Source organism: Telopea speciosissima, chromosome 5 (genome assembly GCF_018873765.1).
Source record: "Telopea speciosissima isolate NSW1024214 ecotype Mountain lineage chromosome 5, Tspe_v1, whole genome shotgun sequence".
NCBI classification, from domain to species: Eukaryota; Viridiplantae; Streptophyta; class Magnoliopsida; order Proteales; family Proteaceae; genus Telopea; species Telopea speciosissima.
This window is the reverse complement of record NC_057920.1, coordinates 67,021,765-67,093,853: the sequence shown is the minus strand read 5'-3', so window position 1 is coordinate 67,093,853 and position 72,089 is coordinate 67,021,765. Positions and strand designations below refer to the sequence as shown.

General features: G+C 39.4%; 4 protein-coding genes and 1 long non-coding RNA gene across 5 annotated transcripts; 2 read left to right on the top strand and 3 right to left on the bottom strand.

The window, feature by feature from the left end:
• Window positions 1–2,150: 2,150 nt before the first annotated feature.
• On the top strand, window positions 2,151–3,488 carry LOC122663345 (probable aspartic protease At2g35615). The gene has a single exon (XM_043859023.1). It carries the CDS (start codon window positions 2,151–2,153, stop codon window positions 3,486–3,488), a length of 1,338 nt encoding a protein of 445 aa, XP_043714958.1.
• Window positions 3,489–5,290: 1,802 nt separating this feature from the next.
• Window positions 5,291–6,610, top strand: LOC122663344 (probable aspartic protease At2g35615). Its single transcript, XM_043859022.1, has one exon. The coding sequence runs from the start codon at window positions 5,291–5,293 to the stop codon at window positions 6,608–6,610; it is 1,320 nt and encodes a 439-aa protein (XP_043714957.1).
• An 11,842-nt stretch (window positions 6,611–18,452) lies between these two features.
• On the bottom strand, window positions 18,453–32,934 carry LOC122662630. Its single transcript, XR_006333065.1, has 3 exons — window positions 32,922–32,934; window positions 23,878–23,882; window positions 18,453–18,760 (listed from the first exon to the last, which is right to left on the bottom strand). It is a non-coding gene; the product is annotated as an uncharacterized LOC122662630 (long non-coding RNA).
• A 9,601-nt stretch (window positions 32,935–42,535) lies between these two features.
• LOC122663343 (putative disease resistance RPP13-like protein 1) lies at window positions 42,536–44,698 on the bottom strand. Its single transcript, XM_043859021.1, has one exon. The coding sequence runs from the start codon at window positions 44,696–44,698 to the stop codon at window positions 42,536–42,538; it is 2,163 nt and encodes a 720-aa protein (XP_043714956.1).
• Window positions 44,699–49,163: 4,465 nt separating this feature from the next.
• On the bottom strand, window positions 49,164–50,018 carry LOC122663342. The gene has a single exon (XM_043859020.1). The coding sequence runs from the start codon at window positions 50,016–50,018 to the stop codon at window positions 49,164–49,166; it is 855 nt and encodes a 284-aa protein (XP_043714955.1).
• Between the last annotated feature and the right edge of the window lie 22,071 nt (window positions 50,019–72,089).

The following is a 72,089-nucleotide window of genomic DNA, read 5'->3' as shown; positions in this document are numbered from 1 at the left end:
TAGGTCATTTATAGGAAAGAGGAGAGAGTTAGACACATGGATGGATGCATGAGAGCCACGCTCCTAGACACCTTTTTCCTTTATTGAATGTATAATAAATGTCTTCTACTTTGTACATTATATGGGAAAATTTTTCTCACACCCTACAATTTTTCGTATTCTCAGTATGGGTTTTTCGCCATGTGGACCTCATGTAGATGAGACAGTACATTCCTCGCAGTGCTATTGGTGGGGAGATTCTTCCTCCACTGGTGGCATGGGGAACCCAGTTCTAAGTTATATAATGTAATTTTGGATTCAAGTCATTCGAGGGTCGGGCCTCCCTAATCCAAACTTCTTATTGATCCAGCCCAATGTGTGGCTCTTATTTTTCCCAAAATAAATTAAGGCAAAAAGAAGACTGTCAAGCTGAGTGGACCATGGAGCCTGCGCCTAGACACATGAAGGGTGAAATGACAGCCTCGCTCCTCATGAAATGAGAAATTCCCACCCCTATTGCATGCCCCCACGAAACAGATGAGAATAGGTGGTAGAGGGGAAGGGCTGGCTTTGATGTTTGGGGCCATGTTGGGGTGGTGGCTTTGTTTCACGGAAATGGCTGATTAGGATGATTTTTTTTAATAAAATAGTTTCGCACAACAGAGCATCAACTAGGCAGACATATCAACCTTTCATGGGTCGGACAAGTAATATTGCCACCCTCCCTCTGTGTTTGGGCGTGGACGGTACATTTTCCAACAGAGAACTTTTCTCCATTAAAATTTTCTTTAATAAAAAAAATGGATAAAGAATGCTTCCTGACAGTGCCCCTTGCGCCTCCTCACATGAGGTAGTGAAATGACCACCCCACCACTCCCCTTGGATGCCTATGCATGTGCTCCCATTGGCCCCTAGTGCTAGTGCATGGGCCATGCAACCTGGCAGTAAACTCCACCCTTAAAATTAAAATAACATTCAACGATGGTTTTTAGAACCACCATTATTTATTAAAAGAAAAGAAATTGAAAATATTTTTAATTAAAATATACCATTCAACATCGCTAATACTAAACAACCGCTATAAGAATGACTCTCATGTATTAAACGACGGTAATGGTATACCACCACAATATACGTACCCCAATGGTCACAATTTGAGATACTTGTACGGTTGGAATTTTAAACCACAGCCATAGAAAATTTCCGATGGTAAAATTGCTCAATTGTGACCAATTGATCACGGGTTCGAGTTGGAAAACAGTTTCTCTGCAAAAGTAGGGGTAATGCTATGTATATTATGACCCTCCCCAAACCTCGTAGTGGCAGGAGTCTCGTGCCCTGGGTATGCCCCTTTTTCTTTTAACTGAAGAAGATTTCCAAATTATAGCGGTTGAGCAGTTTTCTGGCAGTGCAACTGCCCTAGTACATACATACAATTATTGTCTAACATAGCTTAGGTTTTCCTTATACCATTCTGGCTAATAATTAATGCATCTATTTATAGAATCTTCAAGATGATGACAATATTAATGTGAAATCCACCTTCGAGTAGTTCATCTATATTTATTTATGACTCTTTGCAATCATCTTCCACTCTCCATCAGATCCTTGTTTACATTTCCTTTGACAATGGCCATTGCATTTTCAATCTATGAACTCTTCATCTTCTTATCCTTCACCATTTTCATCTCCTTACACTCCTTAACCATCAACACCACTGTTAAAAATCCTAAACTCCACGGATTTGCCAGAGATCTCATCCACCGTGACTCCACTTTCTCTACTCTATAATCCTGAAACCACTGTAACTGCCCTGAACTGCCACTGTACATTGTATCTGACACTGTAATGCACCAATATGCATTGTGTTGACAAAAGCAACGCATGCACTGTATTGACAACAATGACAACCAACACATAATCACTGCCATCTGCACTAACTATGTGTTCAACTTTGACCAGCAGACACAACCTAAGATTTTCGTAACTGCCCTAGCATATACATACAATTGTCCTTCATTTCCTTATAAAACTTTCACCTCTTTAACTATCATGGTATGAACACCTTAAGGAAACTATTCTATCATGTAAAACAGTCACATGTATATTTAAGACTCTTTGCAATCATCTTCCACTCTCCATCAGCTTCCTTATTTACATTTCCTTTGACAATGGCCATTGCCTTTTCAGTCTATGAACTCTTCATCTTCTTATCCTTCACCATTTTCATCTCCTTACCCTGTTTATCCATCAACACCGCCATTACAAATCTTAAAAACCCTAAATTTGCTGTAGATCTCATCCACCGTGACTCTCCACTCTCTCCATTCTATAATCCCGACACTACTTTTTGGGACAAAGCTGAAAAATTATATGAGAGCTCAATTGCACGCTATGCCTATATAGCTTCCAAAAAAAGTGAAAGATACAGAACTGATCTTACTCTTGAAGGCAATCTGTACTACGCAAAACTCGCCATTGGTGAACCAACTGTTGATGTCTTCACTGTCCTTGATTCCGGTAGCGATATCTTCTGGATCCAATGCGAACCTTGCATCCATTGCGATCCACAGACTGTAAAAATCTATGATCGCACCAAATCAAAAGCCTATAGAAACCTAACATGCGGTTCTGCAGATTGCAAATTAGCTCCGGATACGCGGTGTGATAGGCAAAATAATGTGTGTACTTACGACATTACATATGGTGATCGTAGTTATAGCTATGGCTCTCTTGCCACAGAAACCCTAACATTCATGGATTCCAAAGGAGGAGTGATGGCCACTGTAAAGGATGTGGTCTTTGGTTGTGGTTTTAACAACCATGTTTCAATTAATGGCAAATTTGGTGGAATATTAGGGCTTGCTGCAACCCATTTGTCACTGGTTTCTCAGTTACAAATCAATTCAAAATCAGAAAAATTCTCATATTGCTTGGGCAATGTAAGTGATCCATCTTCCAAAGGTAATCTGATTATTGGTGAAGGTGCACATATCAGTGGCTTCTCTACTTCTTTCAAATTCGAAAATGACTTTTACAAAGTCATGGTTGCTGAAATTAAAGTGGGGTCACAGAGTCTTAATATTTCTTCATGGGCATTTGGTGGATCTAGGTTTGTGATCTTAGATAGTGGCACTGTATACACATTTCTACCACCAAAAGTACATGAAAAGATATTGAATGCTATATCCCAAACAATGAAAAGATTCAAGGTTCAACCAATTCCACCCAGAAGAAATGGTGAGTTATGTTACAAAGGAAGTATCGGAAAGGATTTAAATGGATTTCCAACGATGACCATTGGTTTTCTAGGACATGCCAAGCTGGTTTTAGAGAGATGGAGTATTTTCATCCAACAAGAAAATGCAACATTTTGCTTAGCTTTCCTCCCTGCTGATGGTCGCAATATGCCAAGTATTATTGGTACCATGGCTCAACAGTTTTACAATTTTGGGTTTAACCTTGATGTGTTCCATTTGTCTATCATCCATTCTGTATGCATTTACTAAGAAGCATTGCCCTTTTGGTTTTCCTTTGCTTTTGTATTAATAAAAACAACATGAGAGGAAACTCTCTTGCATGATGGGTATAGGGTTTTGTTTGGGTGTATATGCGTGTCTGTTTTTTTTTTGTACTACGATTTCCTCCTATCCAAATACCACCATGTTTGATCACTCTCCCCTACAAATTTTATCATGGGATACTCTTGCATGAGGTTATTTAAAGCTTGATTGTGATGCATCTCTAGTGTATCTGGTTGCTCTTTTGGAGACTTTTGGATTTATTTTCAGGGACAACTGTGGTAAACCATTACATGCTTTTTTGACGAGATCTGGACATGCTGACCTGGAGTCGAATTGTCCTGCAAGAATAGCAAACTCAGGCTGAGGAGTGCCGGTCTGAGCTGGCGGGGTTAGCTCCGATGCCTAATTTAGATTGCGCACCACAGATAATCTTAAAGTTGGAAAATCTGAGAAGTTAAGTCCCTTTTACTTATGTAGTGCTTGGATATTTATAGGATCTAGATCATAGATCATCATAGGCTTTTGTCGACATTAGACCGTTGTTTTGATCTATAAAATGCATAGGTGGAGTTTCTCTGGTGAGGACAACTGTCCTAGAGGGTCATGCGTTCGCGCGGAATGCATGACATGGGTGAAGTGATCCAGTCCTTAACCTGCTGGTTAATTGATGGGTGCTAGAGGGTCGGCTCTGTCATGACTATCCTGACCCGATCTTCAATTGTAGTCTTATATGGGTCGCTTCGTTGTGCCGATCTATTTTGGTCCGGTCTTTAGGAGTTAAAATCGGTTCAACTTGTCTGACCTCTGCTGATGCCACGTGTCTGTGCGCAATTGGCTGGATAGAATCGGGTATATCACATGCAGTGTCTACATTTAGTGGTATTTAAATTTGTTGCTTTCAAAAAGAATTTTTTTTGTAGTAAACTAACTTTTGGTAACAGTTTTTATAAGGAGTCGATATACATTTTTTGGGCAAGAGTTCTCTGTGGGGGAGCGTGGCTCCTGTATGTGCGCAGGGCCAATGGGAGCACATGGCAGAGCATCAACGAGGTGGACATATCCACCTTTCATGAGGTTGGAGGGGTAATTTTGTCCCCCTTTGTGTCTGAGCATGGATGGTACACTCTCCAACAGAGAAATTTTCTCCAGATATTATATTATTAATTAAAAGTAAAAAAAAATCTTTAATTATAAAATATGGATAAAGAATGCTTCCCATCAGTGCCCCTTGCGCCCTCTCAGATGGGATAGTGAAATGACCACTCCACACTCCCGTTGGATGCTTGTGCGTGTGCTCCCATTGGCCCCCATACTGGTGCAAGGGCCACGCAGCCTGGCAGTAAACCCCACCCTTACAAATAATATTCAATGGCGGTAGCAGGGGTAAGGTTGCGTATATTATGACCCTACCCAAACTCCATAGTGGCAAAAGCCTCGTGCACTGGGTATGCCCCTTTTTTTGTTTTCAACTGTAGAAGATTTCCACATTATAGCAGTACAGCAGTTTTGTAGTAGTGTAACTGCCCTAGCACATACGTACAATTGTCTAACATAGCTTGGATTTCCTCCTATACCATTCTGACTATTAATGACAATTATATTAATGCATCTATTTATAGAATCTTAAAATTAATGACAATATTAATTGTGAAATTAATTTCAAGGTTACTACTACCTATACCTAGCACCACCTTGTATGTAGTAGTTCATCTCTATATATTTATGACCATTTGCAAACATCTTCAACTCTCATTCAACTTTCAAGCTTGTTTACATTTCCTTTGACAATGGCCATCACTTCATGTTCAGTCTATGAACTCTTCATCTTCTTATCCTTCTTCATTTTCATCCCCTTACCCTGCTTAACCATAAATCCTAAACACCACGGATTGACCGTAGATCTCATCCACCGTGACTCTCCACTTTCTCCACTCTATAATCTCGATACCACTTTTTGGGACAAAGCTGAGAAGTTATATGAAAGCTCAATTAGACGCTATGCCTATATAACTTCGAAAAGAAGTGACAAATACAGAACTGATCTTAGTATTGATGATTTTGTGTACCTTGCCAAATTCACCATTGGTGAACCAGCAGTTGATGTCTTCACCATCATCGATACCGGTAGCGATCTCTTATGGATCCAATGTAAACCTTGCACCCATTGTGAACAACAATCTGTACCAATCTATGATCGCACCAAATCAACAACCTATGGCAACATAACCTGCAATTCTTGGGACTGCAAATTAGTTAAAGGTCCAAGTTGTGACAGCCAAAATGTGTGTAATTACCGCATTCAATATGAAGATAGGAGTTACAGCTATGGATTTCTTGCAACCGAGTCTCTATCATTCAAGAATTCCAAAGGAGAAGTCACGGGCACAATTAAGAATATGGTCTTTGGTTGTGGTATTAACAACCATAATTCAGTTCTTGGCCCGTTGAGTGGAGTACTAGGCCTTGCTGCAACTCCATTGTCACTGGTCACTCGATTACATCCCACAACACAACCAAAATTCTCTTATTGCTTGAACAACGCAAGTGATCCATCTTCTAAAGGTAATTTGATAGTTGGTGAAGATTCACATATTAGTGGCTTCTCAACTCCCTTTATATTCGATCAGGGTTGTTACCAAGTCTTTCTTGTTGATATTAAAATGGGGTCAAAAAGTCTTGATATTCCTCGGAAAGTATTTGGTTCAACAGGGAATGTGATATTAGATAGTGGCACTACATACACATTTCTACCACCGGAAGCACATAATAAAGTAGTAGATGCAATATCCCAAACAATCAAAAAATTTAAGGTCAGACAATTTGCAAGCACAAGAAAAGGGGAGTTAGGTTACTCAGGAAGTATTGGAAAGGATTTAAATGGATTTCCAACTATGACCATTAATTTTCTAGGAAATGCCAAGTTGGTTTTAGAGAGATGGAGTATTTTCATCCCAGAAGGAAATTCCGCATTTTGCTTATCTTTCCTACCTAATAGTGGTCCCAATGAGAAAAGCGTTATTGGTAGCATGGCTCAACAGTTTTACAATTTTGGGTTTGACTTTGCTACATACCATTTGTCAATTATCCATTCTGTTTGTATTTACTAGGAAACGTTATTGGCCTTCCTTTTTCTTTTGTATTAATAAGAACAATATGAGATGAAAGTTTTTTTGCATATATATATGATGGGTATATTGAAGTATGTTTTTTTAACGACTTTGGCATAAAAATAGATTCCAGTTAAAATTTTAGAATTCCAAAGTAGGCCTTAATAAAAATCTATAGATCCCAAAACGGGCGAGATCCAAATTCTAGATCTTCGGTCCAATTCTGGAGATGGATGTCATGGACCCCAAAAAAACTCTAGCAAATGTCAATCTGGCAAACACCAATCCAAACCAAACAGACAGATAAATACTGGAGTAATTTATTTATAGGCCAAAGTGTTTTCTTTGTTTGTTTGTTTGTTTTTTTTCTCTGAACCATAAAGTTTAAAAATAAATAAATAAATAAATAAAAATCCCCACTTCCACGAGTAATGAATCTGTGAGTGAACATCACTTTTCAAATTAAACTGCCTCTGAAATTCCCAAGCAAAATTAAATAGATTTTGCATAACAATCTCTTAAAAAACGACGAAAGAAAATCATAACATTTTCACTTTTCAGCAAAAGTGTGCAAATAATTATTCTTACAACATAATTATGAATACACACTAAAATAATTAATCTTTTCAAAAACCTTTTTATTAAACAACTGAATCCAATGACATCTTGAATGGCCGAATGCTTAGGAGTTCTCCATCGATCAGTACACCAGATTTGTATCCTCAGGCTTCAAACAAGCAGCAACACTTGAACTGAAAAATTACATTATATGTACAAAAGAAATCAGAAACTGAAATAGGAAAAAAAAGAAAACAAAGACAATATTTTTTGGAAATTCATTGATTTTCACAAGATTTAGAAGTTTGATTCTCAAAGATACAACATTGATCACTTGATTCAATTAGTCTCACCTTCATGCTAACAAATTCTGTGAAAGAAATGGTAAGAGACCTGAATATAAAAAATAAAAAAAAAACAAGGTAATTAAGTTAATTAGGATTATATATGTATAATGAATCATTAATATAATTTCTAGATAGAAAAATAAAAATGTATTAGAGTTCCATACCATCTCAAATGCGTCCGTCGATAAATCCATCCAGCCAGCCAGTTAGATATCATTAATCCTTGAGCTTAAGTCGGGCAAGTGATGAAAACCGATGTATTACAGTTCCAAAAAAGTCATCGGTCAACTGTATTTGATCCATGCCACTTATAGTAAGTGATTTGAGATTGGGGAGAAGCCAAAGGGGTGGAAGGCGACTGCATCGTTTGCAATTGATCAAAGAAAACTTTCTCCAGTTTTTCAAAGGAGGCACTGGTCACCCACTCTGGAAAAATCTCACCCCCATAACCTGATATTTTCAACTTCTTCATATTATGGTGTGGTTTGAGGCCTTCAAGAACCTCCTCAAATTGATACGTTGTAGTAGTAGGGGCCTCCTTATTACTCCACTCCAACTTCAATTGACTAAAACCCGATTTATATTTCAGTGCAGCTTCGGTAGACTCTTCCTTGGTGGAGACATTTTCAAGATTTGAAATGCAAAGTGATCCTCTAAGGTTATTCATATTCTTCAACACACCAATATTTCTTCCAGGTTTTTTCCCCACAACAAATGGGCAAGAAAATGTCTCAAGGTTGATTAATTGCTCAATTCCTTCTGGCAAGGTTATTAAACGGTGGTTTTTGTCTAGAAAAAGATGCAGCAAGCTAACAAGACCGTCCAAGGGGGGTAATTCCATAAGCTTTATACAACCATTGAGTTTCAATATTAGTAAACTATGAAGATCACAAATTGTCTTGGGCAACTTATCAATTTTATCAGAGTTGGAGAGATTAAGGCACCGGAGATGCTTCAATCCACCAATAGATTCTGGCACTGCAATGATGCAACAACCACAACTTATATCCAATGTTAGAAAAACAATATCAAAGGAAGGAGAGGACGGAGAGATAGCCTGAGTCGAACGAGAACGCTCTGTCCTTAAGACAGTATTTGCACCCTATTACTGCACTGGGTTGCAGCAAATCTGCCTCCTAAGATAAAACAGGCTGAAATGATTACTGATTTGCAGAGACAGTAATCACTTGAAATTATCAGAGAATTTGTTAATGTCTGACTGACTAAAATTGTACCACAAAAAATGAATGCTTTGGACTGTCCATTTCACCTTTATTTATAGTGGTAGATATACCCCTTCAAGACACCTCATGGAATGGGTGTGTCCATTGACATGAGTGGACAGGATTAAAAGATTCTAATCCAAGCACTTATATGTAAGTGTCTCTTGAAGATATCCCATGGTATAGGTGTGTCTCTTGGAGATACCCCATGGTGTAGATGTGTCTCTTGGATCAATGGATTAGATTAAAAGATTCTAATCCAAGTGCTATGAATGCACTTATACAAATGGATATGTCTCTTTGAAGATACATGTCCCTTGAATATGTCTCTTTGAAGGTACATGTCCTTTAGCCAAAAAATCAGACCAACATTGAACCAAATAATGACCCAAAATCGTCAAAAAACCAGACCAACATTGGACCAAAGAATGATCCAAAACCGTCCACACAATTATTGAAAAAATTCCAACATCCAACACACTTAAGTATTTGAAGAGTCCAAATTTATTGGAGGAGAATGTAAATCGTGGAATGGAGGAGCGCATCCTGTTGCGGAAGCTACCGCGGCGTGGGAAAGGATTACTTTGCCTGTCTGCAGGTTCCCTCCCGTCAATTTTGATATGCGTAAGTGTTCGCAATTTTTCACAACTAACAACAGCATGAGCAGGAGGATTTTTCTTTTTATTTTTTTTGGGTGAAAGCAACAGCAAGATCATTAAATGTATTTCGAAAAAGTTCACAATCTATTGATGATAAATGGTGGGCTGTTGCTTGGTAACGATCCTGATCTAGTCGGGGATGATCCTGATCTAGTCGCTGACATTTTCCACAAGAAGCAACTTTTAAAAGCTCATGGATCGTAGCTCTATTATTACCAGCATTTGAAAAAAATGTATTGAGGTCCTCATCAAAATACCTTCTCCCTTCATCTTCCATTGTTTCACCCTCCTGCCGTGTCTGTGTCTGAATAAAAGCTAGAGCCATCCATAGGTGGATCACCACCACCATTCTGATTTTCTAATACTGGATTTTGTCCGTTAACATCAAACGTTGAATTGACTAAGGCATCTATCTCATTTGCAACTTCAGTTATATATACTCTCAGCTGAGGGGAACGAGTAGAATACCTGATCGCGTGCTTTCTGAGGTAGTTGATCGATGACGCAATTAATTGCAATTTCGTCCAACATGTCTTCTGTATTCGAGATTGCATTTTGAAGAGGTTTCAGCCATAAGTGATTAATCACTTCTTCATATCCCAATTCACCAATCTTTCTCTCAGCTTTACCGATTGACAAGCACAGCGTCTGCTCACTTGATGAAATCTCCCTACTATATCGGTTCTGTCTACGATCCCTACGCAGGATCCGACCAAATAGAGTATTTAGGATGGGAGATAAAAGTCTAGGACTGTAAATGGATAACCGAAAATCCGAATTCGATCCGCATCCATATCCGTTTAGGGGTATCCGAATTCGTTTAGAGATATCCGGAAAAAAATCCGAATACTCCGATAGAAATCCGAATCCGAATACGTAATTATAAAAAATTAGGTAAATAGCGATCTTTGGGGTTTTTGAAGATTTAACAGGTTCTAGCATATGAGGAAAAGAGAATCATGATCTAAAACTATGGATTGAGAGTGAATTGTATCCACTAGGGGGAGGAAGGTTCGAGTTACACAAGGCAGAGGTGTAAACGGATGGCCAAAAATCCGAATTCAATCCGCTTAGAGGTATCCGTATTCGATCAGGAAATATCCGAATCCGATTACATCTGATCCGTATCCGAGCCGAATCCAATCTGTTTACAGGCCTAGATAAAACACTTCCAACGATTGGTCCGATGACCGGTTCGAGTCCAGACATAGCGTGCGGTCTATTTCTCAAAAAAGAATGAAGGTTTGCTTAATTTGCAATTGGATCTTTTTCTATGCTTATGTTTTTATACTACTCTACATCTCACGTACAATAGTGTAGTGTTTTCTTTCTTTCTTTCTTTTTTTAATTTTTTCCCCTGCTGTAGTGAGACCGGGGAGCATCAATATGAACAAGACTACAAGAATGGCGATGCGGATTCCAGGTAAAAAAGTAGAGATATTATTTTAATTTTACATGTATGTTCACCTGTTGATACGCGTAGATGATCCATTCTCGTTGGGTTGTAGAATCATTAAGGAAACAAAAAGTCTATATTTTTTATGTTTAAAAATCAGTTCTTCTCGATCAATTAAAAAAAAAAAAAGAAAAAAAAAAAGAAAGAAGAGACAAATTAATTGTCATAAATATTGAAATCACTCTTTTTCTGTTTCGAATGACATATTAGGGATCCGTTTTAACAACAGTGTTTGAACAGCCCACTAATTGTTCCTCCCATTCCCACAGCCAACAACTCATTTGATCAACTATGACAACCCTCTCCAACCGAATATGAATTAAAATATGAACCGAATATTATAACCGAAAGAATCTAATTTTGATTTTGCAATTGGTTCCTCCCAATCCCAAAGCCAAGCCAACAACTACCTAATCAACTTTGACAATTTGTTTAATGTAATAAGCAAGGATTTGTCCTCCTCCTAAATCCAATATGAATTAAAAATTACAATCTTTTGGATCGAATCTAAATCGAATGGAATTAGATAATGGACTTTGAAGGGTTATAGTTTCTACTATTATTCTATTATGATTGTTTAAAACAATATGGCGGGGAATCGCTGCCATGCTGTGTGGCCTTTAGCATCTAATCAATGAAAATTTGCGAAAAAACATCTAATAAGGGTGAAATTTTTTATTTCGTCGGAGATGGGGTGGTAATTTTTCCTTTCTTTCTTATATCTAGCGCCACATAGCTGACAACCTTCTTTTTTTTGACAAAAAAAAAAAAAAAAAAGAAAAAAAAGAAAAAAAAGAAAAAGAATGCTAACCGGTCATGTGCCTAGTGTGACTCCCACGCCTAGACCAAAAACTATCCTGCTGCCTGGAAATGATCGTCTTACCCCTATGAACTTTACGCCTTTTCATGGTAACAAGGCGATCATTTCCACTTGACTAGACAATTTCTATGTCTAAACGTGGGAGCCACACTAGGGGCGCCATTGGTTAGCATTCTTTCACTCAAAGATAATTATAAAACACAATTCATTGGAAACTACTGCAACATTAATTTATCCACCCAAAATATAATTATAAAATTATAATTCAGTATGAATTGCTGCAACATTAATTTATCCTATAAGTTCAGGATCGTCCAAGAAGACAATATGCATGCATGAAGGAAATGAGGGAGAATGTGAGAAGTAATCCTTGTCATCCATTTATCGTTAATTATAAACTAACTATTGAATTTAGGTAAAACAAATGGGGGAAAGGTATTTATGACATATCACCTCTTCACATGAACAATGATATGTGAGAGAATGTGCACATTTCAAAAAAATAAATAAATAAATAAAATAAAGGTTGCCGTTTTACCAGACTTTTTCCCATGCATTGTAGCTAGGAGCTTTTCAATTTTTTATACCAACCAATCCTATCTTGGTTAATATTTTATAGGGAAAAAGAACTCAGTCTCAGAGTATGGCCTACGTCAGCATTCCAATGAGTCTATCTCTCTTCCCCATATGAAAGGATAATTCTGCCCCTTTGTTATCTCATATTTTCAACCTCAACAATTTATGGGTTCCAAGTATCCCAACCCTAAAGATCTAATTCTAAATCGTGGTTAAAGAGAATGAACTATACATCTATATTTTGAAATCATTTAAAATCTTATAGTGAACATTTTGAAATTAAGGCTGCGTTATAAGATTTTTTGGAATGCATTATTAATGTAGAATGCATTCGATCCATGAAAGCATACCAAACACAACATTGATTTGGTCAAACGGGCTGAATTGGTTTTAGGCTTGCATTGGGCCAGCTCCAAGCCTAGCCGTTGAGATGAATTTGGTTGATTTCAGTTTTGGTTTAATTCGTTTTTTCATTCTTTAATTGGTCCATTATCAGTTTATATATAATGAAAAACACAGTTTTTATCCGTTTTTTAAATTTTATTTTTTGATTTTGGTTTCAACCGGTTCCTAAGAAACCCAAACCAAGCGAACTATTAGGAGTTCAATTCGGTTTACTCTAATTAACCAATTTCAGTTGATCGGACCAGTTCGGACTAGTATTTGAGATCCCTACCACCATCACACATTATCTTCTCTCAAAAATCGACGACTTAGAAAAATAATGAAGAAGAAAATTAAATTTTAATGAAGCAAAAGCAACCATGTAAATCGATGTGACCGATACCGACATCGATGCCATGAAATAGAACCTTGTGTGGAAAACAGGAAACTTATGAAAGGAAAAGAAGAGTGGGGGAAACGATAACAGAATTCAAGAATCTCAATATACATATTGTTTCTCCTTTGTCTATATTTATTAACTTTGGATACCTTTGACATACCTACCACGAGTCTTTTGTTAATTATTTGTTCTGGTAATTTCGATTCATCGACTATTCAGGTTGATTGGGCTTGCTTTCTTTATTATGTATCCAAGACAATTTATTTTTATGGATATCAATGATGATGGTTTTACAAGGGGTGAGGTCGAGCAAAAACCAAAAGCCAGAAGCCAGAAGTCAGAAGTCTTCTTCAATGATGGTCTCCAATTTATATTTTGTGGATATCAATGAAAGAGAACAAGTGTTCTATGGCTATCAAGACTCACAATAGTGTTCTGCTTTTTTTTTTTAGTGAGACCGAGGAGACTCCAGAATTACAGACAAAAAAACGTGAGGTTTTTAAAAATCGAACGATACTCAACTTACCTCCTCTTATTTAAAAATATTCACCCGTCCCCTTGTATTAGAGCATTATATTACAATTTAGTCCCCACCGTTAGTGAAATGACTACCCCAACACTGTCCTTGGATCATTGGCCCCTTGTTCTGGTGCAAGAGGCACTCGCTAGAACCCGTAGTGGCAGGAGCCTCGTACACTAGGTATACCTCCTTTTTTTTTGTTGTAGATGTAAATCGTATTGGGCCTGGGCCCAATAATGACCGCCCACACTAGGTGGGGCTGGTCGCGACCAGCATTAAGGAGGGGGGGGGGGTGGTCATTTAAGTGACCGACCCCTTCCTTGTCTATTTGGGAGACTCCCAGTGGGAGTCGACTGAGGTGGGTCGCCCCTAGGGGTTTGGCTATAAATAGATCTCTATAGCTCAAACCCTAGGAGATGAGAAATAAGGTATTCTGATTTATCTCCTCCTCTTCAAGTTCTGTGTTTTCATTGGGATTCCATTCTTGCCTAGGGTTTTGTGGTGTGGAGTTCTCTAGTGATAGAGAAGCCTGTAGAGATCGTGTACTACTCGTAACTACAAGCTGTGTTTGATCATCCCTTCCACTGCGTTTTCGTTCCGTTCAAGTAAGATCTAAACTCATGTGTTTAGTATTAATGGAATGCTTATAACCTAATAGTAGAAAATTTCCAAATTATAGGGATAGACAGTTTTGTTGTAGTGCATCTGCCTTTGCACGTACGTACCATTGTCTAACATAGCTTACATTTACTCCTATACCGTCTCACAAATAATTAATGCATCTATTTATAGAATCTTCAAATTAAAGAAAATATCAATTGTGAAATTAATTTCAAGGTTACTACTACCTATTCCTATCGCCACCTTGTAGTAGTTCATCTCCTATATATTTATGACTATTAGCAATCTTCTTCAACTCTCAGTCAGCTTTCGAGCTTGTTTACATTTCCTTTGACAATGGCCATCACTACATTTTCAGTCTATGAACTCTTCATCTTCTTATCTTTCTCCATTTTCATCCCCTTACCCTGCTTAACCATCAACACCACCACTGTTACAAATCCTAAACACCGTGGATTGACCGAAGATCTCATCCACCTTGACTCTCCACTTTCTCCGCTCTATAATCCTGATACCACTTTTTGGGACAAAGCTGAGAAGTTATATGAAACCTCAATTAGACGCTAAGCCTATATAACTTCCAAAAGAAGTGACAAATACAGAACTGATCTTAGTATTGATGATTTTGTGTACCTTGCCAAATTCACCATTGACGAACCAGCAGTTGATGTCTTCACCATCATCGATACCGGTAGCGATCTCTTATGGATCCAATGCAAACCTTGCACCCATTGCGAACCACAATCTATACCAATCTATGAACGCACCAAATCAACAACTTATGGCAACATAACCTGCGATTCTTGGGACTACAAATTTTTTTTTTTTTTTTTTTGGTCGAGGGACTACAAATTAGTTAAAGGTTCAAGTTGTGATACCCAAAATGTGTGTAATTACAGCATTCAATATGAGGATCGGAGTTACAGCTATGGATATCTTGCAACCGAGTCTCTATCATTCAAGAATATATTCCAAAGGAGAAGTCATGGGCACCGTTAAGAATATGGTTTTTGGTTGTGGTATTAACAACCATAATTCAGTTCTTGGCCCATTGAGTAGAGTACTAGGCCTTGCTGCAACTCCATTGTCACTGGTCACTTGATTACATCCCACAACACAACCAAAAATCTCATATTACTTGAACAACGCAAGTGATCCATCTTTTAAAGGTAATTTGATAATTGGCGAAGATTCACATATTAGTGGCTTCTCAACTCCATTTATATTCGATCATGGTTGTTACCAAGTCTTTCTTGTTGATATTAAATTAGGGTAAAAAAGTCTTGATATTCGTCAGAAGGTATTTGGTTCATCAGGGAATGTGATATTAGATAGTTGAACCACATTCACATTTCTACCAACCGGAAGCACATAATAAGATAGTAGATGCAATATCTCAAACAATCAAAAAATTTAAGGTTAGACAATTTGCAAGCACAAGAAAAAGGGAGTTATTTTACTCAGGAAGTATTGGAAAGGATTTAAATGGATTTCCAACTATGACCATTAATTTTCTAGAAAATGCCAAGTTGGTTTTAGAGAGATGGAATATTTTCATCCCAGAAGGAAATTCTGCATTTTGCTTGGCTTTCCTACCTACTAGTGGTCCCAATGAGAAAAGCGTTATTGCTAGCATGGCTCAACAGTTTTACAAATTTGGGTTTGACTTTGCTACATATCATGTGTCTATTATCCATTCTGTTTGCATTTACTAGTAAACATTGGCCTTCTAATTGGTTTTCCTTTTGCTTTTGTATTAATAAAAACAACATGAACAAGAGGCCTTGTCTGTTATGTGTGTGTGTCTTTTCTCTGTAACAGATGTCTTTTTTACTTTTGTAAAAGAATATCTGGCACTCGACCTTGTTCAGCTGTTCTATGCTGAAACTGGAAGAGAAAAAGAAGGAATAACATTTTCCCCCACAGGAACATTCAATATCTTCTGTCAAACAGAAGAAATTCTAAGCAATGAAAACTAAACCCCTTTTTCCCAATTTCATTAATAAAGAGAGAGTATTCTAACCTAATAAAGCTAATTCAGTCCCTGTGATCAATCACATATTTATAGAAACCATATCAAACATAAGATATAAAAGTTTAGTGAAGTGGTTCTCTGTCTGGGAGTATGGCACCATGGCCTATGCATGCCAACGCTCTTTGTGTCTATCTCTCTCCTTCTTCAGACAAAGGATAGAGATATCTTTTTATAGGGGGAAGAGAGATTAACTCATGGGAGCACTGGCGTAGGTCATACTCCTGGACAAAGTTCTTTTTCCCAAAAATTTATAAGTACAATGTAATGGTATGTACGAAACCAATGCAAGAGATTAAGACAAGGAAAAATAACAATAAGATGCTAAAGACACCGAAATTACGTGGTTCAGCACGATGACTTACATCCGTGGGACAATCACACACATCTTATTTTACTTACAACTCACACCCCTTACACTTCCCAACATTGAACAAGAGTCCCACTCTACAAGGAATCTCACACACAGTACAATTCTCACAAATATTCTCAAAAAAGGAAACACAAGCAATGATGTAAACACAAGAAAATTCCTACAAGTGATCACAAAACCCAAATATTCTCAAAAGAAAACACACAGAGCAATTCTCACAAATATTTTCGACAGCAAACACACATAAAAGATAAAATACACACAACAGAAATCCTACAAGTGACCAGAAAACCCAACTCCAGCACTGTATGCTCTACTTACTTGGTGCTTGTAAACGCACGATTTGACAGAGTACCTCTCCATAGAGCATTGTAAATGAACATGGTGCTGGCACAGAAAATTGGTCAATATTTCTCCGACTTTGAAAGGGAGAAGACATTCATCTATTCTTGAGAACAGCCAGGATTTTCGTTCCTTGTACTTCAACTTTGGCAGGTGAGAAATACTCTTTCTTTCTTCGTCTTCTTATTTTTTTCTTTTTTTTTTTAAATGATGCTGCTTCCTCGTAGATCATTGGATCAATGGTGCCTTGTCTCTACCCGAGGTAGAAGTAATATCACTAAATGCAAAAAGGTTGAAACATAGAATTAGTATGAAAAGCATCATATGGCTATATTTGATAGGATCAAAGAAGCAATTCCTGTGATGGAAGAATCATGGTAGTGGGAGAAAAACATAAATACTGGGCCTGTTGAAACCATAGGTAGAAAAGAGTTACAAGGTCCTCATTTTAGATGCAAAAAACAGGACGATATGTTTAAAGAATAGGAAATCATAAGGATAAAGATGCAAACCAGACTTACCTCATAAAAATCTCCGATGTCGAAGTGTCATACTCCTCGTCTGAATACTTCTCGTCGGAATTTGTCGAGTCCGTAATCTGTGGGCCTGCATAGGAACGGTGGTAAGAATGAGATAAAATTTAGGTGGGGAGAGGGAGAAGAGTATAGGTAAAAAGGGATGCAATCTAGGTGGATTTTGTAGTTTTCTGTCTGAGTGTGTGGCATGTGTTTATCTCTCTCCTCAAAAACAAAGGGGTAGGGGTGTTATTTCATATAGGGCGGAGAGAGACAGACTCATTGGGGGTGTTGGCTTAGGCCACTCTCTCCGATAAAGTTCTTTTTCACTAAAAATGAATGCTTCACAGAGAGGCTGTTTTCAGAGATTCGAACCCGTGACCACTTGATCACAATAGAGCAACGTAACCGTTGCACCAAGGTCCACCCTCGCTACAAGCTGACTATCAGTAACAATATATTTTATGTTTGACTTTTTTTTTTTGGGGGCAGAATTTATGTTTGACACAAAAAAAAAAAAAACAAAAAAAACAAAATACTTGCTGCCCTGGCAAATCAGGGCATAAGACTAATCGCTTGTTTTGTTTAAATTAAGAATTTTCTTTTCTATAGGCTTGTCAATTATATTCTTTCACCAATGCTAGTGTATTATTCTTTCACCAAAAAACTATAACTAAAAATAAATTATAATTCTAAACTACTTAAAAATGATAATGCAAATACGTAAGCAATATTTTAACACAAAATAAACGTAAAAATTGATTTAGGAATGACTCCCTATTGAGCTCAGCAGTGCTACTATTGGATCTGAGATTTACCTGTTGACTGTTCACTAGTTTCTGTTCCAGATATCAGTTGGTACCCAATCCAGCTTTCAGGAATCTTGCCTATTTTCTTGCTCCATTCGCCTTCTTTCTTTCGGTACTGTTCTTCAAGTGTTGCACATTCCGTAATAGTCAATGATTGAAGACTATCTGGTAGCTTTTCACCTTGAAAAAATTGGATTATCGGGCAAAGTGTAATTCTCAAATGCTTTAGATATATGAGGTTGTTGAACTTTGGAAGTTTGACCACATTTGGGCAGTCGATGATTGTAAGCTCACGAAGCGAAGGCATGCTAGATTTCTCTATTGGTGTCCACATATTCAAGCAAGGCATTCCATTGATTTCTAGCACTTCTAAACTTGGGAAAACACCCAACATATAAGGGTTTATCGCTTTCAAGCGATGCATTTCATGTATGTACAATGACTTGAGGGAAGGGAGTTTTCCAAGGTCTGGAAGATGGATGCAATTGCAGTTTCTTAGGTGGATAAATGTAAGTCTCTGAAATCTTTTTCCCCAATCCCAATTTGGAAACCTATCAGCGCCATACCTTGTTATCTTTAACTGTTCGATTAAGGGATGAGGCTCAATAAGATTAAATTCCATCTCACCTTCATTCTCTGGCAAACTCCATTGGAACTCCAGTTTGCGAATTTTAACCTCATCACCAAATCGAGCTCCCTTAGCCTGGTCTTCGGTAACATTCTCCATCTTTGTTATGCAAAGTGACCCTCTAAGCTTCTTCATGGATGTCAACTCTTCAATCTGACATCCTTCCTCTTTTCCCACAATGAATGTGGTCAGTGTACGTAGATTAGTTAACTCCCGCATTCTTGTAGGCATGGAAGTCAATTGATGCACCCCATCCAGATCGAGATACTGAAGATTACTCAGCTTATTCATTTCATTGGGCAACCCGACCAGGTCTAAGCAATCTCTAAGCTTCAATGTTTCTAGATCACACAACTCACTCACTGATTCTGGCAACTTTTTGATTCGGGTTCGGGAGACATCAAGGTATCGTAAATTTCTCAACTGGCAAACAGAGGTTGGCAACTCCTTGATTCCTGTAAAGCTCAAATCCAAAACTCGTAAGAATCTCAATTTCTCAAACAAATTGTGAGAAGTGTACTTTATCATAGGCCTTCCACACTCATTCTGAAATTTAAGTGTGCGTAACAATGCTGCTCCTTCAATCCTGCTTTCAAATTTTTCCGTATCAAAGTCGCCAATTTTGTCACCAACAAGAAACAACACGGAATGCAAAGTCAGTGGAGGTATCTTCTCATTTGATTCACCTTCCTCCATTACAGCATATTCATTAGCATATTCATTTTCACAGCATTGTTCTACTAACTCGTAGACATCCTCATGAAATCTATATGTTGACTCAAAACTTTCACAAACAATATAGGGCTGAAAAATTGAAAATTCGTGAAGTATTTTGAAATAAAATTGACCTGTCTCCACGAGTTGTTCTTTATTTCCCGTCTTTACAACAAAGCCGACGGCAATCCATAACTGGATCAATGTGTCCTGCTCAAATTCATGATCTCCAAATAGAACGCAAGTGTAGACAACACATCTCTTTAGGAGTTGAGGTAGATTGAGAAAGCTTTTACATACCACTGAGATATTAGCAACTTCAGAAGTTGATCCTTCATTAACCGTGGTGTCCATGGTTGACGCTTGTTCTTTTCCAGGCTTGGACTGTACAGTCTCATCATAAGTATGAACAGGAACAAGTAGGTCCTTATGTGGTCGCCTTGCCATTTCAGGTTCACCCATTTGGGCCATTTCTTCAGAAGATTTAAATCTTAAAATTATTTCTATAGATTCCAATTGCAAGGTGATTTTCTCTAGTTCATCTGAATTATCATTGATTAAGTTTATGACCTCAAGCGCCTCATCTATTTCATGACCTTGCAGTGGTAGTTGACTCCAAGGTACTATTGATTCCGAAACACATGAAGCAATGCGCTTCAATATATACCACAGCCCTTCAAATACAGGTTGATGTTCAAGAAACTTCTTCTGTTCTACTGGTTCTCTCAATTTCTGAAGCTCTGCATCTCCCAACATGGTCAGGGACATCTTTAACCTCTGCAACACCGTTAAAAGTGGGGAAGAAATGAGGGTGATATCTCCAAGCCCCATTTTTGCAGGATCTCCTAGTACATGCCTGATCTTTCTAAATATATGATAATCCAATTGCTTGAGTAGAAAATCTGGTGAATATTTACCTGCCAATTTCAAGTAGGATTGATGAGATGTGCATTTCCAATGAGTGCTACCATGATTTGTAAATTTAAGATTAATAAAAGGTTGGAACAGCAAACATGAAAGATTTATAGCAACACTAGATATATTCTTACGGAATATATCCAAGTGCAAAATTGAGTTTAGAGGCTAATTTGGAAAAATCTTCTTCTTCCTTTTCTTAGGATTGATATGAAAGGAAATGAGGTTTAAAGTCACCACCGATTGTAAAGATTTCTGTGCAAACATCCTTTCTGTGAGCATAGGATACAAAATAAAAAAGTACAGAAGCTCTTTAAGGTTAGTCACTTCATAATCAATCATATATATCATAGCTAGTTTTATAATTTTTAATGTTTCACTCAACTTAAATATTTTATATTGTTTTTTTGTATATTCCAAAATATTTCATTATGAAATTAGATAAAATTACTGAAGCACCAAAATATTTCATGTGGGAGAAAATAACAAGAACAGGGATGGTGGCAATAGAATGATCGTTGTGCAAGCCCTAGCACAACAAATTAACAACTTAAAATTTGTTCCGCAGGTGGGAGTATGGGACCATCTGTCTGTCATCCAACCATCTGTCGAATTCCAAGCTTAATGGAATATACCTTTGTGGCAAAACAATACTTTTAAAAATGATTATAAAGTCAACAAGAACTAAAACAATTTTACAATTGAAAATACAAAGAAAAAAGTCTATCACTATATAGGACCACATGCTTGAATTGAACCACCAAACTTGAGATATGACCAATACAAGAGGCTTTCTAGCTAGCCAATGAATTATAGTGAATCAGCCATGCCGTAGCTGAGTTTTTTAAAACCCCATCCCAACCTTAGGTCGTCTTTGTTGTGGATACATCTCCACGTGTTGGTGTTGCCAGCTCAGCAATGATTACATAGTTGGTTCACCTAGTTTTCCACTTGATCTAGGATTGATGTGTATGTGTAACCGTATGTCTTAGTATATATGCCAATGTATTTCTAATGATAATTAATGAGAATAGAAGAACCACATGATTCATTATTCACATGGAATCACGAGCCTGTCACTCTCACAAGTCAGCTTTTCATTTCCGGTTTCTGGTTTCTGGCTTTTCATTTCTGGTTTCTTGATTTCTTTTCGTTTTCTATGGCGACCTCTGGTTCTTCTTCTATCTCTCACTCTTCCTCTTCTATGGCAATTCACTCACCCAATGTCACGTCTCAGCTGCCATTGAAACTCAATTCCTCAAACTACATGTTGTGGAGGACTCAATTTCTTCCTCTTCTTTGCGGTTATGATCTTTTAGGGTTCATTGATGGTTCTTTTCCTCATCCGGCGTCTAATGATCTTGATGCGGCGGCGCTATGGGTGCGTCAAGACCAGTTAATCCTTAGCTGGCTGATCTCTTCGTTGTCTGAAACACCGATCTCTCATGTTGTTGGTGCGACAACCTCACTTGAGGCCTGGAATACTCTCGCTTGCATTTTTGCTCCTTCTCGCACGAGGATTATGGATATGAAGGATCATTTGTTTTGACTTCAGTGCGGCAGTGATTCCATCACAGATTATCTTCTTTCTGTTTGCACAATGCTGATACTTTAGCTGCTATTGACCAGCCGATTAGTGATGAGGATCTGTTTCATGCGGTGCTTCGTGGTCTTGGACCTGACTACCGCGATTTTGCAACTTTAGTTTGTCTCCGTGCAACTCCGGTGGCCTATGTTGAGCTGTCTGTCCTTCTTCTCAGTCATGAGAATTTCCTTCGCTCTACTGCAGACATAGCTTCTGGTTCGATCTCCACTGCTAATGTGGCCTCTACTTCTGGTTCGTTTGGCTGCTCTATTGGTGCCTCTGCTTCTGATTCCGGCGCTACGTGCTCCTTTACTCGTGGAGGATTTCGTTCAAACTATCGTGATGGTAATCGATTTCGTGGTGGGGGTCGTTGGTCCAGTCGCCAACCTGAATCTTATGGTTGGCGCGATGCTTCCTCTGGTTTATAGACTGGTGTTCGCAAGTATGACTGTCAGTCCAGCTCTCCCCCTGGTTATTATGGTCAATCTGGTCGTTCTGATGCTCAGAATCGTCCCTATCCTTCGCCGATGACGCAGCCCTCCTCTTCAGGATTGCTTTGCCAATACTCAAGCCAGTCATCAGGCATCCCATTGCCTGCAACGCTTCAACCATGCTTTTGTTGGTAATTGCTTCACTTCCTCATTCTCTGTCACCTCTAATGTTTCTTCTAAATGGCTTCTGGATACAGGCTCTAACAATCACATTACTGCAAACATTAAAAACCTTGCAATTAGTTCTCCATACTCTGGCTCGGATCACATTATCATAGCTAATGGACATCCACTTTCAATTTCTCATTCTGGATCTGCTAACATTCTCACTAGTGGTCATGTTTTTCATTTTAGTAATGTTTAGTTGTTCCTAATATCAAGAGGAATCCACTTTCTATTCTGTACCTTCTGTGGATCATTTTTCCTATTATGTTGTTTTCGTGGATGATTTTAGCAAGTATGCGTGGTTATATCCCATGTCTCGCAAATCAGATGTTCTTTCAATTTTTCAACGTTTTAAGACACTGGTTGAAAATTATTTTTCTTGTACCGTTAAGTGTCTTCAAACCACTAGAGGTGGTGAATTTTAGTCTCCTGATTCTTTCCTTCAACTTCATGGTATTTTGCGTCGCATTTCATGCCCCCATTCCCAGGAACAGAACGGTGTTGTGGAATGCAAACACCGGCATATTGTTGAAACAGGATTAACTCTTTTGTCGCATGCTAATCTACCTCTTGCTTATTGGAGCTATGCCTTTCTTACCTCTGTCTATCTTTACAATCGCATGCCATCACCATTGATTGGTCAGCAATGTCCTCTGCAATGGTTGTTTAAGACTGATCCAGATTACTCTTTTCTAAAGACATTTGGCTGTGTTTGTTTTCCTTGGCTTTGGCTTTGGCTTTATATTCGACACAAACTTGAAGCCCGTTCCAAGCCGTGTGTTTTTCTTGGCTACTCTTTATCTCACAAGGGCTATAAATGCCTTGATCTCACCACCAAGCATCTATACATTGCGTGGCATGTTATTTTTTATGAGGATCAATTTCCCTTCTCCACCACTCCTTGGTCCCCTACTTCTGATATGTTTGATCTGTGGTTTGCCTCGCCAGCCCCTATTTTGTTGCCCTGTTCTATGAGACCCACAGTGGTGGCGTTCCATTACCACAGTCCACTCCAAGACCCACTGCCCAGCCCACTCCATGCCTCACTGCTGGCGTGAATTCCTCTTCCCCATTGGCTATTTCACCAAGGTCCATTGCCCAGCCCACTGGTGTCATGCTCCCAGGGCCCACTACTGGTCCTTTATCATTAGCACCACCTGGCCCAGCTCCACACCCTATGCAAACACATGCCCGCCGGTTCTCTTTGGCCTGTACAGAGGTTCAATTTGGTTGTTGAATCTAACCTTGATTCTACGAAACCTGCGTATTATACCCAAGCTATACGTTCTCAAGACTGGCGCAAGGCCATGCAAGATGAATTTGATGCATTGTTACGTAATGGTACGTAGGCATTGGTTCCATCTCATGCAGGTCAAAATGTTGTGTTGTGTAAGTGGGTCTTTAAAATTAAAAAGAAGGCTGATGGTTCCATTGAGCGCTACAAAGCGTGTTTGGTTGCTAAGGGATTTCAGTACCTTTCAGGGCTGAACTATACGGACACTTTTAGTCTTGTCATTCGCTCCACTACAATTAGATTGATCTTTGCCCTAGAGGTTACATATAATTGGCCTTTTCCTAGCGGTTACATATAATTGGCCCCTACGGCAATTTGACGTCCAAAGTGCCTTTTTACATGGTCACTTAACTGAGACAGTTCACATGCAACAACCCCCGGGTTTTGAGGATCCAGCCAACCCTTTACATGTGTATTGCTTACAAAAATCCTTGTATGGGGTTAAACAAGCCTTGCGCACTTGATTCACTCGCCTAAGTGGTGCTCTGTTATCCTACGGTTTTAAGGCTTCAAAGACCGACACCTCACTTTTCATCTACCAGTCCAATGATACGGTTCTTTACGTGTTAGTATATGTTGACGATTTACTTCTTACTGGGAATGATCCGACGGCTATGAGTTCCTTGGTTAAGCATCTCTTTGGTGAGTTTGCCTTAAAGGATTTGGGACAGCTCCATTATTTCTTGGGAATGGAAATCACACGATCACCTACAGACTTCTTTATTAACCAACAGAAATATGTTACAGATCTACTTGCTTCCATCGATATGGCCACTGCCAAACCCGTGAGCTCCCCTGTGGCTCAGGTTTTTCTCTTACATCAGGCATGCCTTTGGATGATGGAACCGAGTATCGTTAAGTGGTGGGTGCCCTACAATATCTGACCATTACTTGACCTAATTTGAGTTTTGCGGTTGGTCGAGTGGCCCAATTTATGCACTCCCCTACTGATGTCCATTGGACCACGGTGAAGCATATTTTACACTACATCAAACACACTCCTTCCGATGGGTTGTTCTTTTGTCCCCAGTCGACTATCTCTCTTGTTGCCTACTCAGATGCAGATTGGCGGGTTGCCCCCTCGATCAGAAATCCACCACTGGATATTGTGTGTTTGTTCGCTCTCACTTGATTTCGTGGTCCTCTCACAAGCAAAAAATGTTTTCTCTTTCATCCACCGAGGCAGAGTATTATGTTTTTGTTGCAGTTGCAATAAAGTTGGTTTGGTTACGGTCACTCTTTTGGGAGCTCGGAGTTTTGCTTCTCTCAGCACCTGTTGTGTGGTATGATAATGTTGGGGCTACCTATCTTACGACAAACCTTTTATTTTCACGCACAAAACACATTGAAATTTATTTTCACTTTGTACGGGACATGGTGGCTTCGAAAACAGTGGATCAGTTGGTTGATATTCTCACCAAAGGTTTATCTCATCAACGTTTCTCTCTTCTCAAGACCAAGCTCACGGTGGTACCCCCGTTGTTCTTACGACGCGTGTTGTGGATACATCACGTTTTTGTGTTGCCAGCTTAGCAACAGTTATGTAGTTGGTTCACCTAGTTGTCCACTTGATCTAGGATTGATGTGTATGTGTAATCGTATGTCTTAGTATATATACCAATGTACTTCTAATGATAATTAATGTGAATAGAAGAACCACATGATTCATTATTCACACTCTTAGCTCAGCCTCAAGCTCATCCCACTCGCGGTCTGGCTGGGATATCTTAGTCCAAGCCTAGCTTTGCCGTGATTCAACCCAACCATGTCAGTTCTGAAAAGCTCAAGGTCTGACCGGGCCTGACTAACCATGGTTACTCCCTATTTTCCCATTTCAAGGCTGGGGCCTAGTGCCCTGTTTTTGCCATTAAATGTCCTAGTCTAAAAAAAATGAAGGGGGGAGGGGAATGGAACATCACCAAAACTCGATCATCATAAACTATATTGTAAAAAAAAAAAATTTTAAATCTACATGTGTAAAATCCTCTATAGACACTGAATTTTGTCACCCCCCTGGCGATGATGACAGTAGGACACGGACAAACATCGGTATCTCTCTCAAGAAGAACTCTTGTCCCTACATCTAAACCAAATCACCCTAACATCCCTAAAAAGACTTATAAGACCCTTTTACCAAATGCTGAAGGAGGTACTGCTCACCTTCCCCAACCACGGCGGTCCCGCTAGAGAAGAAAGCCCCTGAAAAGAAAGCTCACAGGCCCAGACAGGACCCTAATACTAGAGGAGCCCATTTAAGGCCCAAAATCAAGGAAAATTGGCACTGTGCCCCCACGGCGCCGTGGACACTCCCACGGAACCGTGGGGATCCACCACAACACCACTGTACTTTTTCCACGTCGCCGCAAAGAGGTGTGACATCAGTCTGCTGACGTCATCCACGACACCGTGGAAAAGTCCCCCACGGCGCCGTGGAGGACTTATTTGGCGCAGCTTGTGGGACACTCCCCCCTATAAATAGGAGGGTCCCCCTCCCTTGTTTGAGAAAGAGTTTTTAGGGCAGAGAGACCCTCCCAGCTCATTTTTTACCCTTTTTTCCCTTGATTCTCTCCCTTTTGAGCGTCTGTTGGAGCGAGACTCCAAAGGTATGGGTAGATCCTTCGATTACCCACTCGAGTAAAGAGCGGTTTTTATCCTGCAACTTCGTTATCCCATCAATGTACGGATAACGAAAAACCCCCTTTACAGCCATTATTCTGTCTGTATACAGATAATGAGAATCCCTTCTATAGCCGTTACTCTACCCGAAGTCTGAGTAACGAAACCCATCTCGTATAGTCCTTACTCTGTTCGACAAGAGAGAGGCAAGCCGATTGTCCGTCTCCACCTGAGCCGTGGGACATCACATATTTCGTACTTGGTGCATTTTCACTATTTTCTTGTATTTCTTGACAGGTATCTGTCTCTTTCCTTCTTATTATTGTTGGCATAATGTAGGCAATTAAAGTAATTCGCTTTAGTGTACATAGTAAATGATTTTTCTTTCTTTATCATGATTAGTACATTATAACTTAGCTTTGCATGTTAGTATAGGATATATTATTAAGGGAGAATATTCGAAACCATGCACCTAGTAGAAAGACCCGTTTGTCTGGACGAGGTGGGTGCCTAACACCTTCCCACTCTGTAACCTGACTACTTACCCTGAATCTCTGACCAGACCATATAAAATCACGTAGCCCTTTCCGCTATTCCCGGAAGGGGCTACACCCATTGGGTCCTAGGCCCTAATCCTAGGAGTCGATGAATCTTTGTCACCAAGAGACTAAGGAATCCTCGTCCCGAGGACCACGGTACTTACATCCTCAAAGAAACAATCCCATTATTTTAGAAGCACAAAGATTAAACAGAGACACCCCTCAAAGTTCTAACTGAACATAACGGAATTTGAAGCATTAATCCCAAAACACAACGTTGACAACATTCTTGGTCTCCCCAATATTTCATGTCGTAAAACAGATTATACTAAATTCTGATATGAATTCTAGGCCTTTGGCACAACAATGTTGTACTAAATTCTAGTATGAATTTTTGGCTTTTAGCACAATAATCAGTCTTACTAAAAAATTTTAAGATAAATAATTTGGTTGAATACAGAGACCTGAGGTAAAATATATCCATTTAGTATATGAAGAGAGTTGAGTCAGCAAACTCAGTGGTTTATTACAACAATTCTAATATAAAATAGAAAGCCTTATCAAATTTACTTTTCTTTTTTTGGTAATTTTATCAAATTTACTTTTCACTTCCCAATTAAAGTTGCTGGCATATTAAATTTCATTGGTAACAAATTATGAGCCCACTGTCTGCTTAATTATTGCACATTGTCAATGCACTGTGTGACTTATATTGGTGAAAGCTACAACTTGGAGCAGTGTGTGATGTAGACAAACTCAACCAGTTGACATAATTCTACCTATGAGAATTGATGTCTGATCATAAGCATCAAACCACCTAACATTTAAGAGTTCTGATTTACCCTTGGGACTTTTCAAGCAAAATAACTTTTGGGATCTTTTTAAGAGTACATGTCATGCAAATAATGAGCATGGCTTGTTAACAGAAACGCAGCAAACATGTTACTTGTGCTCATGCAGTGGCCCATAGTTTCATGGATCCGGCCTTTTTTATAAATCCTCTTTGCATACCAACTTATTTTATTCTCTTTAGACAGGTAATTTTTTTCCCCCGAATATTATCTAGGACCCGGGGAAGCCCCTAGAATTTTATTAGAAAAAAACTCATTCAAACAAGATACAAGGGGGGGGACATAACCCGCCTTACCCCAGCCCAAAGATACAGAAGCAATGCTCTCATAAAACTCCAAAAGAAACCTAACCCAAAACCCAATAAACAAAGCAGAAACTAGAAATGAAAAATTGGTAGACTAGACTTGTCCTCTCTAACAATGCGAGAGTGGTCAGGAGCTCTCCATTCACCTGGAAGATATTATTACATTTAGATTCACAGGCCCAGTTAGCAAGAAAGTCAGCCGCACGATTACTCTCTCTGTAGGAGAAATATACATTCGCTGCCAGACGATCAATCAACTCAATGACTTCATCGTACCAATACCAGCATTTCCAAACCTAGCAGGTTCTCGTATAAATAAGCCGCACGATGGTTTTTGAATCTGAACTAACATGGCATCTTTTGTGGCCCATGTTAGCACACAAACGAAGGCCATCTAAGAGAACCCTCAACTCAGCTTCGGTATTGGAGCACTGACCATAAAAATTGGCAAAAGCCAAAATCAAGTTATCAGCCTAGTTACGGATAATCCCACCCCCTCCACTCAACCCCGGATTTGCTTTGCTAGCTCCATCAATAATTTTAACCCCATTGAAATATGGGCACAAATAAATCAGGTGAGGAACCCTAAACTTGAATGAGGGGGGCTTGATTTTAAGAACCTATAAGACCAACTCATCCTGCATGCTTTTGACTGTGGCAGAGATGGATGGAAGTGGAACCTCACGAATCCACAGAAGGATTTTCCCAATAATCATATTCACCGAGCGCACCCCATTATCATGCTGTCGATTATTCCTTTCCTTCCAAAGCTCCCATATGCTAATGGAAGGAACAATCCCGATAATAAAATTTAAAACATTATTGAAAGAACCCTTTCACTGCCAAAAAATAACTCTGGTTTCCACCTCTTGTGTGTGAATAATTTGGATATCAAACAAACTACCAAAAAGTTCCATACCTTAGCAGCCGTGACCCCACTGATGTTTACAACAACAACATTTGGAGGCCAGCGGAACCCCTGCATGCATAACCGAGTCATCTATGGTGATACTACCATTGAGGACCTGCCAAGAGAAGAAGCCGATCTTGGAGGGCACCGTCCCATTCCAGATCCATCTCGCATAAGAACAGTAGGATGAGCTCTACGAATCGAGTTCCAAGCAGACTTGAGAGAAAAACGTCCGTCGCTTATTGGGGACCAAGCAAAATGATCCCCTCTTGTGGAGAGTTGGACGTTACTGTTGATAATTCTTTTATGGACCTAAGCATTATTGATTCTATCCATCACCGTCTGATCCCAACTCCCATCCACTTGCAAAACATCCTTAACTCTCAAGTTTAAGTTTACATGAACGACCCCATCAACAAAGTCAATCAAGGGGCCCTCACCACTCCAGTTATCAAGCCAGAACAAGACATTGCCCTGCCCCAGTAACCATATGGAATTTCCAATTAAAGTATCCCTTAGGGCCAGAGATGCTTTCCAAGTTTTATAACCAGGTACAGACTGTTGCGCCAAAGAAACATGTTCACCTTTCAAAAATTTGGCCTTGAAGAAACAACTCCATATAGAAGATTCATATAATGCACGCCAAAGACCTTTGAGTCTCATTGCCAAATTAACCTCCAATAAAGGTCGAATTTCCAAACCCCCTTCCTTTAGAGGCCTGCAAACTTTATCCCAACTAACCCAGTGTCATTTGTTTCCAAACTCCGATTCACCCTAAAGAAAGTTAGAGTAAATAGAGTTAAAGCGCCACATAATTGTTCTAGGAATATCCCAACAAGCAAGAATATGAACTGGAGTAGATGACAAAACATGCTTTAAAAGACTCAACCTACCTCCCGCTGTTAACAGCTTCCCTTTCCATCCTGCTACTTTCTTCCTGACCCTAGCCAGGATATCCTCAAAGTAAGTAACCTTTAGCCTCCCTGTGTACAAAGGCGCTCCCTGTCTTTCAAAACTTGTAATGTCTTTCCCCTCCTACAAAGACGATTAGGGGTTTTACGGCTCACAACCAAGCAACTCTTATTACGATTAACTAGTTGCCCAAAATAAGCTTCATAACGCGAGATAAAACCCATGATTTGCTTTAGGGAAGACTTACTCCCCTTTGAAAAAATAATGTTATCGTCAGCAAAGAGGCTGTGAGAAATACATGGGCATCCTCGAGGAAGATGAAAGAAGCTTGCTCGACCTTCAGCGAAAAGACAAAGTAAACAATTACACACAAGACACAGAATTTAATTTCGTTCGTCATAAATGTCTACCTCCATCTGAGAGAACCATAGATTTACCACTAAACTTAAAAGGCTTTCTATACCACTTTCCACCTCTCTAATGTGTCTTGTTGTGTAAGAAAGAATGAGAAGTGAGATTTGAGATTTTCGAGTTAGGGCTTTGATGCAGGAAAAATATGGTGGACCCCCTGATGAGGACATCAACCCTGTTGATGCGGATTTTCTAGTTCTTTTGATTCAATAAACTAGCCTCAACGTGGGCCACCATTCAGTCAGCTAGATTGTTGTTACTATTCACATGAACAGTACCTTAGGGTCCAATATTGACAGCTGGCTTTGAAGAGATGCTGCCAATAGTTGTTACAATATTAGATAAGCAGCAAGTTATTTCCTTTGTTTGGATTATTGTTAAGCAAATTCTAGTTTCATTTTTTGTTTCTTTTATTTGTTAAACCAAAAATTCAGTGTGTTAGTTAGTTCCTAGTTTGCCTCTTTCTTGGTTAGCAAGTTAGGAAGATAAATTCGATGTCCTATTTCAGTTAGAAGTTTCCTATTTTAGAATTTTCTTTTGTAATCAGTGTAAAGGCTATTTAGATAACCTCCATTGATTGTAAAGAAGTATTGAATGAAGAATGAATTGAAGTTTGAGTTTTTGTGTGTGTGCCCTCCTCTTCCCCTTCCCTTCTTCTTCTTCTTCTTCTCCACGGTTTCTTCTCTTTCCCCCTGCAACTCTGATTTCTTCTAGCTTCTTTTTTCTCCTTTCCAGTCCCCCATCATTTGGTATCAAAGCCAAACCCTAGATCTTTATTCAGTCCCTTATCTCTGTTCCATCTCCCCACACCCCCTCCCTAAGAATCTGAAACCTCTCATTGTAACCTTTGAGAACCACCAACACTCTTAAATGAGTCTTTCATATACCCAAATGAGTCTTGGACAGTGGGCCAGGATACTTCAACAAAATGAAGAAACCATAAGAGCGCTTTAAACAAACCATGAATGTTGAAGGCTGAGTTAAAACCCCACGATCAAAATTCAATCCAGGCAATGTCGTTAGCAAATGAACATCAAGAAATCGTGATTGTTGGTCGCTTAGTTGATCATTTGATTATGTGCTTCCCTATATTTACTTCAACCAAGAATTTTGGTTTCATGTATTTTATACAAGTTGAACATTGATAGTTGGTGTTGATCATACGATTTTGATTCTATCGTTCGATAAAACTCGTGGATGAGTTTTTATGAACTCCGAGGGAATTGATGCAGGAAAAATATGGTGGACCCCTGATGAGGATATCAGCCCAGTTGATGCGAATTTTCTAGTTCTTTTGGATCAATAAACAAGCCCCAACGTGAGCCATCATTCTGCCAACCAGATTGCTGATACTGTTCATGTAGGCGTTGTTTACGTGAACAGTACCTTGGGGTCCAATATTGACAACTAGCTTTGAAAAGAAGCTATCAATAATTGTTAGGATATTAGATATTAGTTTCTATTTACTTGTTTTCTTAGGCAACAAGTTATTTCCTTTGTTTGAATTATTGTTAAGCAGATTCTAGTTTCCTTTTTAGTTTCTTTTATTTGCTAGACAAAAGATTGAGTTTGTTAGTTAGATCCTAGTTTGCTCCTTTATTGGTTAGCAAGTTAGGAAGATAAATTAGAAGTCTTATTTCAGTTGAAGTTTCCTATTTTAGAATTTTCTTTTGAAATCAGTGTAAGGCTATTTAGATAGCCTCTATCGATTGTAAAGAATTATTGAATGAAAAATGAATTGAAGTCTGAGTTTGTTTATGTGTGTGTGTGTGTGTGTGTGCCCTCCTCTTCCCCCTCCCCTTCTTCTTCTCCACAGTTTCTTCTCTTTCCTCCCGCAAGTCTGATTTCTTCCAAGCTTCTCTTTTCTCCTTTCCGGTCCCCCATCATTTGGTATCAAAGCCAAACTTTGGGTCGTTATTCAATCCCCTATCTATGTTCCATCTCTCCACACCCCCCAGAATCTGAAACCTATCATTGTAACTTTTGAGAACCCCCAACACTCATAAATGAGTCTTTTATGTACCCAAATGAGTTCTAGACAGTGGGCCAGGATACTTCAACAAAATGAAGAAACCATAGGAGCCTTTCAAGCAAACTATGAATTGTTGAAGGCTGAGTTATAACTCCATGATCAGAATTCAATCTAGGCAATGTCGTTGGCAAATGAACATCAAGAAATCATGATTGTTGGTCGTTTAGTTGATCTATTTGATTATGTGCTTCCCCATGGTTATTTCAACCAAGAATTTCAGTTCGTGTATGTTATACAATTTGAACGTGGACTGATAGTTGGTATCGATCACACGATTTTGATTCTATCGTTCTACAAAACTCGTGGACGAGTTTTTCTGAACTCCAGGAGAATTGATGCAGGCAAAATATGGTAGACCCCCCTGATGAGGACATCGGTGATGCAGGAAAAATATGGTGGACAACCCCCCCATGAGGACATCAGCCCAATTGATCCGGATTTTTTGGTTCTTTTGGTTCAATAAACCACCCCCAACGTGGGCCACCATTCAGCCAGCCAGATTGTTGTTATTGTTCACGCAGGCACTAATCACGTGAATAGTACCTTAGGGTTCAATATTGACAATTGGCTTTGAAGAGATGTAACCAATAGTTGTTAGGATATTAGATATTAGTTTCTATTTACTTGTTTTCTTAGGCAACAAGTTATTTCCTTTGTTTGGATTATTGTTAAGCAGATTCTAGTTTCCTTATTTGTTTCTTTTATTTGTTAGACAAAAGATTGAGTTTTAGCAAGTTAGGAAGATAAATTAGAAGACTTATTTTAGTTCGAAGTTTCCTATTTTAGAATTTCATTTTGTAATCATTGTGAGGCTATTTCGACAACCTCCATTGATTGTAAAGAATTATTGAATGAAGAACGAATTGAAGTTTGAGTTTGTGTGTGTGCCCTCCTCTCCCCCCCCCCCCCACCTCTTTTTCTTCTCCACGGTTTCTTCTCTTTCCCCCTTGCAACTTTGATTTCTTCCAAGCTTCTCTTTTCTCCTTTCCGGTCTCCCATCAGGTTTTCTGGGGAGAGTTTTAGGTGTGACCTTTTGGTGTTCTTGAGAGATCTCCATTGCATTTTCTTCCATTACATAGTGAATCATCTTCAGCTTCACCCATGTATGTAGCACATCACATTGGTGTGTGAACCACGTTAAATCTCTTTGCCATCTTTTCTGGAATCTGATTTACTTCTTCGTGTTTCTTGGTGTTTGCATTAACAATTAGGTTAAATCTTTATATTTTCCATTATGACATTCTTCATATACTGCATTTAAATTTTCCTTTTCTCTTTAGACAAAATTTATAAATAACCTCATGAAAGCATTATGATAATAGTACATGGGAGATTGAAGAGAGAAAATAGGGAAGAGAAAAGATAGGGTTGAGAATTAAAAGATAAGATAAGATATTTGGGGTTGGCTCTACAGACGAAGCCGGACATCCTAGCCTGTTAGGAGCAGCCATCCTCTCTACCCAATTGAGTAATTGATTGGGTTTCAAAGTCTACCTTAACCCGAATATTCTCTGGGACCCAGGACGGTCCCTAAAATTTTATTAATTCAATCCAAAGAATAATGAGTACAAAGGTGGGGACATGCCTGCCTAACCCCAAACCCAAGCTATACAAATCACCTCTCCTAAGTGCGTCAATTTGGAACTGCAACTGTCTACCAAAATTGAAACCACCCGCGTAAAATCGTACCAAACCATATCGTTGCAAAAATGGTACGGTACGGTATGGTCAAATAGTATTGACCACAGTACGGTATCGGTATTGGGTACAATACCATTGGTATGTACCAAAACCATACCGTTATACCGAAATGGTACCATAATTTGTCGGTGGTGGTGATATAAGTTTAAGCTTTCATAAAAAAAAAAATTGGAGTGAGAGGCCCTTGATGGGACATTTTGTTATTTTCAAGGTAAATTAGATTTACTAAATGTCAGCTAAATAGTTGATTGAACAGCCAAGCCCTAATGGTACATGTGCATCAAGGTAAATTATCCGATACAACCGAGATACACTAAATAGTTGATTGAATGGTCAAGCCCTAAATGTCAGATTTACACTTTGCTATTTTCAAGGTAAATCAAATTTACTAAATCTCAGCCAAGCGTCCAGATTGAGAGGCCCTTGATGGGACATGTGCATTGTATTCTATCAGTGACTCATCTCCTTCTGAAATCTGATATAAGACAGGATTTATACTATTTTTTGGTACCAAATTTATACTAGTTTTTTAAAAACCGGATTTTATACCATTTTTAAAAAATCAGATTTTATACCGTTTTTATACGGTATCAGTATTGAAAATGGTATTCTTAAATGGTATGGTACAGTATCGGTATTGGGTACCTATTTTTGGTACCGTACCGTATTACCAAAACCTTACCGATTGACAAGCCTAACCTCTCCACTCCGGGACATTCAGACTCACATCCACCCCGTGTACAAAAACTAGTAATTATTTACTGAATACCGAACACCCCAAAGCATCCTCACGTGTGATCCGTTGCAACTCAAGTGTAAAATTAGTTTCACCCACAAAATCCGTGTTACAATCAAAATTCGCAAGCCAATCAGCTGCCCTATTCCCCTCTCTATACGTAAAAGATATCATGGGACAAACCAAATCAACCAGATTCAAAGTTTCCTGAAACTAATACCAACCTTTCCAAGACCCGCAATGTCTTTTGGAGACAGGACGGTTGTCGTCGGATCCGAATCAACATATACGCCTCGAAAACCCAGGTCACGACATAAATTAAGGCCGTCTCTCAATGCCCTAATCTCCGCCAGTGTGTTAGTGAACTCACCGTAATACTTGGCAAAAGCAGCCACCAAACAACCTTCCCTGTCACGAATAATACCTCCACCCCCACCCACACCTAGATTACCCCTACAGGCACCATCAACATTAAGCTTTATCAGATTGAAAGGGGGACACCAATACACCGGTATTGGAGGCATTTGGATGGGGAAGTGATGAGATAAACCAAAAAATTGGAGCACGAGTGAGTCCTGCATAGATGGCGCCTTCGCAAAGGTGTAGCTCATAGGAACCTCATGAATCCAATTTCTAACAACTTCCACAATGTTGCTTGCCGACCAGGGCCTCTCTCCATGTCTTCTATTATTCCTCTCTTTCCACAATTTCCATATAATAAGAGCCGGAATCAAGCCAATAATGACACCACATAGGCTCTTACCCTTTGCTTGACTTTGCCAAAAGAGAATTCTACTCTTCACCTCTTGCATCAGTATAATTTCCACTTTAAACCATAGTTCAAAATCTCGCGAAATCTCGATCGAGATTTCGAGAATTTCGACCCCCTCGAAACGAAATGACCCCTCGAATAAAAAAAATACTAAATTTCGATCGAAATTCTCGAGATTTCAAGATATTTTGAGATTTTTTCAAAATCTCGCGAGATTTCAAAAATCTCGAGAAAATGCTTTATATAAAATACTATGTTTCGATAGTCTCGGTCGAAATTTCGACCGAGACTGAGAAACAGAGCATTTTTCCTCTTTTGCTTGGTTTTTGAAGGTTTTTGCTTATTTCTTCTTCAATCTTCCACTTCCCACTTGAATCCTTGCCACATCTACGCCGGAATCACTTGGAGAACAAACTTCTTAGCACATCTGTGAAGCCTTTCCACTATTTCAGGTAAAACCATATTCTCAAAATTGATTTTTTTTAGGGAAATGCTTGATCAACATGTTTGTTTGTGATGAAATAATTATATGTTAGACACTGGAAACCGATCTACGACTTCACGGTGTCGAAATTTTTTTTTGGTATATATATTATATATTTATTTTTCTACTTCAAAAATTGGATTTATTTACAACAAAAATCAAAAAATAATAGGGGTTATGTATATTGTATGGTGATGAATTAAATATATGTTAGACACCATTGGCCGATCTATGGCCTCATGGTGTCAAAAATATTTTTCTGCCAATAATTAATTATTTTAATTTTTGAAAATTATAAAAAATATTTAAAAAATTCAAAAAAATAGCAAAAAATAAGAAATAATATGAGGTTTTTGTTTTAAAATTACTGAAAAATATAAAAGTAAATTGTACATACTTCTTATTTGCTGCCCATTTACATATCTTTTCGATTTTGTTGTGCTAGGCCAATATTTATTTGAAAAATATTTTTAAAAATTGTTTTTAAATATGAGAAAAATATGAGGGTTAGGGGAAAAATACTAAATAGTTATATACTTATATACTTGTGTTAGTGCTCTTAAATCTTAATTCTTAAACATTTAAAATTTTAAACTAAAAGAATTGATGTGCTTCAGTGATTAATGAATTGTCTTTTATTCATGCAACAGTAAACTAGTCTGATTATGACGAACCGTGATAAACGACAGAGCCAGAGGCAAGAGGGGCAGAGGCAGCCCGCCCAGACCCAGGAGGAGGGGAGCACACCCAGGCGCACTAGGGGTGACATTGCATGGTTGCATGGCACTCCAATTGATGGGGATAAAAGAAAATCCCAATGCAACTATTGTCACATGCAGTTTTTGGGAGGTGGTGCCACTAGACTCAAACAACATTTAGCTGGGAATTCTCCTGAAGTGGTCGCATGTCATAAGGTCCCTGTGGAGGTATCTAGGGCTGTCATTGATTACATGAAGGGAGGGAGTAAGAGGAAGGCTCAAAGGGAGAAGGCAAAAGTAGATCTTGAGGAAGCAGTGAGGTGTACAGCGGGAGGCCAATCAATCCATCGTGATGATGATGATGATGACAGTGATGATGTCTATGTTCCTGATGATATAGAGACTGAGCAAGAGGCTAGGGATTGGAGACGAGCACAGATGATGAGCAGACCTGGTTATCATGAGGATCAGGCGAGAGTCGAGAGATAGAGAGTAGGTGGTAGTGGAGGAGCAGGTACAAGTGGAGGAGGTGGGTTGCCTAATCCCTTTAGGAGATCACAGAGTACGAGGGTAGCTCCCCCTCCGCCTCCACCACCACAAGATGACCCAGCACTTCACCAAGCACCTGGTGTTTATAGAAAGAAAGGCAACAAACAACCAAAAATCAAGGGAGCATGAAAAAATCTGAAGGGGATGGTGAAGGAATCTATAGCTAAGTGGATGTTATACCATACCATCCCAGCAAACACAGCACAAGGCCCCTTTTATCAGACTATGATAGATTCTATTGCTGAGGCTGGCCCAGGGTATAAGGGGCCCACCCCATATGAGATTATGAATGTGTATTTGCCCCAATAGAAGAGAGAGCTTGAAGACTACATCAATGAAATGAGGGGGCTGTGGGAGAATTATGGGGTGACCATAATGTGTGATGGTTGGACTGGTCCTACAAGAAAGTCCATCATCAATTTTATGGTGTATTGTGATGGGAGGACAGTCTTTCTGAAGTTTGTTGATGCATCCAAGGAGAAAAAGGATGCAAAGTATATCTACAAATTGCTGAAGGAAGTGGTAGAAGATGTAGGAGTGGGGAACGTTGTCCAAATTGTAACGGACAACGGAAGCAACTACAAGAGTGCCAGTGAGAGGTTGATGCAAAACAATAAGTACCGATTGTTTTGGACTCCATGTGCTGCCCATTGTATAGACCTCATGTTGAAGGACATGGGAAAGATCAAATTGGTACAACATGTCGTAGAAAAGGCAAGGCAAATGACCAACTTTGTCTACAACCATGGGTTTGCACTAAACCTCTTGAGGGAGAAGTGTGGGGGTGACTTAGTGAGGCCAGGCTTAACTAGATTCGCCACCAACTATATTGCACTCAAGAGTATAGAAACCAAGAAGTCTGGACTGAGATCAATGTTTGCTTCTGAAGACTGGTTCAACTGGAATGGGTCTAATACCCATGGTGGTAGGGAAGCACAAGCTACAATTTCATCATATGACTTTTGGTCTAAGTTGCGTAAAGTGGTACAACTTTTGGACCCAGTGGTCAAGGTTTTGCATATAGTTAATTCTGCTATCAAGGGACCAACCATGCCACATCTATATGCTGTCATAGACTTGATGAATGAAGGTGTTTACAATGCAAATCCACGAGGTAGCAAACACTTTCTCAAAATTATCAAGGAGCGCTGGGAAAATCAACTTATGCATCCACTGCATAAGGCTGGTGAGTGTACACTCTTTGTTTTTTATGCAATTACATATTTTAAAGTTAATTTGAAGGACATATTACTAACTAGTCAATATGTAATGTCAATTTTAACATATTATTTGAACCCCAAGTACCAATACAGTCATAGACTTGGGTTGAATAATAGTCTTATTGACGCAGTCAAAGAAGTAGTTGCCAAGTTGGAGCCGAATAGTAAATTACAGGCGATATACAACAATGAGGTGAGTCTTATAAGTTATAATTCATTTGGAATTTCTCAATTCAATACTAAATAGTAACGAGTCATTACTAATTTTAAATATTTTCCAAATGATTATAGTTGAAGACTTTTAGGGATGCATTGGGAAGTTTTGGAACCAGTCGCACAAGAAGGCGGACACGCGTGATGCCGGTACTCATTAGTCATTACTTCATTAGTCATTACTCAATTCAATATCTTATTCTTTTGAAATGAAGGTGGCATGTTTCTTTTGTTGTAATGCAGCTGAATGGTGGGTGTTTTATGGGGGTTCGCAAACAATTTAAGAAAAATAGCAATCAAGGTTCTCTCCCGACATGTTCAAGATCCGGTCGTGAATGCACTGGAGTACATTTTCTCTCATCCACTCCAAGAGGAGAAATAGATTGGGTTCTGAACGTCTCTCTGACTTAGTGTATGTGCATTATAATTTGAGGTTGAAGATGCAACACATGCGCATGGGACAAGAGGGTATCAGGAAAAATATCGATCTCGCCGACATTTTCCAGGTGGAGTCAGATGATGAAGATCCTATTGTTGATTGGGTGAGGGATAGAGGTGAGCCAGTGTTAGATCAGCCTGGAGGTAGACCTGACCCCATGATAGCTGAACACATAGAAGCTGATGTGGATGACTTCATGGCTGCAGAGGGTGAGGTACATGCACGAGACGCATCACCCATACCGTTCCAGTCTACTGGTGGTGTTGATGAGGAGGATGAAGATTGGTCTATGTCATCTGGTGGAGATGGTGATGGTGGAGATGGTGATGGTGGAGATGGTGGTGGTGGTCCTGGTGGAGATGGTGGTGATGGAGGTGATGATGAAGGTAATGATAGACGTGATGATGATGGTGATGGTGGTCAAGCATATGAGTGAACTCGAGTCCCGTTTGTGGTACAAGAGCAGCAAGAGGCAATCCGTGCCCCCACCGGCCCCACACCAGCCACACGGCCCACATCGTCCACCTCGACCTACTTGAGAAAGCAGCGTGGCCAGTCCCGTCCTGGTGGTCATGGTAGTGGTACAGCAGGCAGGCTGAGCTTATGGACATTGATGCCCTATCTGGCTCTGTTGGTGGACTGAGTATTGGCGATAGAGATAGTAGATCGAGTGGGCATTTTCGTGCTCCATCTTTTCATGTAGACAGCAGTCCATCTCCAGCACAGTCAGAGCATGGTTCATCTCATTCACATCCATGTGGCGAAGGGCATTCGGCGTACCCTTGGGGGCACCTATATCTTCTCCATCCATTCCCAGTTTTGAGTATGACTCCCACTCACAAGGATATAGTGGATCGTCTTTTGTGCATGACTTCTTTTCCTACACTGGCTACCCAACCCACCAGCCGCAGCCGTACAACCCGTACATGCTCCCAGAGCCGTCATATGACTCATATCATAGTGGATCAGTGGGTAGTACTTCTTCACAGTTTGGTGACCTATATCCTAGGATAGGTTACCTTCAGCATGTTGATGATGCAGTTTACATGGCCACTGTGGATGACTACACTCGCTTCTTCTCCCAGACTATGATGTGGCATGCATTTGTCCTACAGTCGAAGAGCAATACACGTAGGCTCCAGTGGACCATGAGTGGGGTTGATCCTGGACGGCGGAGTAGTTATTATTAGCAAATTTGTAAACATTTGAGATGAATGATGACTAGTTGACTACTTGACTTGTAGCCTTGTAGGGGACAATTGGGGATATTGACATTGTGATTTGGAATGTTTGATATCATCTTCTTAAATCTTAACTCTTAAGTTGTTATTTGTTAACTTGTTATTGACTTGATGTCTTATGTACTTAATATTATGATTTATGACTTAACTTATAAGTCATTATGTTTCCAACTTAGTTCCAAGTCAATTTACTTGTTTAATGTACAATGTGTATGTGTAAATGTGTAATTAACTAAGTTATACACTTATACATTAGGGTTCGACCATACATTGCCAATCAATGATGCACATCCAAAACACCATTTTGGGTGACTATTTTTCCAATTTGAACATTTAAATGCGTTTATATAGCCTAAAATAGGGTTTCCATGAAGTTTCAGACCTTAACTTGGCCTAAAACCCACCGAAATGACCTATCGAAACATACCAGAAAAAATACAATATTTCGACCGAAATATCCAAAATTTTGAATATTTCGGATATTTCGGTCAGCTTGAAATACCGAAAAGAAACGAGTTCTCGAACTATGCTTTAAACAACCGAGAGAAAAAAACCCCACACTCTAGAAGTAGTTCCCCCCCCCCCCCCCCCACACACACTAAACAATGGGACATTGTTTCAACCTTGGGGGAACCACAACACTGGCATTTAGATGCCAAGGGAATTCCAAGTTTCCTGATTGCGTCATCCGTAGCAATCCCCCCACATAAAACCTGCTAGGCAAAAAAGCTAACCTTATTAGTGGTTATAGATTTCAAAGTCTAACTTGTATTCCTCTTACGCTTATTAAATAGACTTAAAATGGTAGTCGATTATAACTCCTAATATCACGTACTACAACTTCTATAACCGCTAATCTCTTCACATTATAAGTTACATAACTGTCTGATCCTTCTAACTCATGCATCCCACTTATAAACAAGAACTACCAGTACCACAACTCCTACTTAGTTACACTATCATACAACATGCCCTAATCCCATAGAAGTACTTCACGTACGATTTGTAGATTATCATGAACCCAACCACACGTGCATCCCTGTATCACAATCCAGGCACATAACACATTACAACGATTTGTAGGTTATCATCCAACCCATAGACACGTGCATCCCTGTATCACATTCCAGGCACATAACACATTACAACAGGGATATTGGACTATCACGAGTGTTGACCAAGGGCTTTGACTGTTCTATTTCCAGTCCAATAAGGCAAAATAGAAGAAAATGAATATTTGGTATTTCCTAACGGATTAACTTTTGAAAATTTTTAGGGCTGTTCATTCATTGGAGAATTGGAGGATTGATGCTCTGTTATTGCTGGGCACGACCCGGCCTCCTGTTTCGGGTTCTTCTCTGTTTTTGGCTGAGTCTTTGATTTCAATTCCAGTATTGCTCATTTTTGTTTTGGCTCTCAGGCTTTGGCTCAGAGCCAAGATGGTTATGTGAAGCCTGTATTTGGTATTACTAAGTTTTCTCTCAGTTTCCTCAGTTGTTGGCCTCGGTACAATTTGGGTTCTCAGTCTACTTGTGCTACAGGCTGACTATCAGTAAGAGCATCTCAATTTGTGTTCGACACAAAAAAGGTAAAAAAAACTGACACTACTTGCTGCCATGGCAAAACAGGGCATAAGACTAATCGCTTCTGTTTAAATTAAGAATTTTCTTTTCTACAGGCTTGTCAATTATATTCTTTCACCAATGCTCAACTAATAACAAAGTATTATCCTTTCACCAAAAACTAAATTAAAATTATAAACTGCATAAAAATGATAATGCAAATACCATAGCATTACACATAAAATAATGTAAATTTTACCCCACAAAAAAACACATCAAATAATGTAAATTGAGCTCTGACGTGCTTCTAATGGATCTGAGATTTACCTGTTCGAGATATCCGTTGGTCCCCAATCCAGATTTCAGGAATGCTTGCTGTTAGCATGCTCCATTCGGCTTCTTCCTTCCGGTGGTGTTCTTCAAGTCTCTCACATCCCGAAATAATCAATGATTGAAGACTATCCGGTAGCATTTTAACTGAAAAAAAGTTGATTCCGGGGCAATCTCTAATTGTCAAACGTTTTAGAGATATGAAGTTCTTGAACTCCGGAAGATACAACAGCTTTGGACAGCCGACGATTGTAAGCTCACGAAGCGAAGGCATGTGATCTTCCCTCTCTATTGGTGTCCATATTTCCAAGCGAGGCATTCCATTGATTTCCAGAATTTCTAAACTCGGGAAAGGACCCAAAGAATCATTGTTTACCTCTCTCAAGAAATTCATTTCATGTATGTACAATGACTTGAGGGAAGGGAGTTCTCCAAGCTCTGGAAGATGGATGCAATTGCAGTTTCTTAGGTGGATAAATGCAAGTCTCTGGAATCTTATGCCCCAATTCCAGTCTGGAAAGCTTTCAGCACCAAACCCTGTGATCTTTAACCGTTCGATTAAGGGATGGGGCTCAATAAGATTAAATTTCATCTCACCTTTATTCTTCCATCGGAACTTCCATCGGTGAATTGAACTCCATTGGAACTCCAGTTCATGAATTTCAACCTCATCACCAAATCGAGCTTCATTAGCCTGGTCTTTGGTAACATTCTCCATCTTTGTTATGCAAAGTGATCCTCTAAGCTTCTTCATGAATTTCAACTCTTCAATCTGACACCCTTTCTCTTTTCCCACAATGAATGTGGTCAGTGTATGTAGATTAGTTAACTCCCGCATTCTTGGAGGCATGGAAGTCAATTGATGCACCCCTTTCAGATCGAGATACTGAAGATTACTCAGCTTATTCATTTCATTGGGTAACCCGACCAGGTCTAAGCAATCTCTTAGCTTCAATGTTTCTAGTTTATCGAGTTTACTCATTGATTCTGGCAACTTTCTGATTCGGGTGCTGGAGACATCAAGGTATCGTAAATATCTCAACTTGCAAACAGAGGTTGGCAACTCCTTGATTCTTGTAAAGCTCAAATCCAAAACTCGTAAGAATCTCAATTTCACAAACAATTTATGAGAAACGTCCTTGATCATCGGCCTTCCACACTCATTCTGGAATTTAAGTGTGCGTAACAACTTTGCCTCATAAAATCGTTCATATATTTTCTCATCAAACTTTCCAATTTTGCCACCAAGACATAGCATGGAATGCAAAGTCCCCGGAGATATCTTATTTGATCCACCCTCCTCCACTACAGTATATTCCTCCGGACAACATTGTTTTACTAGTTCACGAACATCCATATGAACTTTGTATTCTGATTGTCTTCCAGGAGCAAAAAATTGAGGATCAAAATATTGCTGAAAAATACCTTGTGAGCAAAGTTCTTTGAAATATATTCGACCCCTCTCCACAAGTTGTTCTTTCCCTGTCTGTATACAGCCCTCGGCAATCCATAACTGGATCAATGTATCCTCCTCAAATTCATGATCTCCAAGAAATAGAAACCAAGTGTAGATAACACATCTCTTTAGATGTTGAGGAAGATTGCGAAAGCTTTCACATACATCTGAGGTATTAGCAACTTCAGAAGTGGATCCTTCATCAACCTTGGTGTCCATGTTTCCAAGCTTGGACTGTACAATCTCATGATAAGTATGAACAGGAAGTGGTTCCTCATGTGGTCGTACTGTCATTTCAGGTTCACCGATTTGGGCCATTTCTTCAGAAGATGAAAATCTGACAAGCTTTCCAATAGATTCCAATTGCAAGGTGATGTTCTCTAGTTCAACTGAATTATCATAGATTGAGTTTATGATATCAAGTGCCTCATCTCTTTCATGTGCTTGACTAGATTTACCAATAATAAAAGGAAAAAATGGTACTCGACTAAAACCGGAAGCAATGCGCTCTAATAAGTTCCCTAGGCCTTCAAATAGAGGTTGATGTTCAAGAAACCTCTTCTGTTTTGCTGGATCTCCCAATTTCTGAAGCTCTGCATCTCCGAGCATGGTCAGGGACATCACTAACCTCTCCAACACGTTTTGAAGTGGGGAAGAAATGAGGGTGATATCTCCAAGCCCCATTTTTGCAGGATCTCGTAGTACATGCCTGATCTTTCTAAATATATGAGAATCCAATTGCTTGAGTAGAAAATCTGGTGAATATTGACCTGCCAAAATCAAGGAGGATTGATGAAATGTGCATTTTCCAATGAATGCTACCATGAATTGTTAATATATACGATTAATAAAAGGTTAGAAAAACAAACATGAAAAATTTATGGCAACACTAGAAATACCCCTTCACTCCTTTTCAAATTATGGATCCTTACAGAATAAATCCAAGTGCAAAATTGAGTTCAGGGGGTAATTTGGAAATATTTTTCATTTTACCTTTTCTTCGGATTGATATGAAAGGAAATGAGGTTTAAAGTCATCACCGATTGTAAAGATGTCTGTGCAAACATCCTTTCTGTGAGCATAGAATATAAAATAAAAAATTACAGAAGGGCTTTAAGGTTAGTCACTTCATAATCAATCAATAGATCATTGCCAGTTTTATAATTTTAATGTTTCACTCAATTTAAATATTTTATATTGTTTTTTAGAATATCCCAAAATATTTCATTATGAAATTAGAAAAAAATTACTTAAGCACCAAAATATTCATGTGGGAGAAAAATAACAAGCCGAGGAAGGTAGGTAACAAAATCGTTGTGCAAGGCCTAGCACGACAAACAAATTAAAATACCAACTGGAACCAAATTTGGTGCGACGGTAGGATCAACTGTGGCAAAACAATACATTTAACAATGATTAAAAAATCAAGAATGGCTGAAACAGTTTTACAATTGAAAATACAAATGAAAAAGTCTAACATTATATAGAACACATGCTTGAGTTGAACTACCAAACTCCAAATATGACCAACAACGAGTTATAATGAATCAACCATCATGTAGCTGAGCTTTTTAAAACCCCATCCCAACCTTAGGTCCTCTTAACTCAGCCTCAAGCCCATCCTGCTCGAGGTCAGGCTGGGATATCTTAGTCCAAGCGCAGATTTGCTGTCGCTCAACCTAACCCTAACAGTACCAGAAAGCTCAAGGTCTGACCGGGCCTGACTGACCATTGCTACCCCCTGTTTTCTCATTTCAGGCCTGGACAGGGCCTAGCGCCTCTGTTTTTGTCCATTTAATGTCCTAGTCTAAACAAAAAGGGGGGAGGAGATGGGGGTTGGAACATCACCAATACCGATCATCCTAAGCTAAATTGTACAAATTCGAAAACATATACATGTGTAAAATCCTCAAAGCAATAATCCTGTTATTTTAGAAGCACAAAGATTTAACAGGGACACCTCTCAAACTGAACCGAATGGAAATTCAAGCATTAATCCCACAATACAGCATTGACAAATTATTGGTCTCCCAGTATATCATGTCCAAAAGCAGATTATACTAAACTCTAATATGAATTATAGGCTTTTGGCACAGCAAATATTGTACAAAATTCTAGTAGGAATTTTAGGCTTCTAGCACAATAATCACTCTTATTGAAAAAACATTAAGATAAATACTTTGGTTGAATATAGAGATGTGAGATAATATATATTTGTTGAGAAGTACTGTTCACGTGACACTGTTCACGTGAACAGTGATTTGGTTGATATGTGTATCTTCTATTTTCCTAGTCCTAGTTTCTAATTAGGTCAAGTCCTAATTCTTCTGTGAGTTGTTAGTCTTAGTTTCAGTTTGAATTATTAGTTCTAGTTCTTTTCCTATTGTAACTTGGAATCCTATCATGATTAGGAATTCCTAATCTGATTAAGAGTTCCCCTTTCTATTTGTAATTTTCGCTCTATTATAAATAGAGGGGCTTTCCTATCAATAAAGACAAGAAGTTATTATTCTCTCATTCTCTCTTTTTTCTCTTCTCTCAAGTTACTAGTTACAGGTCCTAGGTTTTCTACATGGTATCAGAACTAGGCAACCAGTGACTGATTCTCTCCAAGATTGTTGTTTTGAGAGTTAATTTTCATTTCTGGTTTGAAGAAGAAAACCCTAGTTCATAGAAAAAGAAGAACTAGGGTTTCATGTACTCAATTCATTTATTCGATTCTCAAAACTCTACATCGATTTGAATCTGATTTCGCTCTTCGATGAGTTGCGATTAAATACTGATTTGTTGCTCGATTGATGAAGAACCCTGGTTCCGAGCGTAGATGCTTCTGAAGAACCTACTTTCGTTGAAGGTACAATCCTTTTTTGACAGTGATCGAGGGGCTGGAGTTCAGGACCTGCCCTTTTTTTGCTCAGTTTCTCTTTGCTTATTGTGAGGAAGATCTCTAATTTTCTGGACGAAGGTTTTCGTCTTGCTGAGTGTTGCTTGGCTTAGTTGTTGATGGGCTCTTGTTCTCTGATGTTGGCTATTGATTTCTGGTGGTATCGATTCTTTGCTGGTATTTTGTTGCTGTGGGTTCGATTGAAGCTGTTCTTCCACGGAGTCAAATATTTATCGCTGTTGTCCGCTACCTCCAGATTGGAGTTGCAGGTTTTCTGTTTAATATTCACCCTTCTATTTGGAGTTGCATGGAAACTTCCTTTGCTGGAATTATATCTTTCTGGTTTTACTATGAGGTTGAAGTTGCAGCTTTTGTTCCGCCTCCTCCTTTCCCTGCTTTCTGATCTGAGTTTTTGGAGATTACATTAATTTTCTCCATGACCTGCATTGTTCTGATCATCATGGGCAATTGGTCGAGGACGGCAGTATTGTCACTTGAGAGGACAAGTTGGCCTACGAGTCCCCATTCAACAGCAGAGATACTCCAAGGTTCGGAGCCTGGGTAGAAGATGAGTCTGTACTGGTTGTGAGATACAGTTCTCATAATATTTTTAAGGAATTCCAGCAAAAAACTTTTGTAGCGCTGGTATTGTTCTAGATCACAATGACGTTGTATCATTGGGAATATTTCTCGGGGGAGGATATCTTTAGCTTTTAAATATAAGCAGATTTTGTATGTTTTATGGAAGAGAGCATCTTTAAAATGATCTTCAATACAATCTGTAACCTGAAGAAAGCTTTATACCTTTTCAGGGGAAGTAACATCGTCCCAATCAGTTTGTCTAATTGAGTCGAGTACAATGTTCTGAAGACTGAGCTGCTTGGAATAGAAAGTGCCAAGAGCTTTTGAGAAGGCGGTAAGAGCGGTGCGGAACGGTTTTTTCTGTCCGGCTACCTGCGTCTTCCACAAGGTGTTTATCTGATGGTACCACTTGGTAGGTATTCCATCATGATGAAAGAAATCAGTTGTGTTTGTCACAGACTGACCAAAAGAAGATGGAGCAATTGTCGCTGGTAGTTGTTGTACTACCTGGGAGTAGCTGGCAGGGGTCATGTTCCATAAATAAAAGGGATCCTGACTGTCCTGTTCTTGACTATTTCTGGGGAAGAAATAGGGACTAAAAGGTTAAGAATGAGAGGGAGAGAGTTCCGTTGTTGTGGCAGGAACTCGAATGTAACAAGGAGTCGACCCTTGGGTAGGTATCGCTGCTGTTACCTGGGGTTCTCGAATGAGAATACCGCCACGGGGGGTAGGGAGTAAGCCAAGAGAAGAGGCTTTTTTGCCTTTGTGATGTGGTGTCGCTTTGGCTTTACCTTTGCCTTTGTCTGGAGGATGTCGGGGATTCATGGTCTGCTAAGATAATCAGCCAAGAAATTGTTAGTACCTTTAACATGCACAATTTCATATTGATATTGATTAATCATATTAGCCCAATTAATCCTACGAGAATTAGTTTCATGATTTTTAGTTTTCAAAAATCTCGCATGCTTGTTATCGATGAATCGAAACTTCTCGTAAAAGATAAATCCTAAACCGTTGAATGGCATTTACAATGGCAAGAATCTCTTTCTCATAAATAAGATAATTAATTTGAGCAGGGTTAAATTTGCCTGAATTATATCCGCAAATTTGCTCATCAGAAGGGTTTTTTAGAGGTCGTGCTTTCAGGACACAGCCCCAATGTTCATTGCTAGCATCTGTTTTCAGAATGAGGAGATCACCAGCAAGAGGGAAGTAAACCGAGGGACAAGATTGAGTAATCTCGGCTTGTAAGGAGAGGATTGTCTGTGTGTCAGACTTGGTCCAAGTGAAGTCAACATCCTTTTTTAATTTTAATAAAAGACTTTGTTCTTTAAGGGAGAGGTCTTTTATGTAATTACATCCATAGTTCAAAATTCCTAAGAACTGTTGGAGATGCTGTTTATCACGTAAGACAGAAGGGAAATCCTTAATTTTGATAAGGATATGATCTTGGAGTTGGAGTCCATGATCGGATAAGACGAGGCCTAAAAAGTCGATTCGAGTTTTTTCGAGTTCGATTTTCTTAGGGGAAAGAATTATTCCATGTTTGAGGAATAAGTTACCGATGATACGAAGGTGTTTCGTATGTTCAGCAGGAGAAGAAGAGAAGACAAGAATGTCGTCTATATACGCCACACTAAAAGAAAGGTCACCAAAGATGGAATCAATCCAGCGTTGGAAAAGTTACAGGGCAGTACAAAGTCCGAAGGGCATAATCGTCCATTGGTAATGGCGATTAAAAGGAGTGGAGAAAGCTGTGAGAGGTTTGGATTCCTCAGTAAGCTTGAGTTGCCAGAAGCCAGATTTTAAGTCAAATTTACTATAAATCGAGGCCTGTTTGGCATGGTGGATAAGAATATCCTTTCGAGGGATGAAGTATCCGTCAAAAAGAATGTTTTGGTTTAAATGTTTGTAGTTTATAACCATACGAGCTTTGCCACATTTTATTTCCGCATGATTGCGTACCATAAAAGCAGGGCAGGAGTGAGGACTTGTTGAGGGTTCAATAAGTCGGAGTGCCAATAGTTCGGGAATCTGTTTGTCAAATTCTTCTATATCGGCTTTGAGGTAGAGGATTGGTTTGACTTTGATGATCTTATTGGGAGCATCGAGTTGGACATTACACCATCGAGGGCTTTTATCCCACCAAAGAAGAGGGTCTTCACTGAAATTAGGAGCCAAAAGGTCAAGGAGCCAATGGGTTATGGCGGTTTTGATAGGGATTGGCCAGATTACAGTTGGAGTAATCCGTTCAGGAGTGAAAGCTGAATCACATAAAGATTTGTGTGAAGTCATAAGAGGAAGAGTAACATCACCAGTTGGATGTCTAAGCTGAATAGAGGAGGATTGCAAGATGAAAGGCAAATACTTATGAAGAAAGTTTGTGCCAATAATGAAATCACCATGCATATTGGGAAAACAAGTGATTTTTGGAATAAAAAATTGCTTGTTATCAAAGAAGATTGGGATGTTTAGAGCTTTGTACTCTAAGGTCGTAGTTGGACCTGAAACGCCACTGATGTAGGTAGGCAGTTCCATTTTTTCCCAAAAATAACAAGGAATTGCAGATGTCTTACAAATGCATCCGGTAGCACCGATATCCATAAGGATATCTAGGTCATAAGGTTTGAATCCAGGGAAATCAAAATGTCCTTTAACATAGGTGTAGTTTTTAGGATTTTGTTTGGATTGGAAGAAGATATCGTCGTCAGTCGAGTGACATAACGATGAAAGATGTTTATGACAACAGTAGAGTCTGTGTCACGAGAAAAATCAGCTGGTAAGGGACTTTTATAGAGTCTACCAGAGGGAGGTATCCAATTAGGGTTTGTTCCAGGAAGATTGCGATGAACATAAGAATTGGAAAAGCGAGAAGAAGAGCTAATCGAAGCGGTTGAAGAGCCGTAGGTAGCTGTTCTAATTGAAGGGTGTCTTGGCGATCGAGAAGAGGAAGGACTAGGACCAGAGGGTCGTCTTCTGAAATAGAGGTTGTTACCTGAAGATTGTATTTCAAAAGTAGGAGGTGGAGGAGCAGTAGTGAGATTTTGAGGGGTGTCTAAAATATCAGAAAGCATCCATTCACTGGGGAGTTGGATATCTTGCCAATTGAGCAAACGAGGTTGAATCTCATATTCGAAAGGTCTAGGTTCGAAAAGTTCGATGATCCATTTATCTGAAAGAGGCAATAGTTTAGTAGAGGTAACATTCGTTAACTCATGTAAACATTTCCAACTAATAGCCAGGTTTTGGCTGTCAGCCTTCATGCCAGTCCATTGGGTCTTAATTTTAAGAACCACGGAATCACAAAGATTTAGATCATGAATAGAGAGAAAGAAGTTGGGTCACAGTTTGAACCAAACTGAACCGTTAATGAGATTTGACTCAATTCCACCGATTAAAGCAGTAACTGGTTCGGTAAGAAATCTTTTGTCAAAGACAGCAATGACAACAGGAGTGTCTATGCCTTGGCGAAAGAGCGCCTTGAGTTCAATCTGAATGAGACCAATGTGTATGTATCTCAATTTAGGATGTGTGGCTATCAAACGTTGTATTTGAGCCGGATTGAATAGAGAGATTTCAAGGGTAGCGTCATCTGTAGACTGAGCAGTGGTGTTGCCGCAAGCTTGGTCAAAGAAACGCTGTGTCCAAATTTGAAGCTTGGATAGCTTATAAACTTCATTATGCTTAATTGATTTAAGCTTTGTGAAGAGATTAGGGTCAAAGGAAACATCTTCGCGAAGAAGATTGTTTAAGGAAACCGAGTCACATTCGTGTGAGGGAATCAGTTGGATTTCAATCGGGGTTGGATTCGAAGTGGATTCGTCTTCCATAAAGATGAAATCGGAGTCGTCATCAGAATCGAAATCGTCTGATGCAGAAAAGAGTTCATAGAGAAGTTCAGTGGGGTCTGAAACTTCAGAAAAGAAAAGAATCTTGTAGTTGCATTCGTCGAGGTAACGAATCATTTTACGGGCATTCTTGGATTTATTTGGGCATTCATTGGCAAAATGGCCCTTTTCATTACATAGGTAATAGGTACATTGAGATTTGTCCTTTTTACCAGTGTAAGGAGTACGTTTGTGAACAAAATGTTTGTTGGTAAACCGTTTGTTCTTAGAAGAAAAGTCCTTAGAAGGGAAGTCTTTAGAATGGAATCTTTTCCAATGGTATCATTTTTTCTTGCGAGAAAAAGGAAAAGTATGAGAAGACTTAGACTTGGGTTTAGAAGAATGAGATGGCTATGTACCAAACTCAAATTCATTGTTAAGAAGATCTTTGCATAAGCCGGGGGAGACTTTATGCTTAAGCTGTTTAGCAACTCGTGCTTTTAAACAGTGATCTAAGATGTGGCGAAACACGAAATTAATTCGGTTGCCAAGAGTATCAACGCTTTTGGATTCGTTGATGAATTGAGGGTATGTCGTGTGACATAATTCATCCCAAGGTAGAGGTAACTTCGGGAAGAATTGTTCTTTCCAATAGTTAGATTTTGAGCTATCTAAGAGTTGGAAGAGAGACATATATTTTTTAGAAAAAGCTTCAAATTCAGATAAATTATTAAGCTTAATCTTAGTGAGGTTGAAACTGACATGTTCTGCAAGCTTGTCAGGATGATGGTAACCACAAAATTCAGATTTTATGATTTTTGTGAATTCAACCAAAATTTTCTCAAAGTTTGAGACATAGGTGAAAAGGGTAGTCTTGGTAACTTTACCATCTTCGGTTTGGTTAAATTTTTTGATGAATTACAAGACATCACCTTGCAGGGATCCACAAAGATATTCCAAAAATTGTTCTGCTTTCCATGTGGCTTTGTTGTTGGTAATCAACAGGGAAAAGGTTTGTGCCCATTCAGTAATGGCTTTGTCATAGTCTTTGATGGCAATATTGGTGAGGTCCAAATATGTGCCAAAGGAGGCTAAACCATACTTATGAAGGTCATCTTTTCTAGTATAGAAACCTTCGGAAGGGGTTGCTGTAAAGACAGCGTCACCAAAAGAAGTGCGAGAACCGGTTTGAGGGTGGTAATCCTCATCGGTTTCAAGATGGTCTGTGGGGTCCACCTTACGTTTAGAAGATTCTCCTTCAGTTGGGGTACTGTGGGGAAAAGGGGTTGAAGCAGGGAGTGACTCAGAAGAATCAGAGTCAGATGCAGAATCAGAGTTTGAGGTAGACGATTCAACTTGAATATCATCTTCGTCATCCGAAAAAAACACAAAATTATGTGCGACAAAACTCTGTTGGTTGTCAACATAGAATTGTTGCATCATTTGGAGAAGTCGGGTCTACTCATCTGGATCTATTGATGTTTTATACCGATTTTTCCAATGTTCCATAATTTCTTGATGATAAAGAAAATCATCAGGAGGGAAATCCTTAGAAGGAAGTTCCTCTATGAGTGTGCTGATTGCAAGAAAGGTTTCCCGGGAAGGGAAAGGAGGGGTTAGTGAATTTGACTTAAAATCTGGCTTCTGGCAACTCAAGCTTACTGAGGAATCCAAACCTCTCACAGCTTTCTCCACTCCTTTTAATCGCCATTACCAATGGACGGTTATGCCCTTCGGACTTTGTACTGCCCCGTAACTTTTCCAATGCTGGATTGATTCCATCTTTGGTGACCTTTCTTTTTGTGTGGCGTATATAGACGACATTCTTGTCTTCTCTTCTTCTCCTGCTGAACATACGAAACACCTTCGTATCATCGGTAACTTATTCCTCAAACATGGAATAATTCTTTCCCTTCAGAAAATCGAACTCGAAAAAACTCGAATCGACTTTTTAGGCCTCGTCTTATCCGATCATGGACTCCAACTCCAAGATTTTTGGACCGTTGTCCTGCCTATACCAGAGAATGGGTTTAGCCCCCAGGATATTATCCTTTTAATTGCTTAGATTACTTATGGCTTCTCTACCCCCTTGTTTTTGTGATGACCCACTCATCCCATATGATCACTGTACTCATGCACTTCACGATCGCACAAGCAATAGTGGTGCGTTAAATTACTTAATAGATCTCACCTTAGAACATAATGAAAAAATCAACAAAAAATTAGATAATATCCTCACTCTTCTGTCAGATCTGGTTGACCAACAACCAGTAACCCCTCCTTTCCCTTCTCTGGAAACCTTTCTTGCAATCAGCACACTCACAGAGGAACCTCCTCCTAAGGATTCCCCTCCTGATGATTTTCTTTATCATCAAGAAATTATGGAACATTGGAAAAATCGGTATAAAACATCAATAAATCCAGATGAACAGACCCGACTTCTCCAAATGATGCTATAATTCTATGTTGACAACCAATAGAGTTTTGTCGCACATAATTTTGTGCTTTTTTTGGATGACGAAGATGATATTCAAGTTGAATCGTCTACCTCAAACTCCGATTCTGCATCTGACTCCGATTCTTCTGAGTCACTCCCTGCTTCAACCCCTTTTCCCCACAGTATCCCAACTGATGGAGAATCTTCTAAACGTAAGGTGGATCCCACAGACCATCTTGAAACCGATGAGGATTACCACCCTCAAACCGGTTCTTGCACTTCTTTTGGTGACGCTGTCTTTACAGCAACCCCTTCCGAAGGTTCCTATGCTAGAAAAGATGACCTTCATAAGTATGGTTTAGCCTCCTTTGGCACATATTTGGACCTCACCAATATTGCCATCAAAGACTATGACAAAGCCATTACTGAATGGGCACAAACCTTTTCCCTGTTGATTACCAACAACAAAGCCACATGGAAAGTAGAACAATTTTTGGAATATCTTTGTGGATCCCTGCAAGGTGATGTCTTGCAATTCATCAAAAAATTTGACCAAACCGAAGACGGTAAAGTTACCAAGACTACCCTCCTCACCTATGTCTCAAACTTTGAGAAAATTTTGGTTGAATTCATAAAAATCATAAAATCTGAATTTTGTGGTTACCATCATCCTGACAAGCTTGCAGAAGATGTCAGTTTCAACCTCACTAAGATTAAGCTTAATAATTTATCTGAATTTGAAGCTTTTTCTAAAAAATATGTCTCTCTTCCAACTCTTAGATAGCTCAAAATCTGACTATTGGAAAGAACAATTCTTCCCGAAGTTACCTCCACCTTGGGATGAATTATGTCACACGACATACCCTCAATTCATCAACGAATCCAAAAGCGTTGATACTCTTGGCAACCGAATTAATTTCATGTTTCACCACATCTTAGATCACTGTTTAAAAGCACGAGCTGCTAAACAGCTTAAGCATAAAGTCTCCCCCGGCTTATGCAAAGATCTTCTTAACAATGAATTTGAGTTTGGTACAAAGCCATCTCATTCTTCTAAACCCAAGTCCAAGTCTTCTCATACTTTTCCTTTTTCTCGTAAGAAAAAACGATACCATTGGAAAAGATTCCATTCTAAAGACTTCCCTTCTAAGGACTTTTCTTCTAAGAACAAACGGTTTACCAACAAACGTTTTGTTCACAAACGTACTCCTTACACTGGTAAAAAGGACAAATCTCAATGTACCTGTTACCTATGTAACGAAAAGGGCCATTTTGCCAATGAATACCCAAATAAATCCAAGAATGCCCGTAAAATGATTCGTTACCTCGACGAATGCAACTACGAGATTCTTTTCTTTTCTGAAGTTTCAGACCCCACTGAACTTCTCTATGAACTCTTTTCTGCATTAGACGATTCCGATTCTGATGACGACTCCGATTTCATCTTTATGGAAGATGAATCCACTTCGACTCCAACCCTGATTGAAATCCAACCGATTCCCTCACACGAATGTGACTCGGTTTCCTTAAACAATCTTCTTCACGAAAATGTTTCCTTTGATCCTAATCTCTTCACAAAGCTTAAATCAATTAAGCATGATGAAGTTTATAAGCTGTCCAAGCTTTAAATTTGGATACGGCGTTTCTTTGACCAAGCTTCTGGCAACACCACTGCTCAGTCTACAGATGACGCTACCCTTGAAATCTCTCTGTTCAATCCGGCTCAAATACAACGTTTGATAGCCAAACATCCTAAATTGAGATACATACACATTGGTCTCATTCAGATTAAACTCACGGCACTCTTTCGCCAAGGCATAGACACTCCTGTTGTTATTGCTGTCTTTGACAAAAGATTCCTTACCGAAGCAGTTACTGCTTTAATCGGTGGAATTGAGTCAAATCTCATTAACGGTTCAGTTTGGTTCAAACTGCGACCCAACTTCTTTCTCTCTATTCATGATCCAAATCTTTGTGATTCTGTGGTTCTTAAAATTAAGACCCAATGGACTGGCATGAAGGCTGACAGCCATAACCTGGCTATTAGTTGGAAATGTTTACATGAGTTAACGAATGTTACCTCTACTAAACTATTGCCTCTTTCGGATAAACGGTTCGTCGAACTTTTCGAACCTAGACCTTTTGAACATGAGATTCAACCTCGTTTGCTCAATTGGCAAGATATCCAACTCCCCAGTGAATGGATGCTTTCTGATATTTTAGACACCCCTCAAAATATCACTACTGCTCCTCCACCTCCTACTTTTGAAATACAATCTTCAGGTAACAACCTCTATTTCAGAAGACGACCCTCTGGTCCTAGTCCTTCCTCTTCTCAGACTGCCAGCACCCCTTCAATTAGAACAGCTACCTCTGGCTCTTCAACCGCTTCGATTAGCTCTTCTTCTCGCTTTTCCAATTCTTATGTTCCTCGCAATCTTCCTGGAACAAACCCTAATTGGATACCTCCCTCTGGTAGACTCTATAAAAGTCCCTTACCAGCTGATTTTTCTCGTGACACAGACTCTACTGCTGTCATAAACATCTTTCATCGTTATGTCACTACTGACGACGATATCTTCTTCCAATCCAATCAAAATCCTAAAAACTACACCTATGTTAAAGGACATTTTGATTTCCCTGGATTCAAACCTTATGACCTAGATATCCTTATGGATACCGGTGCCACCGGATGCATTTGTAAGACATCTGCAATTCCTGGTTATTTTTGGGAAAAAATGAAACTGCCTACCTACATTAGTGGCGTTTCAGGTCCAACTACGACCTTAGAGTACAAAGCTCTAAACATCCTAACCTTCTTTGATAACAAGCAATTTTTTATTCCAAAAATCACTTGTTTTCCCAATATGCATGGTGATTTCATTATTGGCACAAACTTTTTTCATAAGTATTTGCCTTTTATCTTGCAATCCTCCTCTATTCAGCTTAGACATCCAACTGGTGATGTTACTCTTCCTCTTATGACTTCACACAAATCTTTATGTGATTCAGCTTTCACTCCTGAACGGATTACTCCAACTGTAATCTGGCCAATCCCTGTCAAAACCGCCATAACCCATTGGCTCCTTGACCTTTTGGCTCCTAATTTCAGTGAAGACCCTCTTCTTTGGTGGGATAAAAGCCCTCGATGGTGTAATGTCCAACTCGATGCTCCCAATAAGATCATCAGAGTCAAACCAATCCTCTACCTCAAAGCCGATATAGAAGAATTTGACAAACAGATTCCCGAACTATTGGCACTCCGACTTATTGAACCCTCAACAAGTCCTCACTCCTGCCCTGCTTTTATGGTACGCAATCATGCGGAAATAAAACGTGGCAAAGCTCGTATGGTTATAAACTACAAACGTTTAAACCAAAACATTCTTTTTTACGGATACTTCATCCCTCGAAAGGATATTCTTATCCACCGTGCAACTCAAAAGAAGTGCGAGAACCAGTTTGAGGGTGGTAATCCTCATCGGTTTCAAGATGGTCTGTGGGGTCCACCTTACATTTAGAAGATTCTCCATCAGTTGGGGTACTGTGGGGAAAAGGAGTTGAAGCCGGGAGTGACTCAGAAGAATCGGAGTCAGATGCAGAATCGGAGTTTGAGATAGACGATTCAACTTGAATATCGTCTTCGTCATCCAAAAAAAGCATAAAATTATGTGCGACAAAACTCTGTTGGTTGTCAACATAGAATTGTTGCATCATTTAGAGAAGTCGGGTCTATTCATCTGGATCTATTGATGTTTTATACCGATTTTTCCAATGTTCCATAATTTCTTGATGATAAAGAAAATCATCAGGAGGGGAATCCTTAGGAGGAGGTTCCTCTGTGAGTGTGCTGATTGCAAGAAAGGTTTCTCGGGAAGGGAAAGGAGGGGTTGCTGGTTGTTGGTCAACCAGATCTGACAGAAGAGTGAGGGTATTATCTAATTTTTTGCTGATTTTTTCATTATGTTCTAGGTGAGATCTATTAAGTAATTTAACGCACCACTATTGCTTGTGCGATCGTGAAGTGCATGAGTACAGTGATCATATGGGATGAGTGGGTCATCACAAAAATAAGAGGTAGAGAAGCCATAAGTAATCTAAGCAATCAAAAAGATAATTTCCTGGGGGCTAAACCTGTTCTCTGGTATAGGCAGGACAACGGTCCAAAACACGTCCGGTTATTCCTCAACCGAGTGTTCTTCAGGACATCAACTACCACAAGAGAATATATGGCCGTGGAAATCACAAGATAAAAGCAAAGAAATAAAAACAGCAAATAAACCAACCTGTGTGTGTGCTAACCGGAACTCAGATCTATGAAAAGATCGTCGCAGTACTCAAAGGGGGTAACCCTTATCGATCTATCACTTTGTAGATAGTCTTCGGTGTGAACAGAGTCTCAGATCAGAACAGAAAAGAAAGACATAAAAGAAAAACTTCAATATATGTTCATATGCTTACAATAAGTCGGCAATAAGTCTGCCTCTTTCACTCTGCTGCAGATCGAAAGATAGGAAAGACGATCTTTAGGTAGATCCTCGATACTATCTAGCGGTCATTAGCAAATTCTATACCTGTTTGGTCAGGTGCAATTACAAAAGAAAAGAGTGTACTAAAGCTCTGATACGAATTTACATGCAGGGGGTTCGAACCTTAGAGAAGGTATCGAAAGGGAGATAGAAGAAGAAGGAGAAGATCAGAGAGGGGAGAGGGAAGCTATGTAGCGGAGCTTTCTGTCGGAGCTTGCTTTCTCTGAAGAAATGAGCTCTCTATATATAGAGGGAGGTCGAGGTCAGATTCTAAAATTTTATTTCAAATCCGAATAGTGACTACTGACGTAAGTGCTGACGTAGGGCGGCTGGTATTATTCAACACTGTTCATGGGTCCATGATGTCGTTAGGGATGACGTAGGGCGGCTGCACTGTTCAGGGGGCCATGGTGATGTCAGGGATGATGTCAGTCATCGCTAAGGCTGATGTCAGAGCCGTGATCGGGAAAAGCGGGACCACCAATAAAGGCATTGATGACGACTTCTTAAGCAGCACATTCGGCGGCGGCCATGGTTTCAACTGCTTCTGCAACATCGGCAAGGAGAGTGCAAGGGATGTCGAGGACGGGAGAGAATGTCTGGAGCTGGTCGATCAGTTGGAAGGTGTCGGCAACAACTTCATCAGGGATCTCATAATCCATCATGAACTGGGTGACGAAGAGACGTCGTCCGTCGGAGACAATGTAATGATAGCGAGGACAACCGTTGGGGTGAGTGAGTCGCAGAGCTTCGTTGTGCAAAGCTATGAGAGACTGCTTATACAGATCTTCTGCATGAATATGCAGGTTAGCAATGTTCAGTGCTTCGGATTCATCTTTAATGAGACAGGGTTCCTGTGTTGTGTAACAGGCGGCAGGCTGAAGATGCCAAATCTGATAGGGCTGGAAGAAGCGTTCTCGTTCACGCCAGCCAAGGGTGATGTGGATGGTGAATTCAAGTCCACCAGAGAATCTCCAATTGGCGACTGCATGGGCGATCATTGTTCTGATCATTATGGGCAATTGGTCGAGGACGGCAGTATTGTCACTTGAGAAGACAAGTTGGCTTACAAGTCCCCATTCAACAGCAGAGATACTCCAAGGTTCGGAGCCTGGGTAGAAGATGAGTTTGTACTGGTTGTGAGATACCGTTCTCATAATATTTTTAGGAAATTCCAGCAAAAAGCTTTTGTAGCGCTGGTATTGTTCTAGATCACAATGATGTTGTATCATTGGGAATATTTCTCGGGGGAGGATATCTTTAGCTTTTAAATATAAGCAGATTTTGTATGTTTTATGGAAGAGAGCATCTTTAAAATGATCTTCAATACAATTTGTAACCTGAAGAAAGCTTTGTACCTTTTCAGGGGAAGTAACATCGTCCCAATCAGTTTGTCTAATTGAGTCGAGTACAATGTTCTGAAGACTGAGCTGCTTGGAATAGAAAGTGCCAAGAGCTTTTGAGAAGGCGGTAAGAGCGGTACGGAACGGTTTTTTCTGTCCGGCTACCTACGCCTTCCACAAGGTGTTTATCTGATGGTACCACTTGGTAGGAATTCCATCATGATGAAAGAAATCAGTTGTGTTTGTCACAGACTGACCAAAAGAAGATGGAGCAATTGCCGCTGGTAGTTGTCGTACTACCTGAGAGTAGCTGGCAAGGGTCATGTTCCATAAATAGAAGGGATCCTGACTGTCCTATTCTTGACTATTTCCGGGGAAGAAATAGGGACTAAAAGGTTGAGAATGAGAGGGAGAGAATTTCGCTGTTGTGGCAGGAACTCGAATGTAACAAGGAGTCGACCCTTGGGTAGGTATCGCTGCTGTTACCTGGGGTTCTCGAATGAGAATACCGCCATGGGGGGTAGGGAGTAAGCCAAGAGAAGAGGCTTTTTTGCCTTTGCGATGTGGTGTCACTTTGGCTTTGCCTTTGCCTTTATCGGGAGGATACTGGGGATTCATGGTCTGCTAAGATAATGAGCCAAGAAATTGTCAGTACCTTTAACATGCACAATTTCATATTGATATTGATTAATCATATTAGCCCAATTAATCCTACGAGAATTAGTTTCATGATTTTTAGTTTTCAAAAAATCTCGTACAACTTGGTTATCAGTACGAATCAGAAACTTCTCAGGTAAAAGATAAATCCTAAACCGTTGAATGGCATTTACAATGGCAAGAATCTCTTTCTTATAAATAAGATAATTAATTTGAGCAGGGTTAAATTTTCCTGAATTATATCCGCAAATTTGGTCATCAGAAGGGTTTTTTAGAGGTCGTGCTTTCAGGACACAGCCCCAATGTTCATTGCTAGCATCTGTTTCCAGAATGAGGAGATCACCAGCAAGAGGGAAGTAAACCGAGGGACAAGATTGAGTAATTCTAAAGACTTCCCTTCTAAGGACTTTTCTTCTCGGAACAAACGGTTTACCAACAAACGTTTTGTTCACAAACGTACTCCTTACACTGGTAAAAAGGACAAATCTCAATGTACCTGTTACCTATGTAACGAAAAGGGCCATTTTACCAATGAATGCCCAAACAAATCCAAGAATGCCCGTAAAATGATTCGTTACCTCGACGAATGCAACTACGAGATTCTTTTCTTTTTTGAAGTTTCAGACCCCACTGAACTTCTCTATGAACTCTTTTCTGCGTCAGACGATTCCGATTCTGATGACGACTCCGATTTCATCATTATGGAAGACGAATCCACTTCGACTCCAACCCCGATTGAAATCCAACCGATTCCCTCACACGAATGTGACTCGGTTTCCTTAAACAATCTTCTTCACGAAGATGTTTCCTTTGACCCTAATCTCTTCACAAAGCTTAAATCAATTAAGCATGATGAAGTTTATAAGCTGTCCAAGCTTCAACTTTGGACACGGCGTTTCTTTGATCAAGCTTGTGGCAACACCACTGCTCAGTCTACAGATGACGCTACCTTTGAAATCTCTCTGTTCAATCTGGCTCAAATACAACGTTTGATAGCCAAACATCCTAAATTGAGATACATACACATTGGTCTCATTCAGATTGAACTCACGGCGCTCTTTCGCCAAGGCATAGACACTCCTGTTGTCATTGCTGTCTTTGACAAAAGATTCCTTACCGAACCAGTTACTGCTTTAATCGGTGGAATTGAGTCAAATCTCATTAACGGTTCAGTTTGGTTCAAACTGCGACCCTGCTGTTTCTGATTGAAGAATCAGTTGGCTGCTGGTTTTCGTTTTCCTCTTGTGGTTGGTTCTTTCCCCCATCGTGAGATTGAACTGTTAAAGACAGTGTTATATTGTTTTTGGCTGGTTGCGTGAGGAAGACATCCAATATCTCAAAGTGGGTTTCCTTTTATGAGTTGGTTTCCTTTTTGGTTACTTTACTTTATTCCTAGCATTTTATTTTATTCTTTAAGTTTCCTTTTATGCCGCCCTTATCATCTTTTCTTATCTACCTTTGTCCTTATTTTTCTGCTCATTCCAACATTACCCTTTTGCCTTGGGTGGTATTTGTAAGTAGATTTCATCTAAATTATCTACCCAAGAGCCCCTTGACAATTCTGGTTTATTACTACTTTGCCCTTAGGCTTGGATTGTATTTAAAAGTGGATTTCCACCAAATTACAGTCATGCCATCCTTTTTTTTTCCAACACCATTCCCTTTCAATAATTTTAATTCCCTTCATATCCCAAAACATACCCTTGGCATTTACCCATAACACCTTTGGAAACTTCTGGTAAATTACAATTTTGTCATTCCTTCCTTTTTAATTACCCATAGCACTTTTAGAAAATTCTGGAATATTATGTTTTTACCCTATCTTTTACATTATCTCTGTTATGTCCACCTGTTCTACAAATGAGGGGGGGGGATTATATACAGTACACCTGCAGACATTGCAGAAAGCAGAACTTGCAGGAACATTGGTGCAAAACATAAAAGATCAGTTTTCTCTACCATTGCCATTGGGTATCCTTCGTTATTGAGTTGAGTTTGCCGTAAGGGGGAGATTGAAGTATTGAAGAATATTGAAGATATTTGGTTGTTGCCTATTTGAAGACTCTTTCGATTGGGTTGATACAGTTTTTTTTCGCTACCTGATTCAGTTTGTTTTCGCTACTTGCTGCTCTAATTATTTCACTTCAGGATTCTAAGTCACTATGACAATCTGAGATTCATCACTGGATAGCTATTGAAGATCATTGAAAGCTGCCTTTTTTGGAAGACATTCTAGTCCCGGTTTGCTGATCATGTCTATCCAAGTTTTGAAGATCTATTTTTTCAAGTTCTTGAAGGTTTATTTGGGAGCTGCATTCATAAGTCAAGCTGGATTTTACTACAACTTAGGTTTTTTCATTTTGTTCAAGTTGGGCATTAGTACCTTGTATGCGCCAACTTGAGGGGGAGTGTTAGCATTATTAGGAGTTCTTTTTTCTTTAGTTCAAGCTGGATCTTCTTTCTTTATTTATTTGTATAATCCAGCTTGAGGGGGAATGTTGAGAAGTACTGTTCACATGACACTGTTCACGTGAACAGTGATTTGGTTGATATGTGTATCTTCTATTTTCCTAGTCCTAGTTGGAGTCCTAGTTTCTAATTAAGTCAAGTCCTAATTCTATTGTGAGTTGTTAGTCTTAGTTTCAGTTTGAGTTGTTAGTTCTACTTCTTTTCCTATTGTAACTTGGAATCCTATCATGATTAAGAATTCCTAATCTGATTAGGAGTTCCCCTTTCTTTTTGTAATTTCCCCTCTATTTATAATAAAGGGGCTTTCCTATCAATAAAGATCATAAGTTATTATTCTCTCATTCTCTCATTCTCTCTTTTTTCTCTTCTCTCAAGTTACTGGTTACAAGTCCTAGGTTTTCTACAATATTCATCTAGTGTATGAAGAGAACTGAGTTATCAAACTCAGGGTTTATATGGTAACCGTCCAAAAAATTGTTTATGGTGTTTTTTATGTTTTTGGGGGCAGAAATGAAATAGATCCTATATGTGTTGCCCGGTCTCTTTTTTTTTTTTTTTTTAAACGAACCGGGTAATAGAAATGGTTTTCGCATAGTTTTGAGAAACACCAAAATGATTTTTCTACCATTTGCTAATCGATTTTATGAAAACGCGGTGAAACAAAACGTTAATTTAAGTGGCTTTGGGCATTGATTGAATTTACCATCAAAACATAACATTTCACTCAAACATTAACCTAAACTCAATTTTTTTCTTTGCAATCACACAAGTGAGAGCTCTGACTGATCTCTGCAACTCTTGAGTTCTCTTACAAGGATTCCCAACCATTGTTGTCATTTTTCTCTCTGATTTCACCGGCGTACCCTGTTGCTTCACCCTTCGTTACCAGTCCATCCTTCATCCTCTCATCTAGAGCTCGATTGTTTTGCCCTTCAATACCAGTCAGCCAGTATTATCCTCTCTGAATTTCTCTAGCAAAGGACTCTGGACCATTGTTCCATTTGTCTCTCTGATTTCACCGGTGCACCCTGTCGCTGCAACCTGCAGTACAATCAGTTTGTCCAACCTCCTACCATCTCAAGAAAATTGTCTCCAAAATCTGAAAGCTTCATTTGGGTTATTCAATGTATCAAAGAATCGGTTAGAATAGATGGTTACAATCAGTTGCCTTCATCATTTCATTTAGGTTCTTCCATGTGAGTTTCAATGTGGGTTTATACTAATGTTTGTTTGGACAATCTATGCGAATTAACGCCCATCAGTAGTGCTGGTAGAGTTTTTGGTGTTTCTCAGTGGAATTTGCTTATGAAAAGATTAAAGGGTTTTCGATTTCTGTTGGGATTGGGATTTGGGATGTTCTTGTTGTAAATTCATCTTCTTCTCCACTTACATTTTTCCTATGATATTGTGTGGTCATAACATCGTGAGGCAGAGTAGTTCCTGTTGCAAATTGCTGAATGCAGGGTAGTGATACAAAGTTCTTGGTTGAAAATTATGCCAAGGATGAGATTTTTATGTAATTTTATAGAATGAAAAGAGAAAATTGTGTATGTTAATATGACATTCCATACATGTTTCTATTTCTTTGTAATAGCAGATACAATTTTTTTACCAGGTTTACCATACAACATTTGTTGGTATAGAATTACTCCAAAAATCCAGAAACAGGAAAAAATTGTTTCTAACTCGTAACAAATTTTTTGAAATAGAAACGTTACCATACATACCCTCAGTGAGCCTATAACGACCATTCTGCAATAATAAAGAAATCCTTATCAATTTCACTTTTCACTTTCCAATTAAAGTTGCTGGCATATTAAATTTCATTGGTAATCTTCGCTTGTAAGTGCTAGTTGGGGTGGAGATCGATGGAACCTACAATCTAAATGATGGCTTTAACGTCTGGCTAGGTTGATAAGCCTAGGACTGGGTGAAGTCCAACTGGATGTGGATCTGAGCCATAATCGAATCCATGCCATCAAGAACCACATTGCAGGGATGGGTCCTTGAGAAATGGGGGGTATAGATTCATGGATGGGATTGTCTGTTAGGCCTTGAGCATAGGGCTAACCTGGATGGGCTTGGAAAGGGAGAATCAAATATAAGACCGTTATTTGGGACCCTCTTCCCGTTAGGTAGAAATACCATGTGCGGCTACAATTACGAGCCTACTCTCTGCTTAATTATTGCACATTGTCAATGCACCATGTGACATGTGATTTGTATTGATGAAAGTTACGAAAAGAGATTGTTGTTTGGTCCTCTAGAGCTTGCACGCACATGCTGGCCAATGGGAGAGCACACGCAAGCATTGCCCTGGGCAGGATTTTTGCCTTTCCATGGGGTAGTGCGGTATTTTTGTGCACTTTTATGTCTAGGCACAGGATCCTTGCGGGCCACTCTATCAGGTAGCATTATTTTTCCCTTTACTTGGTGCAATGTGTTATACGTGTGCCCAAAAATCCGAGCTAATTTGATTTTTGGGTTGAAGGTTCGAAACCCGAGGTCATAACTATAAGTACCTTGTGGGACATTGACCGAGTAATTGAGAAAAAGGATGTAAGCCCGTTGGTGCGGACCAACATACTGTAAAGAAGGCAAACACCAACTCCTTGCAACTATACAATTCACCACCAAATGTACAGCCTAAGGTAGCCATTATCCCTTGATTTCTAAGGCCCTACCTGAATACATGATACATTAGGCCTATGAAACATGTAGGGAAGGTCAATACGGAAAGGCATTAGCAATCCGGGTGATTCGACAGTGTTCTGGCATAAGTAAGATTTCTAAACCTACTCTAGCTCTCCTTCTACCTCCTTTACCTTGACCTAGCATCATGCACAATTCTGTTTTACGCTGAATTAAACCATCCTTGGTCATGCATGTTAAATTTGTCCACGTAGATACAACTGGGAAAGGCCAATACGATACATGCGTGCCCCGAATTTCACATCTGATTTCTTTCTTTTACTCTTTCCTAGACACAGAATTTATTTCAGATGTTAGGATAACTAGAAATGAACCATTTATCATCATGCATGCTTAAACCCAACCATAGGACCTAATCCTATTTCTAGATTAAACTAATGTTGACCTTCAACACCTTGAATACTTCAATTAAAGCATTTGCATACCAAACATCAGCTTGCACGTTTTATTTGATGATGAGAACTCAATTCCATACATGCATGTTAAATCCCAACTCAAAAATCAAATTCTGCTACTCTGGCAGATTAACTCCTATTTAATTAAAATGATGTAACTTCATCATTTAAACTTCATTTTCAAACTTCATTTGCTTTGATTCCAATTTTTTTAGAAACTATACGCTTGGAGATTCATTTTATTAGAAGGAACAATTGTCCAATTCTGTTTCTAAATGAGCTAAAATTTCACTTCAAATTGCTGTCAAAAATCAAATTCTTTTATTCTATTAGATTAATCCCTGTCAATTAAAAATGATATAACTCCATCATCCGAGCCTCATTTTCTTTTATTCCAATTTTGTTAGAAACTAGACTCATAGAGCTTAATTTTGTTAAAAGAAACCATTGTCCAATTCTGCCTCTAAGTGAGCTGAAATTTCACCTCAATCCAAACAAAAACCCCTGTTTCCATTTGTCTCAGGATGATCCACTCTGGACGATCTGGATGGTCCAGTGCAATGGTCCAGAGTAGTAGTACTAAGTGTTTTTCACTCCTAGAGTGTGAGGCGCAGTGTCTCGCTTCGGGAATCCACTCACCAGGTTCCCAATGCTTAGTAGAAATAATCCCCCGACAATGGGACCAAGCAAGGCCCGCTTATCATCCTGTGTATGCGAAAACTAGAGAAAAATGTATTTTTCCATAGGTTTGTCCTTAGCCAAACAGAACCTAGGACCACTATCTATATAAACAACCTAAGACTTAGAATTAGATACTATTCAAAACGTTGAGGAAAAGGAGAGAAAGGAAGAGAAAGAAGGGAGGAAGAAGGAAGCTTGATCACTTCTTGAATTCCTTCAGTTCCTGTGGTAAGGCCCCATCATACACGAATTTCCCATCTTCTACTCCTCTCTAACCTCTGAAATTACATATGTCTCAGAATTCTACCATGAGATCTTTGTTTACCATGCTTCTATATATACAATTACAATATTCAAGTGCTTAGGAACTAAACCCCCTTGCATGCATGCCCAAACCCTTTTGTTCCCCTTTTTTATTCTTCCTAAACCTGAAGTTATCAAGGACAGCAATTGCGGCCATGGAAATGACTACCTACCATGCTATTTAATGAGTTTAGATCATGGTTTTATAAGCTAGAAACCCAATTCCATGCATGCCTGCCCAAATCCCATCTTTGATCTTTTTTTTTATACTTCCTAGGCCTAGAATTTGGTTCTGATATTGAGATGACTAAGAATTAAACCCCTTCTATCATCATTCATGCATGTGTTTGATTGAATTGCGGAAATTAAAACCCAAACCCCCATGCATGGATGACCCCATCGTCAATTCACCAAATTACCCATTTCCTAGACCTAAAAAGGATTATATGAACATGAATTCTGGTATTAAACACCATCCCTAGAGTCCATTGGGTGAATCCAAGAAAAAACCCCCATAAACCATTTGATTTTCGGGCAGTACAATCTCTGGACAATCCACTTTGGACCATCTGGAAGGTCCAGTGCAATCGTCTAGAGTTGGTTTTTAAAACCTAAATTTTATCCAAGCACCATATGACCTTAAGCAATGTCCCTAAGGGACACTGAGACTAAACCACATAAGATTCCTTTAATTCTTATAGCCTTGCTACTATTCCTATGTCTGGATGATTCACTCTGGCTCATTTGGAAGGTCCAGTGCAAAGGGGCAGAGTTGAACCTTAGAGTCATTTTAGAAATTTATCAGTCAAAGACTCCCATACCCATTCCCTAAGACCATTGGAGTAGATCCACATGAACCCCCCACCCCTCAACCCCAAAATCCCTCACTTTTGCTGTAACTACCATGTTTGGATGATCCACTATAGCCAATTCGGAAGGGCCAGTCCAATGGGCCAGTGTTGCTGTCTGCCCTGTTTTGGGTCTGGACTTGGTTCAAACCTAACACTAAGGGAACCCTAGGACTCTAAACTTATTCAAACCTTATTTAACATATACTAATGATCCAATTAACATAGGTTATTACACCGTGTGTGACAAGACAAATCGATGTCCAACCGGGAACCAACAATTAAAAGAACAAACTGGAATTAGTCAAGGTGAGTGGGAATATGCCATTCATGTAGGTGTAACACTTCTTTTATGCTATGATATTATGGTTAAATATGTTACATCACTTTCTTTTGTTCTTGTTGTTGATATAGAACTTTGAATGAAAAACTGTCGAGATATTGCTTTATGTTGAAATGCATGCTATTTATATTGTTAGATTAGATGTCGTAGCTGGCTTGGAAATGAAGGGTACGGTGTGCCATAGTATGGGATGCAGGAGCAGTGTACAATTCATACTATGTCATACAATATTGCATGTGGCTAGGGAATAATACAACCCATACTACGAACCCTTGTCAACAGGGGTTAAGGGGTTGGATACCACAATTGTGTGAGGTCAATGTCCTAAAGGGGCATTGGACGTTCAGTAGACTCATCAGGTCATTAGGATAGGTGATGTCGGTTGTTCCGTCAGCCAATAGGACTAGTGGTAGCATAGTGGTAACTTGGAGGGTTGGTCGGGCTGACCTTGGGAAGGGATGCTAGAGCCGACTAGTCTTCTCCGACAACTCAATGGATATATCGCAAGAAAGGGTTAGAAGCCCTCACTAGGGATACATGTATTGGGGATTGTAGTAGTACTTACTTAGCTAGTGACTTTGTTTCGATGTTAGGTGGACTAGAGAAGAAAATCTGATCTCATGCATATAGGATCATTATGTTGCATCTGCATGCATGGTTTATTAATCACTCATTGGGCTTGGTGGCGCTCACCCCTGTGGAATCTTTCTTTTTAGATGATCTGGCAGGTGGAGATATCCCTATGCAGGAGGATGATGTTGTACCAGAAGATGATACTAACTATGTCTATGTGGAGATGGAGCCCGAGGGGCATGATTCCTTGTGATTGACCTGACAAATTGAACATTTTCCTCTCCCTTTTGGTGTTTTGGATACTTACTTTCGAATAGATAGGTTTTCTATTGTATATGTTATATAAAGCCTTAAGGAGGTTATGTAAACAAAGTACACTATGAGACAAATTATAGAAACAAAGATTGAGATATATAAATATTTGATTTCCACATGGATAATCTTTTAGTTTCCCGCTTTAATCATTTTCTTTTATGGATGTGCGGTTTGTGAGTCGTATTTATTACTTCTGAGATCTGGGAGGTGGTTGGATACCGTGGGTATCTGGGTCACTAGCCGAATCCTCCTAGGGGGTGGGTTGCGGGTGTGACACAATATGTGCTACAGACTCACTCAATCAGTTGACATAATTCTACCTACGCTTTCACATGTTAGATCATAAGCATCAAACCACCAAACTGTTGGGCCTAGAAGGTCACCGTCTCCTCAAGACTTAGGGTTTAATCACTCACATTGCACATTGCATAAAGAAATAAAGTTGCGCCCTCACTATTACTAATCAGTTTTAGTGTAGCAGTAAGCGCTTGATTTGAAAGACCAACATTTGGAATCAAAGTCAAAGTCGCAGGTTCGAGTCATTTACAAGCACTAAGGAGGATTGTTGGGCCTAGAAGGTCAGCGTCTCATTGCCACTCAGGGATTAATTTCTCTCCCGGCATAAAGAAATAAAGTTGCACCCCCACTACTACCAATTGGTTTTAGTGTAGTAGTAAATGGTTGATCTGAAAGTCCAAAATGAACATTTGAGTTTTGATTTACCCTTGGGACTTTTCAAGCAAAATAACTTTTGGGATCTTAATTGTTAAGAGTACACATCATGCGAATAATGGGTATGGCCCGTTAGCATAAATGTAGCAAATATATTACTTGTACTCATATTGTGGCCCATAGTTTCATGGATCCAACCTTTTTTTAGAATCCTCTCGTCATTGTAATTTTATATTCTCTTTAGGCAGGCAATTGATTGTTGGGGACGAATACATAATCACAATGAAGAAACCAAGTAAGCAATCACACACAACACAAGGAATTTAATGTGGTTCTTCATGAATGTTTACATCAACCCGAGGGAGCCATAGATTTTCTACTAAACCTTAAAAATTCTCTACATCAGTCTTCACCTCACTAATGTGATCTTCCCTAGCTTGTGTCTAGGGTCTTTCCACCGAGACCATATAGTGAACCCAAAAAACCCTAATCAACATATAGTTACAATTCTACCCTATACGTGTAATGGATCCAAAACCAGACCCAATTATGAGTAAGGACCAATAATAATTATGTGGGTCAAGACACACCTAACCCCAACAATCTCCATCTTAGCTTGAATTCTACAAGCCACCCTAAAGAAATTTGTTGGTGTTGTTGATTCTGCAATCTCTGAACATTGTCTTTGCCTGTCCGCCATACCCAATCGGCATGGCCCACACCCTCGTGCGAGGTATCCTTGCCTGTCCTCCATACCCGAACTAAAATGGCCCAAACCCCAACCCAGGGTGTCCTGTGCAGCTCGCCATCGCCACACAATATGACGTGGCTCCACCTTTCCTATTGTTGTAGCCCACTCTGAGAGATCACTGCCACTCACCAAATCTGAAATGAAAACACCTGCTTCTTTCCAGAATTGTACTTGTTCATCACCTGGAACACTAGCAATCTTTGTTGACCACCTGTACCTCTTGCCTAAGTTCCAATAGAAGCTCCATCTGTTTTAACATTCCCTATAAGTCTACACAGACTATCAATCATTCATCCTTGCATCACAACCATGACCCTCTTGAACCTTTGAGAACTCCACCTTCATTTGAGCATTTGAAACCTCTCGAATCCAATGTTCCCATTGAAATCAAATTCTTACTAATTTAACACATGTCTCACCCCATTCAAAGTCCACACAATCCCATCAAACATGCAAATCCTTACTGTAAAGAAAGCTAGATCAGCCTTGAATTCTCGGCTGTAATTTTATTAATGTCCAATGAAGAATATACATACAAAGGATACAATCCGATAGAATAGGAAAGAGATGAAAGTGGAAACTAAATCCGCATGTGATATAGAGTTTCTATACAAAAGGGATTCTACATCACATGTGTTAAATATGAAAAAAACATGGAAGACTTGTGCGCGAAGGGACGCATTCCATTAGGACCAACTAATACTCCCCCTCAAATTGGAGTATGGATGTCATGAACACCCAACATGGAAAGTATAGAATGAAAAGTGTCATGACCCAAGGGCTTTGTAAAAATGTCAGCTAGTTGTATGCACAAAGGAACATGAGCTATGGTGAGGCAACCAAACTGAATGTGCTCACGGATAATATGACAATCAATCTCAATATGCTTGGTGCACTCATGGTAAACGGGATTGGCCGCAATATAGAGGGCAGAGTGGTTATCACAGTATAGCCACATAGGGAGAGGGATAGAGATACACAGATCCTGAAGCAGGGTGTGAAGCCAGATCAGCTCACATGTAGTAGTGGCCATAGGGCGATACTCGGTCTCAACCAAAGAATGAGACATAGTGCTTTTCTTTATTTTTTATAAATAGATGTGTACCAACGATTGAGGGAGATAATGAAGAATGACTTGAAGTTTGAGTTTGTTTTCATGTGCACTCTTGCCCCCTCCCCCCTCTTCTTCTTCTTATGAGATTTTTTCGCTTCCCTTTCTACTCCTCCCCTGCAACTCTGATTCTTCTCAGATCCCCTCTTCTCCTATGACGCTTACATAATACTTTCCCTAAAATAAACTTCCTAAAATCCTACTAGATCCAAACACTCAAACTGAACCCGATTCATCTCTGTCTGGATACGCAACTAGGTTTGGGTCTATCAAAGGTAGTGCAGCAGTTGGGTAAGCCCGGTCCAAGATTCTCCTGCATCGATTCCCCTGGAGTTCAGAAAAACTTGCCCAAGAGTTTTATAGGACAATAGACCCAAAATCGTGTGATCGACGCTAATTATCAGTCCACGTTCAACTTCTATAAAATGGATCAACTAAGCGACCAACAATCACGATTTCTTGATGTTCATCGGCCAATGGCATTGCCTGGATTGAATTCTAATCATAGAGTTTTAACTTAGGCTTCAACAATTCATGGTTTGCTTGAAAGGCATGGATTTTTAACTCAGCCTTCTACAATTCATGGTTTGCTCGAAGGGCTCTTATGGTTTCTTCATTTTGTTGAAGTATTTTGGCCCATTGT

Coding starts and splice junctions, on each gene's coding strand:
- LOC122663345 (XM_043859023.1), top strand. CDS start 2,151: ATGGCCATTGCCTTTTCAGTCTATGAACTCTTCATCTTCTTATCCTTC.
- LOC122663344 (XM_043859022.1), top strand. CDS start 5,291: ATGGCCATCACTTCATGTTCAGTCTATGAACTCTTCATCTTCTTATCC.
- LOC122663343 (XM_043859021.1), bottom strand. CDS start 44,698: ATGGGGCTTGGAGATATCACCCTCATTTCTTCCCCACTTCAAAACGTG.
- LOC122663342 (XM_043859020.1), bottom strand. CDS start 50,018: ATGGAACTGCCTACCTACATCAGTGGCGTTTCAGGTCCAACTACGACC.